This window comes from Clupea harengus, chromosome 26, assembly GCF_900700415.2.
Source record: "Clupea harengus chromosome 26, Ch_v2.0.2, whole genome shotgun sequence".
NCBI classification, from domain to species: domain Eukaryota; kingdom Metazoa; phylum Chordata; class Actinopteri; order Clupeiformes; family Clupeidae; genus Clupea; species Clupea harengus.
Genome location: NC_045177.1, coordinates 11,303,515 through 11,375,457, shown reverse-complemented (window position 1 = coordinate 11,375,457; position 71,943 = coordinate 11,303,515). Strand labels below are relative to the sequence as shown.

At 40.3% G+C, this 71,943-nt stretch overlaps 1 protein-coding gene across 1 annotated transcript; it reads right to left on the bottom strand.

Annotated features, from left to right (window-relative positions):
* Positions 1 to 11,950: 11,950 nt before the first annotated feature.
* LOC116219696 (NACHT, LRR and PYD domains-containing protein 12-like) lies at positions 11,951 to 58,251 on the bottom strand (the record flags this gene model as incomplete). The annotated part of the gene is made up of 8 exons (XM_042703926.1): positions 57,974 to 58,251; positions 51,004 to 52,831; positions 49,993 to 50,163; positions 43,658 to 43,828; positions 35,031 to 35,201; positions 20,375 to 20,548; positions 19,725 to 19,740; positions 11,951 to 12,469 (listed from the first exon to the last, which is right to left on the bottom strand). Coding segments are annotated over exons 1-8 (3,111 nt in total), but the record flags the coding sequence as incomplete, so codon positions are not given.
* Positions 58,252 to 71,943: the final 13,692 nt, after the last annotated feature.

The window sequence follows — 71,943 nt, the reverse complement described above, 5'->3', positions numbered from 1 at the left end:
ATGGGGGGCGGTTTGTAGACTGAGGTGATGGTAACTCCTCTGAGCTCAGTGGTTTGGACTTCAATGTTGTTTTCATCGCTCCTTGATGTTGATTCGGCGATTGTGCCATTTTTTGCTAGCATGATGCTTTTTCATGTTGTCTTTCTATGAGGGCGGTCATACCCACTCGGGGGCGAGGATTTTTAGGTCCGCGGTGGGTTTCCTGTAGGCAGAGAATATCGCACTGGTATTCCTTGAAGAGTTTTGCAACAAGTTCTTCTTTAGTTGCAGACAGTCCTCAACATTCAGAGATATGATAGTCAGTGCTGGCCTTGGAGGCAGGCATTGGCCCCTTTTCCTGCTACGGACTGGAGGGCTGCTGTCAATTGTTGAGCTTCTGGACGTCATTGTCTTTTTAACTCGGCTTCAGTGTGTGTACATGGGTGAGTGTGTCTTTCAGCAAGTTTGTGTTTGAGTGAGTGAATTCATGCTTTCTGTACTCACCCTGCATTGGTCTGTTTTGATGTGCTGCTCATGTTTCCAGTATCATCCATGTCCTGGTCATTCTTCATGGTCACACAGCTGTGTAGTGCAGACTCTGGTCTGAGTGTCTTACTGTGACCTCCAGCCTCCTCTACGTCTAAAACAGCAGAAAAAAGTGAATACAGAATTATTTCAAAAACTGAAATGACACAACCCTGTATAATCCACAAATATATTTTGTTAATTTATGAGAGGGCTTGTTTAAAACATATAGATCAAAAGACTGAAAAAGTCTAAATATTACTTCATACTCGGAGCAACAGATAAGTATCCCCATACTTGTATTGGCTTATCTCTTGATAATAGACACATAAAGTTACACTGGCATTAAACAAGCTTCACATGACAGACTATGAGTCTTTTGTTGACCTTATTCTGCACAGCCCACCTTGGGCATGGCAACACAGAGGCAGACTGCTTTGTGACTTGGGCAGATCTGTTGGTGAATTCATATTCAAGTTTCCATATCTGAATTAAGGTGACTTCACCAACAGACTTAAATAGTTCACAAAGCACAAATACCTAAACAGTGGATGCACTTGTTAAACTACTGTTACTAAGGGGGAGCTGTGGCGCCCACGTTCAGGCGACCCGGGTTCGAATTCGACTTGTGGTCATATCCCAATCCCACTCCCAATCTTTCCTTCCATGTCTATCTTTACCGTCCTATCTGAATAAAGGCAAAATAGCCCAAAAATAAATCTAAAAAATAAATAAATAAATACTGTAACTAAATAGACTAAATGTAGAAAAAAATAAACGTTTTTACTAGTACCTTATAATTTGGATAACTGATTTTTGTATTTGCATTGCTACTGCAATGATGGACAGATTACAAACAATACAATAAAATATGATTAAATTAAACCACTTTGTGTAGGCTATAGTTGAGTATCGTTATCTATGTATAAGAGTAACCCAGGATTCAAACTTGGGTCTCCCGTGTAGCAGGCAGGATGCCTACCGCTTTGCTACATGGAGATGTTAGACTAAGATGCAGAGACAAGGAGAGCTTTAGTTTAGATTTGTTCAAACTAAAGTCTTTACTTGAGTCAGGCAGAAGTATCCAAAACTTCAGGTCAAAGAACTCAATATACATCCAGACAAGGAAAACACAGTCTGGGCAGTTAAATAGTTTCCAAAAAAAAGTTATCCAGAACAGGTAACAAGGTTCTCAGGAAAAGACTCAACTCATGCACCGTGACCACAGGGTGTCAAATCCAGACTGAGCACATACACAGAAAATCAGGAGGCTTATAAAGGAAAACAAGGCTCAGGTGAACATAATGACACAATAAGGACAAGACACAAACATGTGACTGGCAAACTGGAACACTGAGGGCCCCACATGGACAATAGGGGTATTACAGTCCAATAATCCTGATATGTTGTCTGCAAACACCCAGAGCTGTTCATATTATTAAAAATGCTGAATTGTAAAGTTTTTGACAAGTTGTAAATAGAGGACTAAATAGTAATATCTATAGGGAAATAGCCCACGCATTAAACCCTTTGCATTATGGAAGGGAAAAAGGTAAAATCACAGGGAATACCGGTCATTTTTTAATCTATTACTATTTGCATAGGGTATGGTCTGCCTAGACAAATTTTCAGTTTTATAAGATAATTCAGACATGGAGCAATGTATAACAATATCTTAGGCATCAACATTTCTTCAGTAGGCTATACTGACAAGATGTTGTTTCATAGTCTGCTTCTTGTGACATTGAACATTAATGCAAAACGACCAGGAGGTGTCACTGTTGCATTGGTTTACAACGCAATTACTTTAAATGTTTCAGTGTTCAGTGTTCAGTCTCGCTTTGCATGTAATGCCCAGCTCAGGGAAAGATTATTAACTTCTATTTAATAAAATAACGTACAGTTTGTTTTTAGCTTTACTTGCTTGTTTTTTCTGAAATCCATTTCTTGAAGTTCAGACGCTCCCTTTAGAGAAATGGCTTGTTTGTAGTTTGTAAAACAACTGATCTTGTGAATATGTAACTCTTTCCTCTCCACTTATCTCTCTCCACATTACAGACAAATTCTATAGAATCAAGGAAGATCAAACTGATTTGGTATTTATTCCTCTCTTCATTTTCTTCTATGCAGTTGTGTTTATTTTGCATGTGTGTGCACATTTATTTGTATGTGTGTTTTTATTGAAAGATGTTAGGATGTTAGTGAAAATATATATATGTGCAAGTTTCAGTCTTTTATCAATCTACTAGACCCTGAGTGTGTTATTGTGACCTGCAGCCTCCTCTCTCTCCTGAGAGACACTCATCCTAGCAGCAGTGGGAGAGTCACTTTAGGACAAAGGAAAAGGACAAATGTGCAGCTTTAATGCTTAAGAAATGTCCTGAATTCCATTGCCCATAACATTGGGCACTCCCTTGCAAGTTTCACTTGAAGCTATTCTGAATGTGTCATAGAAAAAATATTCTTCCTGTTATGAAAGATTAGCTCATTCTCTCTCTCTCCCTACCAATTCAAGTAAAATCACTTTAGGTTCCCGACGTTTCATCCAATAAAAATACCATGGACTGGGACAATTTATGAACATGTATATGTTCATCTTTCAATAAAAACACATATATAAAATAAATGTGAACACACATGCAAAATAAACACAACTGCATTGGAGAAAATAAAGAAGGGAATAAATACCGAATCAGTTATACCTTCTTTGATTCTGTAGAGTTTGTCTGTACAATGGAGAGAAAATAGTGGTTACATTTTCGCAACCAGATCAGTTATTTTGCCTTGAAACTACGCAGTTCTCTACTTGCCTTAGCCCCTGATCTTTTCAACAGCTAGAAACTCTCCTGATTCAACATATCAAAATGTGTTTTCCTAAAGCTCTAGAATCTGCCCCCCCCCCCCCCAAATGAAAGAGTGGTAAAGGTGTAGCCCCATCAGACCATAATTTTCTTTGTTTTCAGTTCAAGTAAACACGAAAAACCAAGGATGGAAATACACATACTGAATATATACATGGGCAATTATACACACATTTAATCAAAGTACTTACAGTCTGTTTTAAATTTCACCCGTCTGTTTTAATGTAGTGGACTCCTTTTCCTTGCAGCTCAAACTGGCTGGACTAGTTCAACGTTTGTTTAACGTTTGTTGATACTAGCGAGGGCAAAACAGTGATCTTGTCATGAATGTTTAACTCTTTCTTTCCCACTCATCTCTCTAGTCTACAGTAACAAAAAATGTCAAATACTAAATAAGTATTTCCCCTCCTCTTTCTATTTCTTCCATATGCATTTGTGTTTAATATACGTACATGTATGTGTACATTTATTTGGCTGTGTGATTTTATTGAAGGACGTTTGTGAAATGTGTTTGATATCTACCTCTGCCTTTCCTAGAATAGCCATCTTACACAAATACAGCCTTGTTAAAGGTGTGTCCACGATCTACTCCAATATACTTTCTGTCAAGGATGAAAACCGTTTAGACTCAACATGAATGTCTCCCAATTTTAAAATTGCAAGCTGTTGCATTGGTTTGCAAACATGGAACGAGCTATCGCTTCTCTCAGCTTCAGGAAAGTCAGGGGGGAGGGGGGGGGCTGTTAGTGTTGGCCTTGGAACACCAAAAATAGACACATATATACACATATATACACACACACACACACACACACACACAGAGGTTAATGTTCAGTGTGTTGAGTGGGGCAAGAGGAGAGAGTGAAAAAAGAAAGAGTAGAGTCTGAGGGAGAGGGAGAGGGAGAGAGAGAGAGAGAGAGAGAGTGAGTGGGTAGAGTTTGGCAGCCAATACACGTATATGTACTCAATGGATATGGTGATGAGGGATAATGTTTCCACAGCCATCAGCATTTGCGAGCAAAGGTCATAAGAGAGAGAAAATGTGGTTAGTAGACATCAATTTCATAAACAGATGAGGAGGTAACTTTAGGTAAACAATTAACAGTAAGTAATATGACCACTTTATTAGCATCAGTATTGGCATTAGCAATAGGATATAGAAGGAGAGAGGAGAAAGGAGAGGGAGAGGGAGAGGGAGAGGCTACCCGACAAGGTGTATGAAAATGTTGTCTATGTTTATGGTGAGTTATGTTTAGTTATAGTTGGCTGACATGGTACATGTGGCAGGATACACAACAGTGCCCAACTGGTGTCACTGCCCTGACTATTTCAAGCAGAAAAAAACAAGGTTAATCACTGAGCGTGGGTATGTAGCCTTCATAGATAGCCCATAGACCAATGATTATCCTACGGTGCCTAATGTGTTTTTCTCAAGCTCTGTAGTCTGATTTGCCCCCAATGAAAGAGAGGTGAAGATGTAGCCCCATCAAACCATTATTTTCTTCATTTTCAGTTTATGTAAACGCAAAAAGCAAGGCACATAATAAACATACTGAATGTATACATGGGAAATTATGATCTTGTCATGAATGTTTAACTCTTTTGTTACGATCTGTTCTCCTCTATCCATGTTGATACTTCAGTATGTTTCCGTCATTCATGTAAAAACATCACTCAAACAGGGTTTTTCCTGGGTCAAAATGGGTCTTCGGTGCTCAAAAAAAAATTGCCCGCACAGTCTGTGTTACCATGTCACCTTACTAGCTTACATGTTACCATTTCAGAAATAATGGAGGATATGCTTCAGGAAATCATTTTGCTTACACTTTAGATTAAAATAGATAGGCTAATAGATTGACAGTAGTCCAAGCCCCATGGTGCTATCATGTATGGTTCAAAGATTATCAAGGTTTACCTCTACATATGCAAACTACTGAAATGTATATCAATAAAATCTAGAACTAACCAGTGGTCAGAAATGTAACACACAAATTATGAAATTGAAGTTTATCTATTATTACTATTCATTTTTATTATACAAACCTACATACCATTCTTTTTGTTTTTATTATTAAAACTGTCCACAAATATGTTTAATAGTGTGTTTAACTTCTATTGGCCCACCAATGGAGGCTGCGTTGGAAATCAAACTTTTGTCAGCATTTTGAGTGGACATTTAATTTGCATTTGTACAGGTGTATTCGTGCACGTCGGGCTGGCCCTCGCAGCGGAACGACAGTTTACAACCGCACCGGTTTATTTATTATTAATTATTAATATTCTTATATTCGAGATGCAACACAAATCTATCCGCTCTCCTCCGAACGAGCTGAGCTTTCATTGATAAACCAATGCGGTTGTCTGCCTCTCCCGAGGCCCCGCGGTCTACTGGTACTCGTTCAAACGGGTAGACAAATCAAATAATAGCCTACACCTGTGTATGTCCTCAACATAGCAGATATTTTAATACATTGAAAGCCATGAATACTGAAAATAGAATGTTATGCTCAAAATCAGCGCCGACTGATGAAGTCAGGATGCATACGCAAGTTGACTGATTGGCAGCTGGCCGCTCTGTCCATTCGCGCACCTCACAGTTGCGTATTGTTCAGACAAGACACGCTTATCAACTCGATTACTATTGATCAAAACATAACGAGGTTTCGGCTGTAGCCTATACTTGAAACATACTATTGAGACCATATTCGCTTACATGCATTGCACGCGTGATGAATTGCCAATCATTGAACAGAGGCTGCTCCTAGCTTGCCAGTTTATAGAAGACGTTGGTTTGAATTTGAGCAAGCAGCTAGCTAGCAGTTGCTGACATTATCTAGCTAGCTAGCAGTTGCCTACAATATCTTAAAAAAAATACTTTGTAGGCTTAGTGTTTTATTTAAGCAGTGTGTTTGTGTACCTATATATCCTATGTGTGATGGTTAGAATATTAATGCCATATACAATAACTCACTTATGAGAGCTATCCAAAGACTGGTGGCTGCCTTAATGTACTGTATTTAGCAGTCAACCTCCCTTACTCTGTACGTTTAGATGCTTTACAGGTAGCTGTAAGCCATTAGATGCATGAGAAATAATTCATATCTATAAATAACAGCTCACCTTTATCTTTTTAACCAGATTTGTAAACAGGTCGCGATCAATATTTTGCAGTAGCTACAATAGGCTACCTTGGTTAAATATCGAATTACGGTAGATGCATGCTAGCATTGCGCTAAATAATTAAGACAGCTAACATTAATTAGTGGTGTTAACATAAAGTCAGTTATTGTATATGGCATTAATATTATTCTAAAACACCTTCACTAGTTGTTTTAACCAGATTTGTAAGCAGGTTGAAAACAACATTTTTGAAGTAAAGTCCCTTGGTTTAAAACAGCTAAAAGCTAGCTACATTAAGTTGCTTGCTCAAATCTCAAATCCAAACCAACGTCTTCTCTAAACTGGCAAGCTTGGAGCAGCCTCTGTTCAATGATTGGCTCAGGGGGTGGGAGGTGGGATGCGCCATAGACATATATATGTCTATGGGATGCGCCCTTGAAGTCGACGGTGAGGGCTCAAAACACTATTAAGCTGAATTGCGCCATGAATGACAGCTTTTTTTTTATTTATTTTTTTTATCGCGGACTTTTTTTTTTGCCTTAGGCGCTCGCGATTTGTTGTAGGCGCTCGGGAAAACGGCTTAGGCGCGCGCCCAAATTTTCTCTATGCAGGAAAAACCCTGTCAAAGTATAAACGTACATTAACAGTTGTTTATTATCTTACTACACTTAATCTCACAGTACTGTCTGAACATCAGTGTCTGTGGCATGGCTCAGTAACCGAATGAGGTACACAGGAAACGAACAGGGGTTCTTATAGATTTTTCAGGTGTCAAATTAATATTCCCATTAGTTAATTTCCCCTTAACTTACATAACACATACAATCAGTATAATTGACAGAAATAGGAATACAAATAACAACAGATGAGGACACATAACTCAACATCTTTCTTTCCCACTCATCACTCTAGTCTACAGTAACAAGAAATGTCAAATACTAAATAGGTATTTCCCCCCCTCTTTCTTTTTCTTCCATATGCATTTGTGTTTAATATACGCACATGTATGTGTACATTTATTTGACTGTGTGATTTTATTGAAGGACGTTTGTGAAAGTATATACATGTGCATGTTTCAGTCTTTTATCAATCTACTACACCCTGTCTCTCTCACAATAGTAATCCATTCACAGATACAGCCATGATCTCTTTGTTTACCTGTTGGTAGCTTTGGTCTCTCCCAAGTAAAGTTAGTTCTTTTCTCTCAGACTTCATGTTGAGATTGGACTTGGACACATCAGTGGTTGCTGCTAATAATGCTGGCCTGTTTTTTAAACCCAAACACTGGGTTGAGGCTGTTGGGTCATTTAGTTGAGTTATTTTACCAGAATCACATACCACTCCTTCAGCTATTTGTTTACCTGTTGTTAGCTGCTGTCTTTCCTAAAGTGAAGCTGATTATTTTCTCTCAGACTTCAGGGTGAGATTTGACTGGGACACATCAGTGGTTGCTGTGATCTGCAGTCTGTTCACATCAGTGGTTGCGGACACCCTTACTTAAGACGGAGCAGGGTACGTATATATTATTTCCATTTTCTACAGATACGCCTCATTAACTCTTAACCTGCTTGTGGCTGCTGTCAGAAGCCACTATCAGTAGGCACTACATCCCAGCTGAATGTGATTGTTGTCATTCCATGTTGCATGTTTTTGAAACAGCACAGAATAAGAAGATACTGCCTCAATCACAAGTGTATAGTAGGTGTTGTGTAGATGGTAACATTAACAGATACAATAATATCACCAGTCAACTGGCCAACCCACTCAATGATGAAAATAAGCAGCTGTAAAATTGTCAGATTAAATGAGCTCCTGTCTACACAAGTGTGTCAATATACAGATGCATTTAGACTAACGGGCTGGCAATCCCTTACATCCGCTTTCTGGAGCTGGATGTGGCGCTGTGGGGTAGGGGGATACCCTGTTTTGGGATCCTTGTAGGTCAAGGTTCTCTTGACTTGCCTTCGGTGTTGCAGGCTCCTGGTCCAGTCTCTGCAGAGTCTGGCCTACTGACCAGTCTGCTAGCTTCCCCGTGTCTTGCCCAGGCCGTCAGGCACGGCTTACTTTCCTGTAGGTAATGTAGGGACTATGTGGCCCATCGTCGGGGTAAAAGTGTGGGGTATTTTGTAGCTGGCGGAACTGATTTTCCCCTTTAACTTCTTTGATGCTCAGTAGGTGCCCTTTAACTCACTTCTTTGATGCTCAGTAGGTTCCCCTTTAACTGGCTTATTTCATAGGGACTTGAGTGTGATGTTGAGGTGACTGTGCTCTGCACTCCCTGTAGGAGTGACCTGCGCAATCTGTGGCGTCCCACAGCGCTGCTGCTGTTGTGCTTCTTGTTTCTCTTCTCTCTCCTCTGTTGCAGCACCTTCTCTGCTTGCCACGCTGCTGTACAGCAACTGGGTTTGGCAGCAAACTCTCACCCTTCGCTACTGTCCTGTTCGTGCTTCTGCTTGTGTGTGTTTTGGGTGCATGTGTGCCTTTAGGCTAGTGTGCCACTAACTACCTACTTTGGTGGTGGATTTGACATGTAATGTTTCATTTGTCGTAAATTTTTCTTTCCTGGTTTTCCGTTGGTGTGTTTTGTTTGTCATTTGCTGTCACCATATTGTTAGTAGTTTTGAGTTTGTTCCCTAGTGTAATTATTATTTATTTTCTTTTGTTGAGTCACCACTGACCCTCTCTGTCTTTTGCTAGAGTGTGCTTCCAGGCTGAACTAAGCCCCCTGTGCTCATGGAAGTTGATGGCAGTTGTGTGGTGGTGTTTCACTACTTTGAGTTGTGTTCTTTTTCTGTGCCCATGGTCAGGTAGTAAACTCATCCAGTTCCAGATTGTTTTTCCCTCCTGTGTCTCCTGTGTTATTTACACAGAAATGAAACCTTCGTTATTATATTACTGCAGTGCACTCATCTGGTGTACAGTACACTGAATGGAAATATGACCTTAGTGACTGGTCAATGCATGTCATGGCCAACTCATTTATATGTTTCAAGTTGGCAAGTGAATCAATGAACAAATTCATACATTCTGTATTCATTCATTCATTCATACATACAGCATGTTTTTATTGCCCAGTGTGCAGATCATCATCTGATTTACTCAACCCTTCAGTGTGTCCAAAACAACACTCTTCACTGCTGTGAAGTTCTGTCTTATTTTTCTTCATTTTCACTGTTGTGATGAGGTGGAGGGGAGATGGGTTCTGTTGTAGGTGGAGGGGAGATGGGTTCTGTTGTAGGTGAGGTGGAGGGGAGATGGGTTCTGTTGTGTTGTAGGTGGAGGGGAGATGGGTTCTGTTGTAGGTGGAGGGGAGATGGGTTCTGTTGTGTTGTAGGTGGAGGGGAGATGGGTTCTGTTGTAGGTGGAGGGGAGATGGGTTCTGTTGTGTTGTAGGTGGAGGGGAGATGGGTTCTGTTGTAGGTGGAGGGGAGATGGGTTCTGTTGTAGGTGGAGGGGAGATGGGTTCTGTTGTAGGTGGAGTGGAGATGGGTTCTGTTCTGTTGTAGGTGAGGTGGAGGGGAGATGGGTTCTGTTGTAGGTGGAGGGGAGATGGGTTCTGTTGTAGGTGGAGTGGAGATGGGTTCTGTTCTGTTGTAGGTGAGGTGGAGGGGAGATGGGTTCTGTTGTAGGTGGAGGGGAGATGGGTTCTGTTGTAGGTGGAGGGGAGATGGGTTCTGTTGTAGGTGAGGTGGAGGGGAGATGGGTTCTGGTGTAGGTGGAGGGGAGATGGGTTCTGTTGTGATGAGGTGGAGGGGAGATGGGTTCTGTTGTAGGTGGAGGGGAGATGGGTTCTGTTGTAGGTGGAGTGGAGATGGGTTCTGTTCTGTTGTAGGTGGAGGGGAGATGGGTTGTGTTGTAGGTGGAGGGGAGAAGGGTTCTGTTGTAGGTGGAGGGGAGATGGGTTCTGTGACATGTGACGTTAGGACTGGTAGATGAGGGCGGCAGAGCCATCTATACTCCAGAGAACGAAGCATTTCAGAAAATTAAATGTCATTCAGGAGACTGATCAAAAGAGTTTCTTTTGCTTACATTCTTTGGGAAGATAAAAAAAAACTTGTTTTTTCTTTGTAAAGTTTGGAGAGAGAATTGGTGAACAATTATGATAATGACTGCGATTAAGATTGTAAAATGAACACTGTTTTCTTTGTTGTTTGTGTAAAACTTTATTTATAAATGTACCCAAACAGTCATACTGCTGGATAGTCTGTCAGCTGCAGCATCTCTATGATCATCATGTTGTTCTTTTTCTCTATTTGAAAATGAATTTCATGCCCTCATGTAGTTTGTGTCGGAAGACATTTGTGTTGTTTATTTAGATTCATTTGAATTGCTCCTCACATTACACTTTATATAATAGAGAGAGTAGAGAGAATGTTGATTTCACAAAGAGCTAATCAAAATGACTGCCAACACATTCTTTGCTGCATACAAGGACAAAAAACATACAATCAGTATCTTTCATAATAAAACAGAAATGATAACAGCTTGTATGAGAGAGGTATTTTCTCCAAGGTCATGTCTGAAGAGAAAACATGTCTGACATCACTCTGAAGGGATGAAGATGATCTGTGAGAAGCCACAGAGCACAGGAGCAGCTTTCAATCTAAACGTGAAATTAACACATTTCATTCCAACACCTGTCTGAAGAGTCACTCTGGAGACAAACTCACATCTGCCCTCACTCATCTACCTGCATGCTACAGTGATTCATTGTGTAGAAATGTAACCTTACTTATTATACTACTGTAATACATGTGATGGCTAAGTCAGTTATGTGTTTCAAATTGACACATGGAAAAATTAATTCATTTTTGTTTTGGCTTAAATTACACAATAACTATGCCTAATACGACCCCAGACCACCTTTAAAGCTTAAGGAGACAAGAATACATCATATTGTTGCTGAACAATTCTTATGTTAGGTGAGCACAAGGCTGAAAGTGAAGCAATATTAAACACATCGCACAAGGTTTATATAGACAGAAGTTTAGCGTTCAGCAGGGATAACCACGTGGTGGATTTCTGACGTCCGAGGCAAGGATGGAAGTTTTGCACAAGGTCGGAAGAAGCACAGTTCGATCCTTCTTATCACCTCTGGTCTAAACATGCTCTTGTACATATGCAGACTAAGTGGCACCTAATATTCTAAGTTACACACACGCAGAAACACAGAAAAGCCATGTTCCTGCTTACATAAGTACATGATCTATATAAGGTAATTAATAATACAAGGCACTTGATTCGTACATTTTTAAGTCATTAACAGTGTTTGGAAATTATCTCCATCATTTTATAACCCACATCTTCAATTCAGAAAATGCACAAAATATACAACATATATACATAGTATCATCAAAGCAGTGGTGTATAAACAGAATACACATATCACTATTCCCATAGCATCACACATGTGTATGAATAGGAGCGGGTGACTCCTGTGTTCCTGCAGCATGGGGAGGTCGTGTGATCTGGCACAGGGACACTGAGGAGTTATAATGAACCCTAAACGCAGGATAGAGGGGCTCAGTGAATGTGGAGTGGAACGTGTGCAGGTGGGTGAGTGTGTCAGAGAAGACACTGTAGAAGGACAGAGTGCCGGCCGGCCAGTCCAGGTACACTCCTACTGTGCTGGAGGAGGGGGCAGGTAGTATGTCAGTGCGTTTATTATTGTGCCAGACATAGTAACTGTAAGGAAAGCATTCCAGACTCCAGGACTTGTCATTATGTCCCAGTGCACTGTCATCACTCTTTACTTTCCTCTTGATGCTTTTATACGCCACAGATATACGAGCCCCATTCCCACTCCTCTCAACCTCCCAGTAGCAGCGTCCAGACAGACCCTCTCTACACAACACCTGAGGCCACTTTTCAAATCTCTCTGTATGGTGAGGATACGACTCCTCCTCATCCACACGTGTCACCTTTCTGTTCCCCTTAGAGAGAGAGAGAAATCTGTATGCTGTGTTTGAGTCCAGTGTGAGCTCACAGGCATCTGCAGACAAGAGGAGAGAAGAGAGGAGAGGAGAGGAGAGAACAACATCATCAGAATATGGGGTGACACTATGAGTGACACTACTACACATTCCAAACACAATACACCAATACACACACACACACACATACAGACGCACACATGCATAAACACACTACATTACAAACATGCACACAAACAGACACAGCTACATATTACAAACACAGCACAAACACACACACACCACTACATATTCCAAACAAAGCACACAAACACACACACACACACACATTATTTTACATTCCAACAGTGTTGTGTTCAAATTCATTATTTGTCATGAAGTTGCGTTCAGTTCATCGTTCTCATAAAAATGAACGTGTTCAATGAACGCGTTCATATTATCTGAGGTCAAGCGCCACTGAGGTCTAGCTAAAACATTACGGAATGTTTTCCTTCTACTGAGGAAAGACGCTGTCTAAATCGAATGCTTGTACCATGTCGTTGCTCAGTACCTGTTAAAAAGGCCATAGTAATTATTTGTTAAATTGCCCAGACAGACCATGTTTAGGGTAAATGACCATATTTGGTAATTGCGTTGGTCATGTGACTCCACTTCTCACGGTGCAATGTTTTGATATCGCTACACGGCATATTTAGATGGAGTAGCAGTTAACTTCGGGCATATTTTCACATAATTGAACGTTGCACTTTGTTGAAGTTGTGTGCGTCCATGTATACGTGAGTTTGACTGTGTAGCCTACCTTGTCATTATGTGTTTGTTATAGTTTAGCTTTCTCATAATTGTTACGAGCACTGTCACTTAATTGATCTAGCATGATGCACTGTTCGTGAACTCGCTTAGCATAAACTGCTAATGTACAAATACGAGTGTTACAGGGTTTACCTATGCTAACTTTTGAGCAGTCTTTCATTTAGTGTACATGCCCTTGTTGATCTGAGATTAAGCCAGTAGCATATCATTGCTGAAGAGCAAGTTATTATTATTAGTTCCCTGTATAATTCATTATTTAAATGGTACTACATACTAATTAAAAAAAAATGAAAATGAACTGAACTATGAACTAGTTCAGAATTTAAATAGTGAACTATGAACGTGAACGATTCATGTTTACTTGTATGAACTGAACTTTGAACTAGTTCATGAGAGGTGTGAACGTGCACAACACTGCATTCCAAACACACACAAACACAATACTACAAACAAACACACAATCACACACACACACACACACACACATTCCAAACACAATACACCAATACACACAATCACACACACACACAGACGCACACATGCACAAACACACTACATTACAAACATGCACACAAACAGACACAGCTACATATTACAAACACAGCACAAACACACACACACACCACTACATATTCCAAACAAAGCACAAACACATTATTTTACATTCCAAACACACACAAACAAACACACACACACACACACACCTACACACACAATGACATATTCCTTACACAATACACTAAATCACAGACACACACAGAAATACATATTCCTAACCCAGCACAACAATACTGTTACTGTTAGTCATTTAGCAGACGCTTTTATCCAAAGCGACTTACAAGGATGTATACACATTTTTTCACATTTACACTGATGGCACACTGCACATCAGGAGCAATTAGGGTTTAGTGTCTTGCTCAAGGACGCTTCGACAGGGAATCGAACTAGCAACCTTCTGATTACTAAACAACTTCTCTACCTCCTGTACCACTGTCGCCCCCAGACACACTACATTCCAAACACAGTACACCAATACACGCACGCACACACACACACACACACACACACACACACACACACACACACACACACACACACACACACACACACACACACACACACACACACACACACACACACACACACACACACACACACACACACACACTGCTAGACATTCCAAACACAGCACAACATTACACAAACACACTACCTCACATTCCAAACACACCACACCAGTGGCGTTTCTACATTAGGGACAGGTGGGGCACTGCCCCACCAGATCCAGATGATGCTGTTGTGCAGAAACCTCAATACATTCGTACTTCGCGGCAAAATATATATATATATTTTTTTTTTAATGCAAAGTAGCTTGAATATGTGTTTGAATAAACTGGACTCACAAGCATTATAGTCTTGTTTTGGAGTAATTTGATTTGTGTGTTTTTCTGTCTGTGTGCTTGCTCTGTGAAATGCTGCTCTCCGCTGTCCCTCCCTTTCCGGTGGTTGTCCAAACACAGCACAACATTACACACACACACACTACCTCACATTCCAAGGGTGTTAAAACATCAGCAAGGGTAGGGGTTGGAGACTTAGTTTAAGGCCACGTCCACACGGAACCTGGATTGCCTGAATCCGGAAGCATTTTTGGATCCGGTACTTTTATTTATTGCGTCCACACGGAGCCGTGTCAAGAAAAATCTGCGCCCACACGTAAATGCTGGAGCGAATCCGCTGTAAAGACGTCATGGAGCATGCGCATAAAGTGACAGAAGACAGAAGTCGAGTCTCTCGATTGCTGAACGACTTCTCTACCACCTGAAATCACTGTTACCACAGCACTCAAACAGGACTAGTTAGAATCGCGCACTTCACCATAACACTCGTTTCAGTTAAGTTACCATTTTAAAACTTCCGTCTATAACAAAATACTTTTCACGTCAGATTTTCTTATATAGGCTATTGCTGACACTTTTAAAAAATGGTTTTGAACAATGGTCCGATGCAAATAGATAAAAGTGTGGCTTGTTAATGTCATCCCTTTCCTCAGCTGCTTCTTAACAACATCGATTTAGTTTATGTTGTTGCTGTTATGAAGTGACACAGCAGTGTTAATAAGGGTTCAGGCTGAGGTTGCAAGACATGGGGGGGGGGGCGTTCACGTGGGGCAATTACGTCATCGGGTTAGAAAATGTGCGGATCGGGCGTTCACACGAACACGGATCCGCTGGCGGGTTGGATTTAAAAAGTTGCTGATTAAGGGAACCAATCCGCCGGGTTCGTGTGGACGGAAGGCAGATCCGACAACATTTCTTTCCGGATTCAGGCAATCCAGGTTCCGTGTGGACGGGCCCTTAGACATGAACTCTTGCACTGGATGTCTTGTCAAACACAAAACATATGTATTCACTATATGGGAAAAGTATAAACTTCGTAACAAGCAATCTTTCTCTCCCTGTTCTGATGGGAAGGCATGCTTGAAAGTGGTGGTTTCTCATGACATTTGTTATCAGCCTTGCATTTCCCCCAGTCCATGTATATATAGAGGTGTCAGCAGATGATTTGTGAGAATTGACCAAGGGAGAGTTGTAGAAATGAGAGGAATGATCTGAAAAATGTCTTAACCAATTATCATCATTAGAGTTTAAATCATACTTTATTCAGAGAAGAGAGGTATTAACTGTGTAACTGTTAGTGTGACAAATACTGTATAAAAGTTCATTGTTTTCTGTGATCGGGGCCTCCAGTTAACATCTCATCTGATCATTACACGTCAACTAGTTTAACAATGTTGCCCTGACAAACTCGTTAACAACTCAATTTAGATTTGATGCAAAAACGATGGACTAAACCAGCAGATTAGGTTTTTAAAGTGGCTGTTCATCATTAATCAGTGGCTATGACATCAGTATTTATCTTTTCAACTGAGTATTAAAAACACTCTCAGCACATAGTACTCAGTACACAAATTAACAACAGATCATTTTAAAATTACGCTTGCCTGTACTAACACTATTTGTAACAAGTAAAAAAGACAAAATATAGGTAAATATATCATTATAATTATATAATTATATATTTAATTATAACATCATTTGCATTGATGATACTACTACATATAGAGTAAAGAAGACAAAATATTGGTTAAATGTGCAGTGTGGAGTATTTTGGGGATCTATTAGTAGAAATGTATATAGCGTTCATAGTTCGGATCGTAGGATCGTAAAGGGAAGGGTATTCAGCTGGTTGCAATTTAGGAACCTCGCCACTAGATGGCCATCAAAACTACACAATGTACCTTTAACTAAACTAAGTTTTCTGAACTGTATGAACCACCCCCTGTGTTTTAGCCTTACTGGGGGGGCCTGGGTAGACACTGTCTGTTTGAGATGCATATGGTTATGCATTACGCCATTATACACTCATTCATTTCCAAATTTGTAGGGCGACTATAGAATATAGTCAACTCTTTTCAATAATGTGTAGTAAATGAAACGACTAGTTAGTGAGAACAGTTCCATATGTTGCAAACAGAATGGGCATTTTCATTTTGTGGTATATGATGATATGAATTGATTTGAAGAAACATAGTAGCTGATGCAATGAGGTGAAGTCATGACGAACTACTTCGGGTAGAAGAAATATCTATTTACATCAAATGATCTATGCTTTCCCAAATAACGCAGGGTTCTTGCACCATTTCAAAAGTCAAATTTAATGCTTTTTAAGACTTTTTTAAGACCTCAACAAATATAATTTAAGACCCAAAAATGTCACAATTTCTTTGGAATACTCAATTCAGGGGTGCAAACTCATCAGGGATGAAAAAGGTGACAACGACGCGAACCCCCTAGGTGCGTCCGGGGCATGCTCCCCGGGGAATATATTTTATATATAAGAACATTTTGCACATTTTAAAGTTCAATGCATCAATCTGGTGCACTTTGACAACAAAATTATGAGGCTAGATCTATGAAGAACTTTGTGCTGTTGTAAACAATTTTGTGCTCTGGTAACAGTTTAATCATAAACATTCCTGTGTTGAATGTTGCACGGGCACGGGCACAGGCCAACCCAACCTGCCTCTAGTTGAGCCACAGTAATGGCATCCTCCTCCTAAAATTCTGTCATTCCGAAAACAAACTGAAGTAGGAGAGTGTTAAATTTGTTCAGTTGCAGTGAAGCGCCCAGCAGTAGAAAACGGGTCAGTGTTTCAGATTACAGATTACATAGGGACGTGTGGTCAGGGGAGGCAGAGCCTCATAAAAAGTAAAAAACTAAATAAATATTAATATGTATCTACTGATCTGTGCTTTAAATAAAATGTTTGTATGATTCCGATCATTTTTATAATCAAAATCGCTGAATTTGACCATGAGCATGTTCCAGTTCAAACAGAGGCGACTAGCGAGGTGAGGCAGCAACGAGCTGCGCCTCATCTCAGATTGTGCAATCCCTCACACACTGGGTTGAGCACATGCCTTTTGCTTTCTCATTGTTTGTCATCACTGAAATATTTGTAGACACTGTTATTATATGTCGTTTGTATCCATAGAATAGGTAATGTAATGTATTTCACGTATGTGAAGAAGCTATTTAGTCTTGCTGATCTGTCATAAAACCACAGTGAAAAAGCACATAGGGGAGGCAAACGTAACCTCTGCCTCAATGAAGGGGGCATGCGAGAGCCTGGAAAATGGTCTTCCAATCCAGTGAAGTGATAAATACATAATGTGAGACCAATGCAAGAGCTAAAAGGTTTGCTTTAAACGACAGGACAGAAGATAACTTTAGCAGCTAAACTCCGGACCAAACTCGCCTGACGGCCATGTCTTTTATGTAAATGTACATTTTTCAGCGTTTTCACGCTTAGATTTGTCAAAAGTTACCGAGAAAAAGACACTGTACTATCCGATAACACCGTTATTGTAACCAGCAAAAATGGTTGATATGATTTGCGAGGCGTCTGTCCGCCAACTGTCTGACTTTAGCACGTTAGCCTACGTTAGATAGCATAACGTTATTGCAGTGTACCAACGTTACACGTTACCGTAAATGCCATCTTAAAAAGGCCGCTCGAAACCAACGCTTTCACCCGAAAGACATGTCTTGTAATACACCTGTCAATTACGGCATTGAGGCAGCTACCTTCCATTTCGAACAGACCAGAAGACTCGAAATAAAAAGCGTGTCATGGTGACATGGGTTGGCCAAACAAACAAGCTTGAAAGAAATATTCATGACAGCTTGCGTTCACAGATTACTTGGAGATACCCAAGTGTGTGTGTGTGTGTGTCGAACCTCACATCGACCACCGCGTAATGGCGACACGCAGCCTAACGTCAGCGTCTGTAGCCGACGTACGGTAAACAGCTATTAAATTGCGGAGACTCATTTCACACAATACTAAATTAATCAACTATTAGATGTTTTACGATGCGCCACTGTGCTTTCTCATCGTCATTAAGCGCACCGGCAAAAAAAATAATACCTACAGCAACTTTACGTGAAATTTAAGACAATTTAAGACCTTAATTACCCGAATTTTAATTTAAGACATTTTAAGACTTTTTAAGGACCCGCGGGAACCCTGAACGCATTCGGATGCATACTGTCCTCCGAGGAGCTTTTACTGGTTTTGACCTTGGTCTAATTTTAAAGCCAAGGGTGGTTGAGCCTTAAGGTCATTGGTCCAAAACTATGGAATACTGAAAACGTAGTTTCATCTGCTGGCTTTTTTCCTGGATTCCCGAGCCTGACGATGTCATACTCAGAATTCTAGTCAGAATATGAGTCTGATACTGCTCCATTGGGCTGTGATTACGGGGCGTGTTTCAACCAAACCAGGGAAAAAATGCCTCTTCGCTCAATTGGATAGACCTACAACCAATCAGCTAATCAGCTCTCCAGCGGCAGCCATGTTTGTTGAAAACGAAATTCAACCCAAGCGCTCTTTGGTGACATGGTTGATTACGTTACTGTTGATCATCGGTCCATCATAGTATAAAGCCCGCACCGACAATTTGATTGGTACGAACAGCTCTGGTTTGGGCATAGTTTCTCCCTAACGGAGCAATGCCAGACCGAACTTCCCGACCTCAAATGTTGTGGGCGGGGCTAAGTTCGGCTGGCCCCCAGGCTATGGATTCCCTGGACTGACAACAGAACCTTCTAGCAATTTAACATCTACCAACCTAACTTAAATAAAAAAAAAACACTAAAGAATGTTCTATCTGAGTTGTGCAATACACCCTGTGGTTGTCCAATACCTTTATCAAGTTTGGGCAGAAGCTGACACAAATGTCACAAGATAATTTGACAGTAGAGATGGCATTAAGGGCAAATGCAGCGAAGTAAAAGCAAAAAGTAAAAGTACAGTTCTGAAAAGTGTCCAAATGTGCAAGGTTCCATTTACTAGCTGAGCTGTCTAATACAGTTACTGAATTAACCATTAAGACTTACATCTCAGCAAACGTGGTCGTGCTCTGCTGACAGAAGCATGGTCGGTTCTGGAACAGAAACACACAAGTCACACATATAATATTCTAAAACAGATAACATCTGCAATTGTTTTCATTTGAATAGTTTATAGTTACTAGATGCAGGATCCATTTTTGAGTTATTGAACTAAATGATAATTTAAGGACAGATGAGTATGTATAACTGTAAGAGGAATGTTGTATCTGATCAATCAGTAATTAAAATGGGCGGCTATAGGAGCACTGGTGAATATTTTGTTGCATTTTATTCTGTTGTATTTTGCACCGGTGCTCTTAGTTTAATTATGTATTTCTTGCCTAATTTGGACTAGTTTTCACCTCTACCAACTGCCTATTAATTGACTAATCACTTTGCTATCATATAATTGCTTTGGACTTCTGGATTCCTTTGGAGTTCACTTCCCTGCCTGCCACCTTCCCTGCCTGACCTCTAATCCTCGCTTCATTCCTCTGGACCACTTTACAAAAGGGACAATTTAAATTCATATATGCAATATTGGACGCTGCATCAAAGAAGTGACCTACATCTAAGTTGATAAATTAGCTATTTAAAGACAGCACTACACTAGGTATGAAGAAACTGATTTGATCTCACACGAATAATGCAGAAAAGTACAACATTGGGATTTCTTTCTACGCTTACCTAAGCTTCTCCAGTTTACAGACAGGATCCTCCAGTCTAACAGATAACAACTTCAGTCCTGATTCTCCGGGATGATTGTAGCTCAGATCCAGCTCTTTTAGGTGAGAGGGGTTTGAATACAGAGCTGAAGCCAGACAAATATAACCTTTCTCTGAGATGAGACAATCAGAGAGCCTAAGAGAGAGAGAAAGAGAGAAATTGTTGTAAAATTGGATATAATCTAAAAACTATGCAGGGATGGGTGTAAAATGTAAAAGACAGAGATGAAAATATCCTGTGAAATAGTACACACTACTTCAGTCTCACACTAATTATTAAGTTAAACTGAAAAAGCTCCCTATCAGCACAATATCTCTTCAGTAGCAATTGGGATGGGGCTAGTGGGGATTTGAGATGATATGACATTATTTAAAACAATGAAGCTAATTTATCAAGTGAAATACATAAACAATTGTATTCATAGCTTTTTAAATAAATACGCTCAAACGCACTTCTATTAAAAATTTAAATGAGAATGAGTCATGGAACATTTGACATTCATATTTGTATATTGTGTTTAAAGTGAATTGTGGCCAATTATTGAATACGTCAGTCACAAAACTGTAATAAAAAAAAGTAAATTAAAAAGTAATTATTCAACTGACATAAATATGGTGGAACCGGATATTGCTGCTTTCCTGTTGTGTCACATATTAACTGAAGTGACTGACATTATGACAAGGAAATATGAAACTCTGGTCCTCATTTAAGTGAAGGGACCGGTATAATTAATCAGAACATGCCATAGTCAATAATTCAATGATCTTATACCTAGTTAGGATTCCTCCGTCAGGAGGAAACCTATTGTTATTGTAGGTATTATTATTATTCTTCTGCAATGGGAGTCAATGGCAGCCCCTAGAACCGTATAGTAACTTTTTCTGAAATTTGGCACACTCATTAAGGACAGTCCCTTCTTCACTCACACCAAGTTTCATGTCTCCCACTAGACCACACTAGCGCCACTAACGGGTCAAAGTTGGACTTTTGTTAACACTGTAAGTTTTAAACCGTTTGACCGATTTTCAAAAATGAGGTACCATTGGATTTCTTGGATAAAGACGAATTCAACGTTCAATGGCGACAATTTTCGGTTATATAGATTTTCTGTTATTCCCGGTTTTATCAAAAAACCTTTGAATGCCTACACCTCCTACAATTTTGGTCAAATCTTCTTCAAAATCACCAGAGATGATCTTCAGACCAAGCATTGATCCTCACAACCGTTTGTCCGGTACAACCACTCAAATTAAGCAGATAAGCCGACAAACAGGAAGTGAAGAAATATGTAAGCAAATATTTGAGATATACACCTGGGCGACAGTGGTGCAGGGGTAGAGAAGGCGTTTAGTAATCAGAAGGTTGTCAATTCCCTGTTGAAGTGTCCTTTAGCAAGACACTTCTTTCTTTTCTTCTTTCCCTTCTTCACTCTTATTTCCTCTATTCTTTCCTTCTTCCACTCTTCTTTCCTTCTTTTACTCTTCTTTCCAAAATTGTAAAGAATATACATTTTCCCCTGGTTTCACAATCTTAGGAGGAATCCGCTTGCAGCTATATTTATAATTGTTACTTTTATTTGGATTTAACTAGCATGTAATCAGTTCCTGGGTGAATATACTTGATTTTCCCCAGGTCGAGACAATGAACCCTGCACCCATGGCCCATTTGAATAGATGGTAACACCCCTTAGATATCAGTGTATTTAACAGACTGTTCCTCAAGGAATAATCAGATATGCTGAGGTGAAGTCCTGTGAGGGAGGATGGATCTGAAAGTCTCTGTCTCACAGTGGTTGGCAGCCATTCTTCAAGAATAAACCTGGATCCTGACTGATCAAACCTAAGACTGAATCTTCAATATATGGTATAAATTATATACCATCATCAATTACTAACATTGCGACCGCAGCGCAATCAGCGTCTTTGCCAAACCGCATATCGCGCACGGTATTTTGCATCCTATTTATCAAACAAGAACGTCGTCGCGTCATCTGCGCCTAACACTGCCCATTAGTGTTATTTAGCGCTCCGCTAAAATATGGAAGAAAGAGCCTGCGAGTTCCACCATGGATGATGAGCTAAAATTAGAATTAGAGCTTTTGGTTTCACGAGGTTACACCAAACTAGCCCGGGTAAATATAGAAACTATTTCTCTGTTTAGCCCTTCTGTCCACATTAAAAGTTGTGATCACTTTGAATTCAAGAATGTCCTTTATTGGGATTTTGGGAAATTAAACTTTTCAGCAAACATTGAGTTTCTGGGTTGCTATGGTTACCTCTCAGGGTGCTTGTACAGCTTCATATTAACGAGTTTATGTTCACAAGTTCATATTCAGTACATATTAAAGTAGCATAACGGAACAATTGCTAATCGCTAACGATATGCTAGCGGCTAAAACTAACGAAATCTCTTGAAATGTGCTGACTTTGACATTATGACAAACTAGTTAGTCAACAACTGTCCTAACACAGTCAAACATCAAGCAAGTGCAACACAAGACAAAGCAAGAACGGCAAATAAGCTACTTACTAGTTCGGCAGACAGTAGAAACCGGGCGGCTTCAGGCAAACCTACATTTAGCAGTAATATGCCTATAGACCCTGGTATGGCAATGGCATGGAGGCGATTCTCCATATTAAAAGTAATTGTAGCTGTTATTTTAAGGTAAAACTGATTATCCTAACCCTAATCCTGATGTACAATTACTGCATAATGCCATTTTAACATGAGTTAATCACACACAGGCAACTGCAAACTGTTAAGATGGTTCCCTAAGCTAGAGATAGCTAGGATAGTTAATAGCCAGGTTAACTGCTCCATATCATCCCGTTAAATAGTCTGGTAGGAATACACGACATTCCTTACTTTAAAACGGCGTATTCCTGAACACTGAAAACCATGCTTTTCAAAAACGCTGCCCTAGGCCGATACATTTGAAAACTGGAGTTGTAGCGTGGACAGGGGCAACTGAAATGTATGCCTATATTAAATGATATCAAATATAAACATTTGAAAAAAAATAACATTTCTGATGTTTGTATTTTTCAAATTTCTCGCAGGCACATAGTTTTCATTTAGCAGCTGATATGTCATGCTGAAACACCTCTTGTTTCGTTACGAATACATAAGTAGGCGCACTTTACGCATCTGTTAAAGAAAGTATTAGTATATTTTATCATGAATGTTTCAACTAAAAAGCTTGTTCCAAAATGCTGTCTGTAAAGTGTGTGTAGGTTGGAATTTGGAAGCCACTTAGCAAGACCAAGAATGTTAACCCAGATACCTCACGTATATGTTTACATAAGATAAGAAGGAATTGGAGGTTGTGAAATGTGTTGTTGCTGGGCAGAAGTAAAATTCAGCTAAACTGCACTTGTCCTAAGTGTATCCCAGAATCCTGGGTTTTACTGTGTAAAACATTGTGTTCAATAAAAGGCTGGTGTGTCGGCAAAGACGATAGGGAGAGCTTGGTTAAGCTGCTGCCCTCAGCCAGACGCGGCGTAACAGTCTGGTTAACAATACGCTTGTTGTGGTGTCTTTTATCTACTAACTAAAAGTTTAGGGTCTTTTCCCTGACAGCATCTCCTCCCATCTCTTTGCGACGAACACCCACTTTCCCTTATGCCCTCCCAGCAGCGGTAATCTAAAGTGCGGCGCCTTTGTAAATACGGTTTTATGTTTATACCCGCCATTTTACGCCTGAAATGGGCGCAATCCTGTTAGTAAATGAGGCCCTCTGACTTTAATCAAGTATGTATGTGTGTTAATCATATGCCCTTGTTAGTTGAAACATGACTTTTCTGTTTTTGCAAATTTTACTTGGGCGCTACCGGCATAATCAGCTGTGCTGCTCATCCCACAAATGCATGATCCTTACAAGTTGGACATTGAAAAGGTAAATAAACAGGCTTTCCAACGATATAAAATACAGTTCCAATTAGCATTGTAACAACAGAGAAATAATCAACCAAACTTATTTTGACAACTTTATATAAACCTTGTGTGATGTGTTTAATTGTGCTTCTCTCTTGTATGCTGCAGTCTGAGAGTGGGCCCATGCCTCTCTTGTCTGCCAAGACACTTCAGAGTGAGTCCGACGAGCTTGTTGTTGTTGATTTAATATACTTATATGCAACTCCGGAGTTCTGAGGTAACTTGAGTGAATTTTCACCTTATTCCACATTATTTTGTAATATCTTAATCTGTAACCCATGTTCCTGTTTGTGTTCTCTGCCCTCTGTCTCAAACATGGACACCATGTTCATTAGCATTCGAATGGGTTTTCATGAGGATTTAGGTTCTCCTGTATGCATTTGAACTCCTTTCCCAAGATATTGTGTCCCTGTATTCTCACCGTGACTTGCTGGAGAGAGTGTTTGGCCCTAGTGTGACCACTATGGTTTGGTCCAGGTTCCCCCACGATAGTGGTGGAATCCCAGAGGAGCTAATTGGACCAATTCAGCCCAAGTGGCTGCCCTATGTTAAGGGCAGAGGTGTAAAAAGTACTGAAATGTTGTACTCAAGTAAAAGTACAATTACTTTGATGAAATTTTACTTAAGTACAAGTCAAATTACCCATCTAAAAATCTACTCAAGTAAAAGTAAAAAGTAGTTCATTTAAAATGTACTTTAAGTAAAAGTTACTTAGTTACTTTCAACAACTTGATGGGGGCCGCTCCTATATAGTGCAAAAAAAGACAAGGAGTCATAAATCCAATACAAAAACTAGTTATTTTTAATTAAAGGAGAATCTTTAGGAATATAGATGCAATGAAATTAAACATGTTAAACATTAAACATTTCAACACAACATTTGAGAACTTTTGGGAGGACATGAACCACATGACAGCTAAAATAAAAAGTTAAAATGCCGCTGCCGCTGCCCCACTGTAAACTTTGGTTACTTTACTTATGTCCACCTTTAGAACATTAGTCTACAAACTTCTTGTTGAGTTTGAGCAGCAGCTGATTTTTAAGGTGAGTAGAGTTCATCCGGGCTCGCTTTGCATTGAACAGCAATCCAGCACAGCTGAGGAGTCGCTCGCAGGCGGCCGAGGCAGGTAGGCCAGTATTGAGTTTCCGGGACAGTTTTTTGATATTCTGAAAGGCGTTCAGCAGATCCATATTGACTGAGACACAGGCTAGGTACCCTTCTAACTCCCCTTCTGACCTTTTGGACTTCATTGAGGAAAATAAATCATCTTCATCTGATGAATGTTGTCCGACTTGCTCCAGCCTCCAACATCTGGTCAAGGTGTTGTCTGACATAGACTAGACCTGTAGAATGACAAACAACATTTTTGACAATTAAGTATTGAGCTGCCATCAAGAGTGCATCATAAAACAGAAATAGCAATAAATAGCAGCTTGAGATGACAGACCTACAGTATATTTACAGAATTATAGCATTATTTTCTATTTCTACATGCATCACAATTCATAATCCTCAATTCTTGCTAACCGAGACCCCTGAGCATGAAAGACCTGCACGTTGCAAAGCCACCACTTATCTGACTAAACATCGTGATAAATTCCAGATAACGACATACACATTGACTTGTCCAACTGTCTGACAACGATGGTGTGCGCATTCACGTTGCTCTGTTTCAAGGCATGGGAGCCAGCCAAATGATTAGCCTAATATCAGTTTATGTGGTGTATTTCATTGCTGATGACTGATCTGTAGTCTTTAACACAATATGAGAGACTGAACATAATAATGCTATGACCTGAAACGAATGGAAGACAGGAATGGAATTATTATTAGTCTATTGGATGATGGCTGTCGACGTTAGTATACTCAGGGCGGTTGCAAGTGCTAGCCAAAATGAGGCTACTAGTGCCATGAAACGCATATTTTGCTTAATGGAGCAAAGCTAACTAAACGACAAAAATGCTGTCTGAACTACAAATGGAAAGGGACAAATACTGTACTTACCAACACATGCTTGCGCAGATTTGAAGATTAATTTTTATAAGCAGAAAGTTCTGACTGGCGGGTTAGGCACAGTTTACACAGTATTATATAGCTGTTGCCTCTTTTACGTTGGAAGGCAAACTGCTTGCTGAGATGTGGCCACAGGTTTTCTTCATCTTCTTTAATTTCAACTGGCGGAAAGTTCGGTGCTTCAGCTTGTTGGTTGACCGCAGCTTGTTGGCAGTCCGCACTATCATCTTCCTCCATCTCTATCGCTCGTGACTCGGCACCGGTGCCTTGCATCGACTCCATCATCCACTCTATGCAGCATCCACCACTGCAGCGAGAATTGTCGTGCGCGATTCCCACCTTGAACTATGTTTTTTTTTGTTGTCAGTAATGGATGTAATTTCCAATGTAGCGAAGTACAATACTTCAGTCAAAATCTACTTAAGTAAAAGTAAAATTACCGATTTCAAAAACTACTTAAAAATTACAAAGAACACAAAAAAACTACTCAATTACAGTAACTTGAGTAAATGTAATTCGTTACTTTACACCTCTGGTTAAGGGTGCCTCAGGCAAGCATGAGGAGAGACTTTTTGAGAGAGAGATTAGAGGGCGCAAAAAGGAAAGAACTTTGGAACAACCGCAAGGTGTACCGCTTACCGGGTCTGAGGAAGTGTGTACGTGTCTAGATCTGTGGACACGGTTTACTTTGTTTCGTTCCACTGTTTTGTGCTTTGTCTATTTGCCTTGTCTTTCTGCCTAGTTTATGTTTGCTTGTTATTGTGTCTTGTTTTACATAAGTACCTAGCATTGTGCCTAGTGCCTGTACATAGATTGGGGCCTAGCTTCGGCCAAGCAGGTGGCCAGGAACGAGGTTACGGTTTGTGCATTTTGATTTGTTTGTTTCATTGTGTGGGCACATGTGTAAATATATATATATATATATATATATATATATATTGTTATACAAAAGCCACCATATCCTGTGCTGGGTTTTCTTCACATCTTCACCAAGTCCAGTCGCCACATCCCAAAATAACGTGGGGTGACTGCCCGGTTCCTCACATGGTTCTTATAACTAATCAGGAAATGCATGACTAAGATATACAACACCAACCTCACTGCCTGCAGTGTGGACTAGAAAGCTGTTAGAGGCTGAACCCTCAGTGCTTTTATTCAATAGAATATTTGCACTTTATTAGTAGTTACAGTAGGTTATTTGGTTACAGCAAAAGAACAGTTGTTTATCTATATTAGGCCTGTATCATTAACTTTTTTTTTTTTTTTTAAGATTTATTTTTGGGCTTTTTATGCCTTTATTTGGATAGGACAGTTGAAGATATGACCGGAAGCGAGGCGGAGAAGAGTACGGGAGAGGATTGGGAAATGACATCAGGCCAGACTTGAACCTGTGTCCCCTCAGGCAATGTAGCCCGTACGTGGGGGGCTTTATCGGCTTGCGCCACCGTGCCCCCCCTGTATCATTAACTTTATGGTGTACAAACACTTTTTAAAAAATCTGCTAGTTTAGGTTGTGTTTCCGTATGGGGTTGTGATGTGAATGTGTGTCACGGAACGATCAGACTCCGAGATGGGAATACTTGAAACAGAGTTTATTGCAGACAGAGACAGCCAGGGACACACAGGACAGACAACAGGTTGCAGACACGGAGATGCTGAGGGCGTTTATCCTCGAGAGCACAGACCCAACCCACGGATGGTGCACAGGCTCGTAGCTCTGCCGGGAACTGAGAACATTTTTGAACATTCACATGTGTTTCGTTTCCCGCAAAGCTGTAGTACGCACCTTGTACTAATAGCAAACAACATGTTACTGGGTTTTCATTTTGGCGTTTGAAAGGCATAAGCAAGCAGGGACTTACAAGACATTTAGAAGAAGAGATAAAGGATTATTTATTTTCCTTTCAAGTAGGGATGCACCGATACCGATACCAGTATCGGGTATCGGCCGATACTGCGTTAAAATACTCGTACTCATTTTTGAATTGCCGATACCAAGCACCGATACCACTCAACAGTATTTCACTGCATCAAACTGGTCGGGCTATGCGGACACAAAATGTGATTTGTTGTCCTACCTGTCCTACCACTCTCTGCCGGACTAGTAAGTAGCTTATTTGCCGTCTTGTGTTGCACTTGCTTGATGTTTGACTATGTTAGGAAAGTTTGTCATAGTGTCAAAGTATTTCAGTGTACAGGTTTCGCTAAATTTAGCCGCTAGCATCTCGTTAGCGATTAGCAATTCCGTTGTGCTGCCTTAACGGCGATTTGGGCTCATTTTAAGATAAATGATGACGACAGGAGTGTAAGTGGCACTCCGTCTTAGTTTCATATGCCACTAATGGAGCAGGCTTCTAGCAACCAGTGTGGACGCGACAAAAAATTCCAAACTTCCAAAAATCTTCCTTTTAAACTTTACAAAACTTTACAAAAACGTAACATACAAACAAAACATGAATTCTTTAGGTCTTATTAACAGTAAATCGGTACATTGGTGTTGTCGTTCAGAAAAACTGTGTTGCTCCTTCACCTGACCATCTCAAACTAAACAAGCACAAGTTGGTCACATGACCACCGTTCTCTCCTGATTCTAAACATTCCACTCATTTAACCAATCAATGTACTTTACAGCTATGAATTAAATAATATTTATCCATACATGAAATTATGAATTTACAGATTTAAATAAACAATATTCTAAATAATAATATAATATAAAACTCTTCTTCAAACTGGCTCTTACATTTCCGGCCCCTAATTGTTATGCAGGTGGGCAGAACAATTACTAAACTCCTTTATTTAAACAAGAGCCAAACAATGTAATCTTACAATATGCTCATGCCTTATACTGTACATAGAATAACTCAAACCTTACTATACATACTCAAAACTATACAGTTCAAGAATCCATTTCAAAAGTCCTAGAGCCATTTTCATCCTGACTCTAGTATCAAGCAAAGCTTGCTGACTGGTCTATCCAGCTTATTGGTCTTCGTCTGCACAATAGCTCTCCTTACCACACCTTTGCCGTCTGGTAAAGTCTTACTGATCCGTCCCATTACCCAGGAATTCTGCGGAGCAGCATCATCTGCAATCAAGACGACATCTCCTTCTTGAAGATTCCTTCTTGATCTTGACCATTTCTCTCGATTCTGAAGTGATGGTCTGAGCCACTTGGCCCAAAACAGATCTGCAATATATTGTACCTGCCGCCATCGTCTTCGAGCATATTGGTCATCCTTGGAGAAAATTCCAGGAGGGATGCTTGGTTGTGCCTTCAAAAGCAACAGGTGATTGGGTGTCAAGACGTCCAGATCGTTGGGATTGTCTGACACCAGTGTGAGAGGCCTGTTGTTAATGATGGACTCCACCTCACAAATGACTGTTAACAGTCCTTCGTCATCCAGAGACTGCTGTTGGACGATTGATCTCAAGATCTTTCGGACTGTACGAATCTCTTTCCCATACACCGCCGTGATGAGAAGCTGCAGGTGCATTGAAGATCTATTTGACACCTTTCTCCATCATTGCATCTGCAATCCTTTTCTGGGTTAGATCTTCAAGTGCCTCGCGTATCTCTCTCTCTGCAGCAACGAAATTAGTCCCATTGTCTGAGCGCATGATCTTGACCTGACCTCGTATGCATGTAAAGCGGCGGAGCGCATTTACCCAGGAGTCGGTGTCCAGACTGTGGGCAATCTCAATGTGGACAGCTCTTGTGGTGAGGCAAGTAAAGAGTACTTTGTTTAACACAAGCTATTTGATTAAACATCTGAAGACGCACCATAGTGCTAAGTACACAGAGTTCACTGATGCTAGTGGGGCAAGACCGAAGCAACCAATCTTAACTGACGTCTTGCAAAAGAAAAAAACGTGCACGCACACAGAGAGAGAGAGAGAGGTAGAGAGAAAGACTTATAGTGCCACATAGGTTAAATGATTGTTTGTGTACTTGAGCAGGCGACTCTTTTGATCCTTTTGTAACTGAAATGTGCTCTTGTGCTAATCCAGTAATAGTTCTGTTCACTTTTTGTTAAGCAGACTGTGTTGTTAACGATGCAGCAAATTGAATTACCTTTATCTGGTTATATTTGCATTTTGTCTAATGTGATGATACTGTCTGTTTGAAGGCTTTTTTTTTTGTTAAAACCAGAAAGCTCTGTTTATTTTTGGCTTGGGATAGCCTTCTGTTAATTTTGTACTATAGGCTTGACATAATCTGTAGAGGATAAAATAAAATCTGCCTCCAAATGAATTGCACTTTCATGGAGACCAAATCTAAGAAGTATCGGTATCGGTACTCGATATCGGCAAGTACACAAATAAAAATACTCGTACTCGTATCGGTTTGTAAAAAAGTGGTATCGGTGCATCCCAGCTTTCAAGATATTTTTCTAACCTAATTCATGAACAATTTTGACAGTTACTTATGGTTTTAGTGTAGTTAGTTAGTGTAGTTCTATCAATATTTCGTTGTTGATTTGAGACCTCAAGGTTTTGTGTTCTTGTAATTTCACGCCTGTACAATAATATATATATATGAGTGTAAAAGAAGAATAGAAAATGAACTGTTCCTTTTTCTGATCAATTGATTTTCAGCTTAGGTAATGACAATATTAGCCACGAGGAGAGCAGCGGTGAGGATGCTCCTGAAAATCTGGCAGCCAACACAAGACCAACGAGAGGGAGAGGTGTGAGACCAAGAGGGAAAGGGCCAAGAGGCTGACAAGCCAGGAGAGTTGGACCTTTTTATATATTGACGAATTCCAGATCTGGGCCTACTCTTTAGCATTCGCTCATCAACGGACACATTTTGAAGGGGCTGATGCAGGGCTTTGCAGCGCTCCTTGAAATGGTCAAGGAAGGTTTTGACTTTTCTCATCTTATCATTTCCATCCTCAGCACTGGGGTCCACTACATGTAACATGGCCATCAGGGCTTTGACAGGGCTGTGACATGGTAGACCTTGCCCAAAGCCCATGGTCCCCTCATACAGTTTTACAGCCACGCCTCCGATGACCTCACGGCAAGCCATCCCACCTCTGACACCATTTGTAGCATACAAAGAGCATAGTCACCTCACCCTCTCTCTCTCTCCCTCCCTCTCTCTCTCTCTCTCCCCTCTCCGTCCCTCTCCCTCCCTCCCTCCCTCCCTCCGGATCAACCCGGTTCTAGAGGATGCCAAACATGCACTCTGACAGTCAGAGTGAATGTTTGGCACCCTGTAGCCAGGCCAGGTGAGGTGACTATGCTCTCCGTTCCCTACAAATGGTGTCAAAGGTGGGATGGCTTGCCGTGAGGTCATCGGAGGCGTGGCCGTAAAACTGTATGAGGGACCCCCAGTTAGGTTGACCCCTGTGTGAGGGGCCCCATAGATGGGTGAAGCACTTGTGTGTCTGTGTGTGTGGGAAACTCTGGATGGGAGAAGTACGGTTGGTGGATGCGCGAGGAATGCCTATGTGCATGAAGCGCAAGGGTGCATAATTTGCATAAATATATATTTTTAATAAAAAAACATCTTTGAAAAATGAAAACAACTGTGTGCTGTGTTGTACTCCTTACTGTTAGCTTTAAAATGAGATATCACACATTAATATATGTTACAAAGTGCTCTTACATCACTGCTTTAATTGAAAGCACCCTAAATCGGTCATTTAAGGGGCTGGCAACAAAGGGTTAAGAATCCTCATTCGGGGGAGCACAGGTGAGAACACTTTAGCTGCCTAAGAACACATTTTCAGGCGGTTATGAATAAGGCGGGGATCTTTTTCTTATTTTGGTCTTCCGAAGTCTGTAAGAAAACATTTCAGAAAAACTTCAGAAAATGTTCGAGAATGAGGCCCATTGTGTTTTGTCATTAGTTATTGGCCCCAAATATTAGGCCTGTATCATTAGTTTCTTACTTGCTAAATGGGCTAAATTGATCTGTTTCAGTCCCACAAGTGTGTTCTGCTTATACCACTGCCTTTCATACACAAAAAACTCATACCGCCATTTGCAGCTATATTTTAAATCCGATTTAATCGCCCAGCCCGTCTATATAGGGCAGGACTTCTTCTCACACTATCTCTCCATTTGAGGAGCAGCACCTCTCTCTGGTCTAGCCCACAGAAGCACCACAACTATCTTAACGGCGTCAATTACCGGCACGCGTCAATTATCGGCATGTCATGTTTACATTCACTCTTGTGATCAAATTCCGGCAATTATGGAAAGAAACATAAGCTCCCACAAAAATATGGCATTTAAGCTTTGCTTGTGAAAAAAATTAACTCTGTAGACCTAATTTAAACTTGTGAAATAGTGTTGTACTTTTGCGTGTACCTTATAGTGTGGAACACTTGGCGGCGCAACGAATATTTAATTTGGTCTTAAAGTTTTACTGTCAGATTTGTTCTCTCCAAGATGAAGTTTAACTGTAATTTCAAACTGTCATTTCAAATGCTAACACAGCTAGCATGATGTAATGTAAGTACGGATGCTCACAGAGACCAAATCCGATTACTCTGGTCGTTTAGACCTATGTCAATATGAAAGGCACTCGTTGAGAAATTGGGCGGGAGAACAACGCGATTTGACGAGGAAGGTCGCGTTCCGAAGTTGCGTTTACAGTTTAACTAAAACAAAGTTGAATTAGATACAAATGTTGTATTTCCACGAAGGATAGTACAATTACAATACCGTTATAATAAACGTAATATACACAATGAGAAAAACACTACATAATCATCATGCCATGTTTGTTGTGTGCGTGTTTAAGTGAATAGACTGCAAAAATACCCAAATCAAACAAAAATAACACTAGTTAGATTAACATTTGCTTGTCAAAACATATTGTGACAAAGTCATTTGTACAGAAATTAGACCGGTATATGTAAAAGCAGGAGGAAAGCATATTATTATCTCGAAAACCAACGTGGTAAGTGGAACGAAGTGGGAGTGTCCGATAATTGACGCAGGCGAAAACGTACTCATGTAACGTGTCACCGTAAACATTAATAGAAATATGTTTTTATGTTGTTACTGAACATATCATGTGTCCTGTTAAACTATTTTACATCATAATACATTTGAGTTATGTGAATAAGGAATAAGTGGGATAATTTATTTTGGAGCCACATCATTTTTGCTTTTGAAGGCTCCTGGATGCAACTTTCTTCCATAGCTTTCCACCTGTAACTTATGAAATCTTTCTGTTGTGTATTGCCTAGAGCTGTGAAAAATAACGCGTTAACGCGTTATGATTAAATTACAGGATTAATTAGTAAAAAAATGTTAACGCATTTAACGCATGCGCAAAATGAGCTTCCAATATACCCACAATTCCGCCCAATCTGCATTAGTCGCCGCTGTAATGGGAAGTTCGTGTTTCAAAAAACCAAAGATGGAACATTCAATAAAACCAGAGTGATATGAACACTCTGCGGGAAGACGTTATCGTTTCACCGTAGCAATACCAGCCTTAAGTACCACCTCAACGCGATGCATGCGTTGGTCGGCGAGGGGAGTTAAAGTGGAATGCGCCAAACCACCCTCACTGAACAACGTAGGCCCCTCATTAAGTCTGTCTGTGACAAGTTGACTAGCACAGTTGCCAAATGGATTGCAAAAAGCTGTAGACCGATTAATATTGTTGAGGACGAGGGGTTCACCGAAGTTGTGCGAGTGGCAACGGGGGACTCGAGCATCAAAGCATCGCAAAGACGCACAATAATGACAAAAATCCACGAGCTGTGTGAAGCTGAAAAGAAAAAAAAGGAAAATGACTTGCCTGCTACGAAACATCAGGCGCTGACAGGGGATCACTGGACTTCTGTGAGTAACGATAACTGGTGTAACTGCACATCTAATCACAGACGAATGGAAGTTAAAGTCGTTTACACTAACGTGCATGAAAACAGAAGAGCGCCACTTTGCAGAGGCATGTGCACAACAGTTCCAAACTGTTGCAAGCAACTGGGCAATTAAAGACAAAACGACCACTATAGGGATAGACAGTGCACGTAATATGATAGCCGCGGCTAGACTACTGTAATAGGGCATTTAGAGGCATTAGATTGTGTCATGGTGTGGTTAATGGTTGTTTGACAAAAAAGAGAAAAATGTTCTAACATCCTATAAAAACAATGGCTAAGAAGCCCAAACTCATTTCTGTTTGATTTAAAAAGAAAAGAAAAATGTTTTATTCAACCATACAATGGCTAAGAAGCCCAAATTCTGTTTAGGATGAAGATTATATTAATGTTCCATATGGAATAGCAAAGATGACTGCTAAAGAACTGCTGAGTTGCAGCACCATTGTTTTTTTTATGAATAAAAAAAGAAAACATGTTAAATGTATATATCCGTCTTTTGTCATAAAACGTTTTGTTCTCAAAAAAATATACAGAGAAAATTGGTAATATGTGATTAATCATGATTAATCCACAGAAACCTGTAATTAATCTGATTAAAATTTTTAATCATTTCACAGCCCTAGTATTGCCATCTAGTAGAAAAAAAGTAATTGCTGTATGAGTTAATCAGCTAACAACAAATTGAAACAGTTGTCTTGCTTAATGTACCTACTGAACGGGTCGCCTTAATCATTATCAGAAAAATTACCCCCCTGAGAATTTTTTCAAGAGCCACCACTGATAAAAAACATACATAAAGCTGTATAAGACCAACCTTAATGTCTGCAGTTTGCAGTGGGGACTAGACAGTCCATTAGAGAGAAGCAGAACTCCAGAATCTCCCAGGTAATTGTTACTCAGGTCCAGCTCTGTCAGGGAGTTTGGTGACTGTAGAACAGTAGCCACAATCCCACAGGACTTATCTGTGAGTGTGCATTCAGCAAGTCTGCAAAACAACATAATAAAAGACAAAATATTACTCTGAAATGATAAACAAGCAATACCTTTCTGAAGGTATCCTGAGAAATCAATATTAATGATAAGGGTGGAGGCAACTGAATGTCATTGTCCAATAAGGCTAAAGTTGTGCTTCAAATGGTCCAGCCACTTTTGGGGTGATTTCAGCCAGGTTGAAAATCGCCTCAGACATCTCTCAAAGACATGTAAAATCAGTTTTTTTCACATAACAGGGCTTTCAATGCAATCTCTATGGGTTCTGGGAGGGCTAGCCCCAACGTGCTTTCGCCATACGTAACTACGTATAAGTACGTCATCCAGCTCCGATCAAGTTACATTCTGTCAAGATGGCTAGCGTTCAGTGCAACAACAAGATTCTCTCTTTTAAAGAAACTCCTTTCAGTCGGCGTACGAATGAAGATAAATTGGCAACAACAATTAGGACATTCTAGACCAAAATGTATCCATTCAACAGGTTTCTACAAAGGGGGGGGGGGGGGGGGTCCTACACCCGAGGATTTTCCAAGAATTGGTACGAAAGAAAACCGTGGCTAGCAGGCTGTGAAGTCTGTATTTCTATATACCACTGTCACTTTTCATAGGTTCCAGTGTGAATGTTTACTCCATGCATGCTACTTGCACTAACACTGAGTTAGTTCTATGTGATAGCTTATTTTGCTCTTGTAAGCCAATACTTTCAAGATCAGTCATTAAATATTGTTGGTTATGACTTATATGTTGCCCCCTTCTTTATGTTGTTACTAGACATATCATGTGTCCTGTTAAACTATTTTACATCATACAACATTTGAGTTATGTGAATAATGAATAAGTGGGATCATTTATTGTGGAGCCACATCATTTTTGCTTTTGAAGGCTCCTGGATGCAACTTTCTTCCATAGCTTTCCACCTGTAACTTATGAAATCTTTCTGTTGTGTATTGCCATCTAGTAGAAAAAAGGTTATTGCTGTATGAGTTAATCAGCTAACGACAAATTGAAACTGTTGTCTTGCTTTTTTTAATTTATTTTTTTTATCTTTATTGAGGCCAACAGGTTTCAAACAGAGTATGATACTTTTCCTTTTACATACATTCTCTTATGATTTACAGGTGCCTGATATATAGGAAAAACAAAACAACAACAAGGAAAGAAAACCAAATAGAAAATATAACTACAAGGATTTTCCATCTGTGTCACTACTTCATATCAATATCAGTTTTCTTTCCAGGCCCATTTTTCCTTTTTTTGTATTTTAACAATAAGAACAGTTCAAACATAGGGGGGAGTTTCACTATGCCTCTCTGAGAGAGGATAAAGAAAGAAAAAGGACATGCTGTACTTAGACAAGTGAAATACATGAAATACATGAAATACAGCCAAACAAAAAATGCTTCAAACAAAATCTGATCTTAAGCCTATATGTTCCACATACCCAGTCCATTTAGACCAGGGGTTCTCAAACTTTTGCAAACTGGGCCCCCCCAAAGCTGGTTAGGGGTAGTTGGGGCCCCCCCATCCAACTGCACCCACCGCCCGCCGCCACCGCCCTCAACTACACCACCATATATAGATAGATAGATAGATAGATAGCATATTGTTATTGATAGGCCTAACATGTTAGGCTATTGTTATTGTTAGGCCCATACAGACGATTATTATAACTATTTATTAATATTAATATTATTATTGTTATTATTATTATTATCAGTAATAGTAGGCCTATTAGTAGGCTATTCATTATTATCACCATCATTATGTTATTATTATAATCAATGATTATCGACCAATTATTATTATTGTATTAATATTATTATCATAATAATAATAAGTGTTATTATTGCTATCATTAGGATACTGTTATTATTATGGTCCCCTTGTGATCTTTACAAAAAAAAATCCTACAGGTCTGTCAATGTGAGACATGAGCCTGCTTTGCCCTGCAAAGGTCCTCAAATCTTGGGGCAATGTTTGACAAACATATCCTCAGGTCATCCTCGATCTGTGCGCGGTTGCGGTATTTAGCGCAGTCAGTCTTGAAAAGCCTGCCTCGCACAAATATGTCGACGCGAAAAGGAGGAGCATTTTTGTCGCAAAGCTGATCATTGCTACCCAGAATGACGAAAGAGGGGAGATGCTTAAGTCTACTGTCACTCTTCACCTGCTCTTTCATGTCTATTGACAGCTAATCTGCTGAGCAGAGAAATGGATCCCGAACTCAGGCGAATGAACGGTAGTCCTCTTTGAAATAGGACCCAAACTGATTTCTGATATTCGGCGTGATACAGTGTCATTTGACATAACTTCTATCATTATTCTACACGTCTTGCGCGGCCGGCAAAATCAGTGTTTCGGCATTTGTATGGGGTTTGCCAAGCTTAGCAATTCTATGAGCAACTACATAAGATGCCTCCAGACACTGCTTGGAGATGTAGGTTCGTTGTTGCTGGAGGCCATCACGTTTATGTTTAAAGAAGTCCACAGGCTTCTCTTTCTGACTTTTACGAATCAGAAACTTGTCCATGTTGTGTTTATTTGCTGATACAGTGTGTGTGAAGTTAATAAAGTTCTAATTTCAACGTCGTGTTCTTGTATGTGTGGTTGTGAACGACTTGCACACGAATAATGGATAAGGCTGTGCTAGGTAATGATTCCTAAAAAAACGAACTGTACACAATGTAGACAGGGACAGCACAAAATAGTATTCAAGTGCTGGTGTTTTATTTGTTGCAACACGGTGGATGATCAAAAAATGTAAAGGTAGGTGTTAAGGAGAAAAGGGCTAGCTGCAGTTGGAAGAAGGTAGCTAGCTAGGCTAGCTCTCGGGGCTATGAGCTTTTTTAAAAGACTGGAGCAAATTACTCCTTAGAATAGGCTTCGAATAGACCTACTCCAAGTGCAGTAAGGTATTACTAAGGAAGGAGTGAGTCTTTAAAAAGACTGTTTATAAAGCAATGAATATCTGAATGATAGAGGAAACAAGAGAAATTTTACAAACTCTGCAGAGTGTCGTCTCAGGGTGAGCGCTACCATGCCTGCGGTTTTTTTTATACTCGGAAGCTTAGGTGCAAATCGCGTTTAAATGCTAAGACATCGTTTTGATTGGTGGATCGGGAGCAAAACAGTATTTGATTTGTTTGGGTCAGTCCAGCCCCTTGCATTTCGCCACTGAGGGAGCTTTCTCCGTCTGTGACATCGCGCCCCCCCTGGAGAGTGTTCGCGCCCCCCACTTTGAGAACCAATGATTTAGACCATATCCTAGAAAATGTGTCAGTCTGGTCTTTGAGGGAGTAAGATAACTTTTCCATTTTATATATATCATGAACCACATCTAACCATTCTCCTATTGTAGGAGAGTCTTGTTTTAACCACCTTCTTGAGATTGCTTTTTTGCTTGCCACCAGTAGTATAAGTAACAACTTTTTATCTCTGTAATCCCATGAGTCGAATGAGATGTTTCCTATGTATAAAGTGTCAAACCTACATGGGATGATTACTTTGAAGGTTGCTTCCAAGTGAGAGTGTATTTCTTGCCAGTATGAAGTTAGTACTGGGCAATCCCAGAAGACATGAAAGTGATTGGCCTCATTTGCTCCACATGCCCTCCAGCAGGCTGTGCTAGGTAATTGGGTCCGTTGTTGTACTGGTGTTATGAAAAATCTGGTAAAATGTTTCCATTTCTCCTTAATATATAGAGTGTTGTCTGAACTGGCTTGGCGCAACCCTTGATATAATCTAGACACAACCTTCTTGCATATTGATGAATTGTTTGCTCATTTGAACACTTCCAAAATACCTGTCTTTTGCCCTTCTGTTGCTCTAGCTATATTTTCCTGAAAGTAGTGTCTAACCTGGAGATACCTATAGAAATCTTGGCGTTGTAGTCCATGCTCTTGTTGTAACAATTCAAAGCTCTTAAGTGTTCCTTTATTTACAAAGGTGTAGTAAGTAGTAAGCCCCCCTCTGATCCAAGTCTTAAATCTGGAGTCCAGACTATTAGGAGAGAAATCTGTGTCAAAAGCACACCATCTTAATATTTTTAGAGTATGTTCCAAATCACAGAGTTGTATTGTCTTCTGCCATGTTTTCAAAGTGGTATTAATCCAGGGGTTGTTTTTATCTATCATGTTGTTCATTAGTCTATTGTCTGCCATTACAGCTGCTAGAGGAATCTGATTGGTCATATTGCTCTCTATATCTTTCCATCTCGCAGAATATGATGGGTTGCACCAGCACACCAGAGGTCTTAATTGGGCTGCATAGTGATAGTCACGCAGACAAGGAAGGCCTAGTCCTCCACAATCTTTGTGTAACTGGAAAGTTCTATACCTAATCCTAGGTTTTTTACTTTGCCACATAAATCTGGATATCATTTTATCCCATTCCATAAACTGTTTCATGGGTATTTCCACTGGGAGACTTTGGAAAAGGTCTAACAATCTCGACAGCACATTCATTCTTATAGATTCAACTCTGGAATTAAGGCTTAAGAATGGGATGAGGCTCCATCTCTGTATGTCAGATTTAATGTTATTGTTTAGCGGCCCATAATTCAAGGTGGACAGTTTTGAAATATCTTTTGGGAGATTAACACCAAGGTATCGTATATGGTCTGCCTCCCATGTCAGTTGGTACTTCTCTACCAAGGAACTAGGTGGATCATAATTAAAAGTAAGCACTTGTGTCTTTTGAACATTCAGTTTATATCCTGAGAGAGCACCGTATTTTTCTAAAACAGTCATTAGCTTAGGGAATGTCAGAGTAGGCTGTTAGGTAGACTAATACATCATCGGCAAATAATGCTAGTTTATGTTCCTCAGAATGTATATTTATCCCTTTAATTTCACAATTCTGTCGTATCCATTAAGTGGTTCAAAAAATAATGCAAAAAGCAGGGGTGAGGCAGGACACCCCTGTCTTGTTCCATGTTCCAGGGTGAATGCTTTTGAAAGGGCACCATTAACTTTAATCATGGCAGAAGGACTGTCATATAGGGCTTGGAAAGTGTCAATGATCGACTTATGAAAGCCAAACTTTGCTAATACTTTATAAAGGAAAGACCACCTGACAGAGTCGAAGGCCTTTTCTGCATCCAGACTTATAAGCATTGCCTCTGTGCCATTTTGTATGATGTGATTAATAATGTGAAGGGTTCTTCTCAAATTGTCTTGTGTTTGCCTTTGCCTTATAAAACCAGTCTGGTCTGTGTGTATTAAATTAGGTAGAATCTTGTCTATTCTATGTGCCAGTATTGATGTAAATAATTTATAGTCTACGTTTAGTACGCTAATAGGGCGAAAACTACCACATTCAAGCTTGTCTTTCCCTTCCTTGGGGATTAGTGAAATTATTGCTTCTTTCCAGGAGGGTGGAATTTTATTTTCCTTTAGGACCCAGTTATATGTCTCTAGTAATCTTGGGACTAACTGCTCTCGCAGGGATTTGTACCATTCGGCATTTAAGCCATCTGGGCCAGCCGATTTATTCGCTTTCAACCTAGAGATGGCTGCGTTTAATTCCTCAGTATTTCTGATGCTAATCGTTCATTTTGTTCTTCAGAAATAGAGGGTTAGTTAAGTGAGGCCAAAAATGCATCAATGTGAGGAGTATTATGAATATGTTGCTGAGAATAGAGTGTTTTGTAGAACATTTCAAAGCTTTGCTGGATTTTTCCCAGTCTGTGTTCAATTTCCCCAGATTCTGGGTTTCGTATCTTAGAAATTGTATTTTCTGCTTGCTGCTTTTTTAGTTTGTATGCCAGAAGCTTCATTGCCTTACCTCTAACCTCATAATAACGTTGTTTTAGAAATATACATTTCTTTTGTATTTCCTGTGTGCTCATTTCCTCTATCTCATTCCTTATCTCTTTTATTTCTTGTTTCTCCCTTTCATCTAAAGTAACACTGTGAACCCTTTGTAAATGCTTTAATTTGGTCTCAAGGTCTTGTAGCTTTTGTCTTCTAAGTTTTTTCAGCGAAGACGTAATGGCAATGATTTTCCCCCTCATAACTGCTTTGAGTGTATCCCAGAGGATACCTGGTGTCACCTCCCCATTATCATTTAGGTCAAAGAATGTGTTAATTTCTGCTGTTAAATGCTCCTTGGTGTCTGGATAGTTCAATATATTTGAATTCAGTCTCCATAGTGTAGATCGTTGTTCTCTGTTCAAGGACAGAGAAATAAATACAGGGCTATGGTCTGAAAGAGTGATTGGGCCTATGTCACACCTCTCAATTTTGTGTAGGTCTCTTCTGAAAGTGAAAAAGTAATCTATTCTAGTGTATACTGCATGTGGTGAGGAGTAATAAGTATAATCTCGGCTGTTGGGATATAAATCTCTCCATATATCTACAATGCCCAATTCTTTCATTAAGGCAATCATTCTCCTACTTATACGTTTTGTCTCAGACTTACCAGTTGAAACATCTAGTTTTGGATTTAGATGTATGTTAAAGTCCCCATCGCAGATAACAACCCCTTGTGCTTTTGTTGCCATCAAATCAAATATTTTCCTATAAAACATCCATCCACTGCCTGGAGGTGCATACACATTTAGGAAACTTACAATTGTCCCTTCTAGTTTACCTATTATCATCACATACCTGCCTTCTGTATCGGTGAGTTCTGACATATGTTCATAATTCACTCCTCTTGCTAGCAATATAGCTACCCCTCTTTTATGTCCTGATTTTTCAGATGATGAAAATACATATTTAATACCCATTCTGTTTAGTTTGGCATGTTCAGTGGCATTTAGATGAGTTTCCTGGAGATACGCTATTTGGACCTTGTCTTTTTTGAGTTTTGACAAAATTTTCCCTCTGTTGACTGGGTTATTTAACCCATTAACACTATATGTGGCTAATCTTATGCTTTGCATTAAGGCTTACTTCAATAGTCATGTCCTGCATTTGAGTGAAAAACTTCCCCTTTACAGCAAAGAACAGCTGTAAACAAACAAAATGTGAACATTTAACAAAGTAGAGAAATAAAAACATAAAAACGTCTTTCTCGATAAGTGGGAGGGCCCTCAGAGGTGTCTGCGTAGCAAAGTTCCATGTCCATTGTCCCGATTCTTAGAAATATAGCTTAGTCGCTAGGTCGTAAAAAAGTCACATTGCTCTATTATGGGCTAAACAGTCACATAATCAAACTCACCATTCCAGGGCGGGAGATTGAATCAGTTGGATAATCTGTTTGCATCAGGCTACTATCCACGATCCACGTTCTGGGGTGAATCATCTCTTCGGAAGGCTTGCAGTCGCTCTTTGTAGTGAGGGGTTCCAGAAGTAGTGCTTTCCACTTGTCGGGCTCGTCCGCTTCTCTGCCAGCTTAGTTTTTGAAGGCGCTCCATCATTGTCTCAGGTTGCTTGACAGGCACGACGTTGAATCCCTTCTTAGTCAAGTCTTTCGTTGCCTCTTCCACGGTGTCGTAGATCTTGTCTCCTTCCCGGTATTTCACTTTTAGTCGGGCAGGGAACAAAGTTTGAAACTTGATGTTTCGCTCCTTGAGAGCTTTTCTTACTTCTGCATATTCTTTTCGCCTTTGCAGAATGCGCGGCGGGTAATCATTGTCAACATTAATTTGTGTTTCTTCCAACATCAAGCCCTTCTTTTGCCATGCTTTGCTAAGTACCATCTCTTTGGTTCGGAAGCTGGCAAATTTGACAACGATAGATCTTGGCTGTGCATGTGGCGGTGGTTAAGGTCCTAGTGAGCTATGGGCTCTCTCGATTTGTAGAGTTGTTGTATCAGCAATGTCGAGGTTATCCCCCAGCAGTTGTTCTACAAACTCAATCACTGATTCACTATCCTTTTCGGCCCCCTCTGGAATCCCATATAGGCGGATATTTACTCTGAGCGGCTTTCCTGCTCGGTTAACTTGGTCTCCATTTGTGCATGAAGTTTTAGCATTTCTGACAAAACACCCTCGACATTTTGTAATCTTTCTTCTGCCTTTTCGATTCGGTCTTCGGCCTCCTCCAGTCTATTGTTGGTTTTTGTTATCTCTCCTTTGATTTCCTCCAGTTGAGATTTATTGTCCTGTCGAAAGTCTCTTAATTCTTTGAGAATCAGAGCTAGATTAGCCGTGGGTTCTCTGTCAGGGCTAGCCGCGTTAGCATTTCCATTTTGAGTCCCTGTTTGCCCTGTTTTTTTATTTTCTTTTCCGTCTTTTTTACCCCTAGCTGACATCCTTGCCCCTCTTACTCAATATTTTCAATTCGTAAACGTAATTCGATGTTTAGGGAGCATGGAGAATTTCAAATACTCGGGAGCTGTTCCTCTATGGTGCCATCACGTCTGTGTATCGGCCGGAAGAGTTGTCTTGCTTAATGTACCTACTGAATGGGTCGCCTTAATCATTATCAGAAAAATTGCCCCCCCTGAGAATATTTTCAGGAGCCACCACTGATAAAAACATACATACAGCTGTATAAGACCAACCTTAATGTCTGCAGTTTGCAGTAGGGACTAGACAGTCCATTAGAGAGAAGCTGAACTCCAGAATCTTCCAGGTCATTGTTACTCAGGTCCAGCTCTGTCAGGGAGTTTGGTGACTGTAGAACAGTAGCCACAATCCCACAGGACTTATCTGTGAGTGTGCATTCAGCAAGTCTGCAAAACAACATAATAAAAGACAAAATATTACTCTGAAATGATAAATAAGCTATGCCTTTCTGAAGGTAGCCTGAGAAATCAATATTAATGATAAGGGTGGAGGCAACTGAATGCCATTGTCCAATCAGGCTAAAGTTGGGCTTCAAATGGTCCAGCCACTTTTGGGGTGATTTCAGCCAGGTTGAAAATCGCCTCACACATCTCTCAAATACTCATGTAAAATCAGTTTTTTTCACATAACAGGGCTTTCAATGCAATCTCTATGGGTTCTGGGAGGGCTAGCCCCAACGTGCTTTCGCCATACGTAACTACGTATAAGTACGTCATACAACTTCGATCAAGTCACATTCTGTCAAGATGGCTAGCGTTCAGTGCAACAACAAGATTATCTCTTTAAAAGAAAATCCTTTTAGTCGGCGTACGAATGAAGATAAATTGGCAACAACAATTAGGACATTCTAGACCAAAATGTATCCATTCAACAGGCTTCTACACCCGAGGATTTTCCAAGAATTGGTACGAAAGAAAATCGTGGCTAGCAGGCTGTGAAGTCTGTATTTCTATATACCACTGTCACTTTTCATAGGTTCCAGTGTGAATGTTTACTCCATGCATGCTGCACACTGAGTTAGTTCTATGTGATAACTTATTTTGCTTTTGTAAGCCAATACTTTCAAGATCAGTCAATAAATATTGTTGGTTATGACTTATATGTTGCCCCCTTCTTTATGTTGTTACTAGACATATCATGTGTCCTGTTAAACTATTTTACATCATACAACATTTGAGTTATGTGAATAATGAATAAGTGGGTTAATTTATTGTGGAGCCACATCATTTTTGCTTTTGAAGGCTCCTGGATGCAACTTTCTTCCATAGCTTTCCACCTGTAACTTATAAAATCTTTCTGTTGTGTATTGCCATCTAGTAGAAAAAAAGTTATTGCTGTATGAGTTAATCTAACTAAAGCAACTAAAAATAATTGAAGAGGTGTTGAGTTTTCCCTTAGATTTCTCACACTGCTACATTTTACATGACAGTAATGGCAGACTAATACACAAACAGCTACCCCTGTATTTCCACAGTCCTCACAGTTCCCTCATTTTAATGTCCACAGCAGCCTGCAAAAATGTGGCGAGATACAACTCACATTCCTCTACAGGTCTCAGTTCATTCATGTGCACACTACTTTAGTTTTTCTCCACCAAATCCCTTAGGTCTTGAAAATGTAAACATGACATTAATGACATATACCGTTACATGACGAGCTTCAACCCCTATCATGCCACTATGCAGTTCATTCATGTGCACACTATACCTACACAATAAAGGTGTACAGAGACCTCATTATTTGTACCTGTATCTGTTCAACCAACAAAGTTATATGTCTCTTTATCATTATTCAGATTGAAGACTGTGACAGGGCATGGTCTATACCGGAAGTTACATAAAAAGCAAATGTTGTAACTTCTTTGCTAATATTCATTAGCAATGCAGTAGTTGTGCCTTCCAAAACATCAAATTGATTTGAAATTGACATATAATTATTCATTAAATATATTCACATCTCTCTCTTTATTTTTCATTTTGAACTAAATTAAGTTTAATGAACTGTTGTAAGATTTTTTTCTATCCCAAGGAAGCATTCCCTTTCTCCTTTTCTCTAAATGAGTAACTTATGATAACAGACTATGTAGAGTCTAAAGCAGACCTGGGCAAAGTGCGGCCCAAGGGCAATTTGCGGCCCGCGGAGGTCAATTGTAAATTAGGAATCAAATGTAGCATAAATACCTGTACTTATTATACGGCTCTTCAGAATGTTCCAAAAAGTTCCGTTGATTTGAATGTGCCATCCCAACGTTAGCAGGTCTGTAATTTCTTTATATTCACTGCTGCGAAAAATGTATGACTGCTGTCATTGGCAACGGGTTTTGTGCTTCTAATTCACATCTTTCATATCATTCCGCAACGCAAGTAGTCCGGTCATTTAACGTAACTGAAAGTCATTGAAACTTGAAGTTAAAAGGTGGGTTGCTTCGCATTTGCGTGAAGAACTAAACGGCAACAAAATCATTAAAAAGAGGTATTTTGGAGAAATGTCTTCCATTGTTTTGGCAAGTAACCGTATAATAAACGGGATATTTTTTTATTTCCGTCCGTAGGCCTACGTTCGTGCGTGTGGGCGTGCCTGCGACCATTTGCGCTGATAAAAATTGATATTACTATTCATTTGTATACTTATACTATTGCATTGCAAGCTTGCTCTTGTGTGTGTGTGTGTGTGTGTGTGTGTGTGTGTGCCATGTGTATTGATCGTCTGGGAACACCTTTAATACTGAAAAAACATGCTCATTTTCAAAATCGTTTTGGTGAATGTTGATTAAATAATGTTGCCGTTTTTACTATGCCTGCACCACATTTTTTTGATAGCCTAAATGTAACATCTACTCTTACCAGTAGCAGTTAATCAAAACCATACAATTTAATGTTTTTTTTTTTAAAAAGATACAACTTATATTGAGCAGAATTGAGTTCAGCCTATTGGTCCGGCCCTCCACAACAGTCCCCTTATCTCATGTGGCCCATTGGGGAAATGAATTGCCCACCCCTGGTCTAAAGGGAACCTTGATATCTGTAGTGAGGACTACATAATCCTGCAGAGAGAAGTAACAGTAACAGGTCACATAATTGTTAACTCTTCCAGCCCCAAGGTGCCCCGTGGGACACTTGGTGGTATTTTGATTAATATATAAAAAAAATATCTGCGAGTTTTTGACCTAGAAACATAAAACTAACACCCACAGCAACCTTGAACCCTTTTCTTTTAAAATATGTAAAGTTTGAAACTAAAATATAAATAATCACTTTGTAAGGACAATATTACGAATCCCTTGCACATTTCAGCCTCTGAGTGAGGTTTCGACCCTCCCATTAGCAAATGACAACTATTCATATGATAAGGAGATGGTAATTCAGTGATCACTATTGGGTCATGATGTGTCAAGAAAACCTGTAGGAACAAAGACATTCCAGGCCCATTACGTCATGGCCATTGACTCTGACCGAGGTGTCCCAGAATGTTCACACCTTTCTCATCAATATGCATACTGGTCTAAGTGAAGAAAAGTGTCACATTCTATATTACTTAGAATTAGTATTGAAACCACACACACTTTCTGAATTCTAAACTCACCTATGTGGAGCAAACACCTATGTTTACAGGGCTCAGAGTAAAAAGGAAAACTTCCAAAATATTAACAATGTGTTTTTGTACAAAGTCTGAGCACCTCTAAAACTAGATTTCATTTTAGTGTCTTTAGATTTCATTTTAATAAAAAACGTTTTTTACTACATTCCTTTTACTCTCATTTTATTATTGCTGAGATGTTCTAGAATATAATCATGAATGCCACTTTTGCCTCATGGTTTTTAGTTAGGTGAAATATACAAAAATATCAGGCATGGCAGACTACCTAACATAGTCAAAAAAGGTAACACTACAGTTACAAATGTACATTTATTCTTAAAGAGTACGTACTGAATTGCTTCAACTTCACGGTGAGAATCCTCAAGTCTAGAAGATAACAGCTTCTGTGCTGATTCTCCTGGATGATTGTTGCTCACATCCAGTTCTTTCACACAGGAGGGGTTTAACATCAGTGTGAGAGCCAGACAAACATAACCATCATTTGAGATCTGACAATTACAGAGACTGAGAGAGACAGACAGAGAGAGAGAGAGAGAGAGAGAGAGATTAGGCATCTCAAAAATCATTCACAGTAAACCTATATGATTCAGTCTGTAATTTCAACTGCAGTGTATTTAAGATAGACTGTCTTCAGGATTCCCAGGATTCACTCAGGATTCACTCTAGAAGAGATTTTATTAATATGTAGTGTAATGTACAGGGATGCAAACACATGGATGGTCAAAAAAGAGAGAGGTAATTGAAGCCCTCGCTCCGCTGCAAATATCCATATACTTACATTGCCACCAACCCCCCGACATCCCGGCCCACCCCTATAGGCACAACAATTCTTCTTCCTCTTCTCCCTGGCCACCTCCTGCAACGTATCCAGGGCCTTCCGTCTGGCTGCATTCATTTTCTTTACATGTTTGAGACGTGTCTGCCTCTCTTTGGCCAGAGCAGTAGTCTTGGCCTTCTCGGCACTTTCACATGTAGCACTGCAGCCATACTCCGCCTGCCTCTTCTGCTTTGCCTCTGTCCTCTTCCCTCTGTCGGTCTTGTCCCTTCTCCCTGCAGCCCTAATGTTCTGGCAGAGAGTTTTATCAACTGCCCCATGTTGATGTCATCTCTTTTAAACATGCCAATGCCAGTCTTGCCCCTAGACCTGAGCACATATTTCACAGTCTGCACTGCATCAAAGGTGGAGATCTTCATGTTAGATCTTTTAGTGTCAGTTAGATCTTTTGGTGTCAATCACATCTCCCATGAGACTAAAGGAGGACTCTACCAGTGGCCCATGAAAGATGGAGAGGGCACCTCTGATAACCTGGCTGAGAGCTGGATATTTCCCCAAACTCATTACATGGCCCAACACTTCACAATGCAGTACCCCCAGGATTTCGCGGGCCTTTTTTGTGATAGTTGCGGCCTAAAATTCCTGATTTCGCAGGAGCTTTTCCAAAAAGTTGCGGTATTTTTTAGGTGTTTGTTGCGATGCATTTGCGGGAGCAAGTGGGAGTCGCGATCGAGTTGCGAATTTGTTGAAAAATAAGTGAATTAAGTTAGTTAATTAATAAACAAACATTCATTAAGAAACAAAACCATTGAAAAATGGTCCTCTAAATAACCTCACCAACATGCCAAACAAAAGATTAACGGGACTACAAAAACGTAGCAAAATAGGCTGTTCTGCCCTCTGCTTATTCAGGTCAGCAAATGTATATTGCTTGTATTGTTGTTTCGTTATGGAAACGAACACAGTATAGTATTGGACTTTTACTTTGATCATTCAAATGTTCGTCTCGTGGGAATGGCAACAGCTGTTATGTAGAAACATAGTTATGCTATGTTATGCTACACATAGTGAGAACAGTACATAGGCTTTACTTATCCACAATGAAGTGCACCTGTTGGTATTACAAAAGGACCACCAGTAAGACTGAATAAAATGTTATGAATATCTCAGCCTTCTCATATAATGGAAAAAAAACAGCCTGTGTCACTGATCTGTCTCGTCGTCCGACGTTCTGCCTGCCTTTCTGCCGTTCTCATTCTATGCTTATCAATCGGTTTTGCTATCCTTGTTGATTTATTTTATCTGTATAGGTGTTTATGTTGTTCAATTTCATATGTTATTTAAAGTCGTCCAATTTCAAGAAACCCATTCTTCAACACTATCTGCTACCTTATCTTCAAACAGAAAGTAACGTTAAATCTCTATTGCAACAGCTTTCGAGGGTTTTGGAAATAATCGCTGCTGATATGCTTATTTCTGATTTACTTGTTTGGTGGAGGCAATCCAGAATTACTGTTGATAAAATTATAATCAGACCCCCCCCCCCTCCTTAAAAAACTCTTCGGATCTGCATGATTCACACAAGTCACCCAAACTGACGTGAAAAAAAGCGTGAGGCGCCGAAAAGCACGCTGTTTGCATCCCTGAATGTAGGCTACTGGCCTCTTTTTAGAAGGATCAGTTATTGAAGTGGCACAGGTTTGACCCGTCTACAGAAAATAGAGGTTCACACCTCAGTACAGTGATGTAGGTGTTAACTGGTACTTTTACAATAAAATGAGATGTGAACAGTTATTCCACTGTTGTCATGGTTATTATAATTTCATCTGTAGTATTTGAGTTTATTTCCTATATCTTTAAAATCTATTGATTGCATAATGTCTTTTAAACATAATTTCACCTCTATATAAAAAACATAATTTCACAAATATCTATCATTCTCCATTTACGGGGAGGGGAAAAAACAACAGAAGCTCTAAGAGGGATGAGAGATACGGAATTAACAGGTAGAAATTGAGTTAGATTCTTATGTAAAGGAGAAAAGAAAGGTGATACTGTTAAAGTCTGTCAAATTAGCGATGTCAAGTTACTACTATGCTTGTACAACAATATAAATCATAATTAAGTGATACATAACTAATCAGAAAATTCATGACAATAAACATGCATAACACCAACCTTAATTTTTGCAGTTTGCAGTGGGGACTAGACAGTCCGTTAGAGAGAAACTGAACTCCAGAATCTCCCAGGACATTTTTACTCAGGTCCAGCTCTGTCAGGGAGTTTGGTGACTGTAGAATAGTAGCCACAATTCCACAGGACTTATATCTAAGTGTACATTCAGCAAGTCTGCAAAAAATTGTGACAAAAGACAAAATATTACTCAAATCAATATAATGAAAGGGTGGAGGCAACTAAAATTCCAGTTGAAGTGGTGCTTGAGGAGTTTTCCCTGAGATGAATCAATTTGAATAAATATACTGGCTGACGCACATACGTCAATCAGCTGACTTTTATTGATCGAATAATAATGAGCAACTTCAGGGATTTGCTTCCATCGCATTATTTTTACTTTCCTCATTAGCGTATTTGGATTTGGATACATAGCTGAGACACACAGACACTCACACACAGACATACAAACATACATATAAATGCAAGTAGCCCTATGTATCCTCCACTGATATTTACCACTTTTTTACAGAAGGCCTCACTGAGAGACAATGGCTCACTTGGACATAACTAGATTAGTAGATCAATTCCAAGTAATCCACATATCAGTCCTGACCAGTAACCACTCTATGTGTGAAACCTTTGACTGTGCTGTTATCAAAGGGCAGACGTAAATACTAAAAGTCAAACTTGACGTGATGTAATAATGTAAAGTGTCATTTAATGCAAAGTTGGACTATTGAATATTGTACATCTTTATTAACTCTGAGCCTTAAATTCTGATTCTTCCAACTCCTTCACTCTCCTATGTCATGACTCTTACACATTTATGTACCCGCTGGTAAATGTAGATGTTTCATCAACACTATTAATCAGTCATGCACAGTCCTGCAGTGTAATGGACATAATCCACATAATCCACAAATTCCCTTTACTTTTCACTTTTCACTCAAGAATATCATGAAAAAAGAAGTTGTTTACTAATAAGACGTTCATCCATCTCCATCAGAAACTCACCGTGCCTTTCTGTAGCATCTCACAGCAGGCACCAGTCTCCTGCGTCCCTCATCTGATGTGTTGTATTTCTTCAGGTCAAACTCATCCAGCACCTCCGCAGACATTAGAAGTATGTGGGCCAGTGCTGAACAGTGAGCAGGGGACAATTTCTCTTTGAAGTTCTTTGGTGACTCCAGATATTTTTTAATTTCTTTGTGCATAGAATGATCATTCATTTCTAATAAGCAATGGAAAAGATTGATGCATCGTTCTGGAGAGAGATCTTTCCTGTTGAGCTCCTTAATATATTGACATGTTTCATCAACGCTCTTTGAGGTGCTGTGTTTGTGGTTCAGTAGACCTTTCAAAAGTCTCTGATTGCTCTGCAGAGAGATGCCCATAAGGAATCGAAGGAAAAGATCCAGGTGTCCATTCCTGCTCTTCAAAGCCTCATGCACTGCACTCTTAAGTAGCACATGTAGATGATCTTGAGATTTAAATCCAAGTGCTGATTGAAGATATGCAACAATTGATTGATTATGTTCTTCACTGATGAGGGATTTCAGTACCTTGAAGTTCTTGGTCACATAAGAGTGAAACACAAACACAGCTGCCAGAAACTCCTGGATGCTTAGATGCACAAAGCAGTAGACCTTCCTCTGGTGAAACACAGATTCTTCTTTGAAGATTTCAGTGCATATGCCAGAGTGCACTGCTTTACTGATATCAATGCCACACTCTTTCAGGTCTTCCTCATAAAACATCAGATTGCCATTCTCCAGATTCTTGAAAGCCAGTTCTCCAAGCTTCAGTAAAATCTCTTTCTGAGGTTTCAGAAGTTTCTTTTGATCTGTCTCAGTTCCACTTTGATATTTCTGATCCTTCCTTCTGGTCTGGATGAGCAAGAAGTGTATGAACATCTCAGTCAGAGTTTTGGGAATGTCTTGAGTGTTGTCCAGCATCTGCTGAAGTACAGTAGCTGCAATCCAACAGAAGACTGGAATGTGGCACATGATGTGGAGACTCCTGGATGCCTTAATGTGTGAGATGATTCGGCTGGCCCGACTCTCATCACTGATTCTCTTCCTGAAGTACTCTTCCTTCTGAGGGTCATTGAACCCTCGTACTTCTGTCATCTGATCAATTAAGTGAGCAGGAATTTGGCTGACTGCTGCTGGTCGTGAGGTTATCCAGATGTGTGCAGAGTGAAGCAGACTTCCCTGAATGAGGCTTGTCATCAGAACATCCACTGATGATGTTTGTTTTAAATCAGATATCATGTTCTGTTGGAAATTCAGAGGTAACCGTCTCTCATCCAAACCATCAAAGATGAACACAACCTGACAGTCTTTGTATTCTTCACCATCCTTCAGCTCCTTAAGCTCAGGATGGAAGTCAAGCAGGAGCTTGTGAAGACTATACTGATCAACCCTGACTAAATTCAGCTCACGGAAAGGAAGGGGAAAGATAAAGTCTACATTCTGATTGGCTACCCCATTTATCCAATCAAGAATGAACTTCTGCACTGAGACTGTTTTTCCAATGCCAGCAACACCTTTGGTCATCACAGTTCTGATGTGCTTCTCCTGTCCAGGTAAGGGCTTGAAGATGTCATTGCAGTTGATTGGTGTGTCTTCTGTGGTTTGTGCTCTGGATGCTGACTCTACCTGCAACACCTCATGTTCCTTATTCAACCCTTCACTCTCTCCCTCTGTGATGTAGAGCTCTGTGTAGATCTTATTGAGGGGTGTCTCAGCTCCTGGTTTGATGATGCCTTCAGAAATGTTCTCAAACCTCTTCTTCAGACTGGCTTTATGCTTCTCTATAACTCTCCTCAGGACATCATCAGCTGTTTATCATGAACAAAAATAAACAAAAAAACCTATTAGTATCATGTGTATGATAAATCACAATATTAGTTTTCATTTGTGCTTGCTTCATCAAAATTATCATTGACATTCCAGACACAAATATCCCTTTGATTTTTACTACTGTTGATCCTTACACATTCGTAATTTTACGATCTGCTGTAGAGCTACACTATAAGACCCTGTCTGATAATCTAGAGCAGGGATGGGGAATCTTTCTCCTACCAAGAGCCATATGAGTATTTACAACGTTATTTGTGGTCCTACATGACTAAAACTACCCTAATTTAAAACATAAGTTTCAGTAAAATGTTGTTCATAATAAGTGATTCATAATATTTCGTCAGCTAAATTATAATATTGCATTTACAAATTCTCCCACTGAATGACAAACAGAATAAAGTCACAATAAATCAGTGCTGTGAAAAAGTATTTGCCTCCTTCCCAATTTCTTTTTTGCATATTTGTTACACTTAAATGTTTCAGATCACATAACTCATTTTAATATTAGACAAAGATTACCCATTTAAAATACAGTTTTTAAATGATGATGTCATTTATTGAAGGAAAAAAGCTATCCAACCCCACCTGGCCCTATGTGAAATAGTAATTGCCCCCTTAGTTACTAAATCAACCAATTAACCAAATTGAATTGATACTTTGGTTCAATTTCACTAAACACACCCAGACATGATTACTGCCAGCCCTGTTGAATCTAAACATCACTGAAATATAACCTGTCTGGCAATGTGAAGTAGGCTAAAAGGTTTCAAAAAGCAGTACATGATGCCGTGATCTAAAGAAATTCCAGAACAGATGAGACAACACAATCATTGACATCTATCAGCCTTGAAATGGTTGAAAAGCCATTTCTAAGGCTTTGGGACTCCTGTGAACTATGGTGAGAGCCATTATCTACAAATGAATACAATTTTGATCAGTAGTGAACCTTCCCAGGAGTGTCCAGCCAACCAAAATTGCTCCAAGAGTGCATCAGCGACTCATTCAGGAGGTCACAAAAGAGCCCAGACTAACATCTAAAGAACTGCAGGCCTCACTTGCCCCAGTTAAGGTCAGTGTTCCCGATTCCACAATAAGAAAGAGACTGGTCAGAAATTGCATCCATGGGAGAGTTGCAAGGCAAAAAACACTGCTGACCAGAAGAACACAAAGGCTCGTCTCACATTTGCCATAAAACAGCTTGATCACCCCCAAGACCTTTGGGATGAGATTCTATGGACACAGCATTCCACAAATAAGAACATCATACCAACAGTCAAACACGGTGGTGGTAGTGTGATAGTCTGGGGCTGCTTTGCTGCTTCAGGACCTGAACATTCATTTTAAAGGCCCGGTCATTTTTGACAAATGTATCGATGCTACATAAAATATTTTAAAAAGTCTTTATTAATTTTACTATAATTTAATTCATCCATTCAAGAAGGTAGGGTGAAGGATGTCATGAAGATTTTTATTATAGACTGAAGTTTCAAAATGGTAATTTTTGACCGGAACACGGCATTTAGGGATAACAAATATTCAATTCCATCTAATAACCATCAAATTGTTATATAAAGGCCAATAGTGTTTACAATGTTATGTCTTATATCAGGGCTTTTTCCAAAATCTTATATGGCTCGGGGACAGATGTGAAAAATACAATTGTTTGTTATCCGCCCAAAATGCTTCCATTTCATTTTAGTGGCATTTCATGAGTAATAAGTAACCTAAATACTTCAATCTCCATTCTTATCAGGGGTGTAGTGGCTGTAGGATGCAAGGGAATGGCGTTCCCTCTATATTAGCTTACCATGAGCACTCATGCAATTTGTGTGCACATACTGAAGTGTGTTTGAGACCTTTTAGATTCAATAATTTCTCCCAGTCTAAAAACCAATCTCACTTCAGCACAAATCTTAGTATAGGCCGATCTACATCTCTTTTAACTAGGGTTGGGTACCGAGAACCGGTTCCAATATGGCACCGGTTCCAATACAACCGGTACCTACCCGGACCGAAATGCAACGCAACTTAATTAATTAACATTAATATGTTGTTCATAACATTAATATGTTGTTCATATTTATATTTATAGTATACCTTAAACAGTTAATATATTGTTCAATTTGAAGAAAAATATTTGCCTTGGAAATAAAAAAGCCTTTCTTTAATGTCGTTAATCGTCGTTTTTTAAAGTATCGGTTCAGGCACCATTTAGGCACCGGTATCGTTTTAAAAGTATCGGTTAAGCACCGGTATCGGAAAAAACGAAACGATACCCATCCCTACTTTTAACCAAACATTATTCAAACACTCATGTTCAAATGGAATGTAATTTCTTTGTATAAAGTACATTAATGTGTTCTTCATTATCAGTGCAAGTCTTTGGGTAACCTATAGCAACGACTTTTCCTCTGTCAGTGTGACTGATATATCTTCACACACTTTGCTCATACTGGAGATGGGGAGTGCTACACTCCCACCACACCACTGATTTTACATGAATTCCACCTTCTTCAATTCTGTTGTGGTAAAGGGATGATGTTTAGGTCATATCCAAGTCAAATTCACTAATCAAAGTTCAACTCAAAACGTTGTTAGCGTCCTCTTTTGACTGTTTGAGAAGTTAAAATGGCTGAGAGACAAGAAGTACAGATCTTTCCAGCCCCGATGGACTGATGAATATGCGTATGAGGAGAGAGCTGCACACGGGGCATGTGTGCATAATCTTCTTATGATTTACACTCATAATGGAGGCCACAACAATAATAACAACAATGACGATAATAATAAACAGATATTTCAAGCCCTAATGAACTGATTAGTTTAATATATATATATATATGTGTGTGTGTGGGTGTGGGTGTGTGTGTCAGGCATGAAAACGGGTCAGGGGTGAAAAAGGTGAGAAGGATATTACCCCTCTAGGGGGGTCCGGGGGCATGCTCCCCCGTAAGAAAATTTTTAATATTCCATATTTTAAAGCATCAATCTGATGCATTTTGAGAGGCTTTTTTTGCCAACCTGGGGAGAGCTGGAGAAACTTAACTTCAGCCATGAGTCCAAAATTATTATGGCCTCCTTACTAAGTATTATGCACTGATGTCACTGGGTCTAACATACAGTATAAGAGGCACAATGTGGTAAGGGCACCACAAATGGCTTAATGCATAGCCCCCACAAGAGATGGTGGACATGCTGTAACTTAACTTGTCTACTCTTCCATCATGATTGACAGCCAATACAATGTTATGTAATTCAGATTTTAATTAGGGCTGTCAATAGATACAAAACAATTAACTAATTAATCTCACATTTTGAAATTCATTAATCTAAATTAATCGCGATTAAAAGTTTGTTTGACTTCTAAAGACTAAATCTTATAAATGAACGAGTAATCACTTTCAGACAGCGTGTATTTTAGACACTGTTGTTTAATTGTATTTTAACACAAAACTACACGCAGAACTGTGTTTTCAAAGAGGCTCAGGCCTATAACTCATACCTATAAAGTGCCAGCCAGGTACAGACTGTGTGCCGCGCAGGGTAGATGTTAAAATGGAAGGAGCCTAGCAGCTGCCAACATAATACGGGCACTATTAGTGCCTAAAGTGGTCAGTTTGCCACTTATCTCCCATCTGTTTGAGACGTCGATGAATTCCTCTGCACAGTCCTCCGTTGTATGTCGCGAATGTTTTTTTTTTTTTACTTCCAATGCAAAAGATCTCAATTTCCATACATTGTCAATACAATGAACTGTGACACCCAGGTAATTGTCATTTCTGACTGACGTCCAGTTGTCACCAGTAAGGGCGACGCTGGCAGCTGAATTTTTCGTGCTCTCTCGCCGTCATACAACGGTAAATCGTAAGAATTGTCCCCTGAAGCAATTCGAATCACCTCAGACAGCCCACCGTCCTCAACTATGTTGATGGGCCGACAGTCACCGGCAACCTAAACTGCGTAAGCGTTGGTAACCTTTTCACGGACTGGTCTAGTTATTTTCCTAGTGAAGTCGTGGAGTGTGGGTTGGCGACCATCTAACCTGGGACTGCTTTCTGTCGGGTGCTTTGCATTAAGGTGATAACTTAAAGACGAGCTGCTTCTGTGATAGCTAAATTCAGCTTGACAAATGCTACATACAACTTTAGTTTTGTCGGTTGTTCCGTCATTTTCACTCTTAAACAGAAACTTTCCGACCAACAATCCCTCTGCTCTCTCCATCTTCAACTACCGTCTCGGTCTCTCCTATTCCTGACTGCAGGCACGCGGCGGTTTCATGTCATGTGTCAATGCACATCGGAAGTAAACAAAGTTGTGTTAACTGCCTTAAAATATTTTATCGCATTAATCTCGGCCACAATAATCTCATAGATTAACGCGTTAACTTTGACAGCCCTAATTTTAATACATTTTATTGGCAAAGATAACAATTTACATTACAGTTCGTAATACTCTCAGAACCAGATTATTTTTTCTTCTTTGCCTGAACCACCAGTGTTTTCATGGCCCGCTTTCGCTGTTTTGCCACGTCTCAGCCTCGCGCTTTTCTCTTCTTCAGCAGGCTTTTCAGCTTCTGATGGTGGTCTGCACTGGTGATGCAAGGCAACTTCGCGTTAATATTTCCATGCACTAGCGCTCCCTTCTGGCACGCGCACCTGTTCGCAATTCACTGAATCTCGCGCTCCCTTCTGGCACGCGCACCTGTTCGCAGTTCACTGAATATGAATACCTACACCCCCCCCCCAAAAAAAACATTTCTCATCGAATCTACACGATTCACGTAGGTCACCTATTTTGGTTTCAAAACGGCGAATTTCGCCGAAAGGTGAGGGATTTTCATGCCTGGTGTGTGTGTGAGTGTGTGTGTGTGTGTGTGTGTGTGTGTGTGTGAAAAGGTTCCCGACCCCCTGTCTTATCAGCTACTGAGACGGGGCATGTGTGGATAATCGTCTTGAGGTTTACACTCATAATGGAGGCCACAACAATAATAATAATTATATATAGATATATCACTATTTGTGTATGCCTCTGACAGCTGAAAAGGTCCCTGACTCCTGTCTTATGTCCTATCTACTCCTTTATCAGATCTCATAAAAGTATAAACATCAGGAAACCCTCACCTGGTTTGCTCCATCTGTCTGGTGTGTGTTCAGTGTGCAGGTGTCTGCTGCTTTCTACCATGTCTGTGTGTTCATCCAGAAGAGGCTGTAGAGGAGGTTGAACTCTGCATGTCTTTCCACACTGGGGACAGGTTTGGTGTCCTGGCAGTCCAGGCTGCTCCCAGTAGCTGCTGATGCACTGCCTGCAGAAACTGTGTCCACAGGTGGTGATGACTGGGTCCCTCGGTACCCTCTCACATACTCCACACCTGGACTGATCCTGGGTCAGATCAGACCTCAATTCACTGCAGAGACATGAAGCAGACTTAATATGTGATTGATGAAGAAATTTAGATTTTCACCCATGGTGGAGGAAATTCATTATCACCCTCACGAGGATGCCAACATAAGAGCCGACTGGAATACATTTCACTACTTTGATAAATACATAGACAGTGAATTGTTTCATAATATGTCAGTTTACACCAATTAGTGTGACCTCCAGGCACCAGGACAGTCACGGAACCCCGCCCCTGAAGAACAGAAGACTTTCTTTGGAATGTCTATCTCCATGGCTTGCCTTAGGTACATACAAATTAGGATGAGCTGGGACAACAAGACAAGAGTAGTGATCAGCTGACTCAATGTGAATATAGTTACACTTCAAGTTGCCAAACTCTATCAAAATCATCACCGATGTGGATGTGACAGCAGAGGAAAAGAGGAATCTCCTGTAGGGAATCCGACCACTTCTAGAAAGAGTGGTTGCGATCATCAAGGAAGACCAGTAACCCTGTGTACTGATGATCAAATGATGACCAAATTCCCCCCATCTTTTTTGATAGTTCTTTACAGAAAAATAGTGTTAGCCAAAAGGTATTTGGTCTTGCCACGACAAATAGCATTGATGTGTGTGTGTGTGTGTGTGTGTGTGTGTGTGTGTGTGTGTGTGTGTGTGTGTGTGAGAGAGAGAGAGAGAGAGAGAGAGAGAGAGAGAGAGAGAGAGAGAGAGAGAGAGAGAGAGAGAGAGAGAGAGAGAGAGAGAGAGAGAGAGAGAGAGAGAGAGAGAGAGAGAGAGAGAGTAGTAGGAGCCATTTTTCACTTCTTTAACATCAGAGTTGCTGGTTCCAGCGCAAGTTAATTACATCCCAAAAGTCTAGGGAATCACACACACTGTATATATATATATACTGTATATACAGTGGGGAAAATAAGTATTTGAACCCCTGCCGATTTCGCAAGTTTGGCCACTTGCAAAGAAATGTGTGATCTATAATTGTAATAGTATGTGTATTTTAACAGTGAGAAACAGAATATCAACAAAAAAATCCAGAAAACTGCATTTTATAACATTTATGACTTAATTTGCATTTGATGCAGAAAATAAGTATTTGAACCCCTAGCAAAAATTGACTTAGTACTTGGTGGAATAACCCTTGTTGGCAATTACAGACGTCAGACTTTTCTTGTAGTTGGTCACCAGGTTTACACATATCTCAAGAGGGATTTTGGTCCACTCCGCTTGCAGATCCTCTCCAAATCCTTAAGGTTGTGTTTTCAATGGGAGGGAATGAGGGAATGAGGTTCAAGCCCAATTTTCCACGTTACATAGCCCCATCCATAGTCCCTCGATGCAGTGGAGTCATCCTGTACCCTTGGCAGAGAAACAGCCCTAAAGCATAAAGTTTCCACCTCCATGCTTGACGGTGGGTATGGTGTTCTTGGGGTCATATTCAGCATTCTTCCCCCTCCAAACGCGGCAAGTCGAGTTGATGCCAACGAGCTTGATTTTGGTCTCATCTGACCACATCCTGTCTCCCAATCCTCCTTAGAATCATTCAAGTGTTCATTGTTCAATCAGTTTGGGTTTAAAATAAAACATGGTACTGATCTCTGTATCTATGCTCTGAAGGAGATTGTCTCTAGGTACACAAGTCTTAATACATCTGTATGTTTATGCTTCATTGATGCTTCCAAAGCTTTCGATAGAATTTGTCATGAAACAATGTTTATGAAGCTGCTAGCGAGAGGGGTCCCTAAACCTCTTGTGAGGATTTTGGTGTTCTGGTATGCCAGTCAAACTTTTCATGTTAAATGGGACAATGTTGTATCAGCTCCTTTCTATGTTGGTAACGGAGTTCGACAAGGAGGAATTTTATCTCCCTTTTTGTTTAATGTTTATATGGACGACTTATCAAGCCAGCTGAATAAGACAAATACAGGCTGTCTTGTAGGTGAATCTATTGTCAATCATCTGATGTACGCAGATGATTTGGTGTTACTCAGCCCATATAGTGCTGGGCTGCAACAGATGCTGAGGGTGTGCTCTCAATATGGCATAGATCATGATATAAAATATAATGCAAAGAAAAGCCACATAATGATAGTCAGAAGTAATCAGGACAGGAAATTAACCTTCCCTACCTTTTATTTATCTGGCAGTCCCCTTGGTGTTTGTGAGGAAATAAAATATCTGGGCCATGTCATTTCTGATGATTGGACAGATGACAAAGATGTATATCGACAGCGCTGTAAAATATATTCTCAGGCCAATATGTTATTAAGGAAGTTTTCTATGTGCTCAGACTCAGTTAAATGTTCTCTGTTTAGAACCTACATAACACCATTGTACACTGCTCAGTTGTGGTCTAAATACAGGAAAAGGAGTATACAGAGACTGAAAGTAGCTTACAATGATGCTTTTAGATTGCTGCTTCATGTGCCTAGGTGGCATAGTGCTAGTCAGTTGTTTGTGTCTAAGCACGTACCAACCTTTGAGGCGCTCTTGAGACAATTGATGTATGGTTTCATGTGTCGACTGGACAAATCTGAGAACTGTATAGTAGAGGCTCTGGTCAACCCTCTAAAGAGCTGCTATCGATTTACTTCGACATTAAGAAGACATTGGCACAAAAGTCTTCATACTTTTTAATGAACTGTATTATGAATCTTCTTGTTTTTCTCTCTTTTTTATAGTTGTATGTCTGTTATTTTATATGGAACTTGGCGTCTGAAATAAAGATTTATATATATTGGCAAACTTCAGACGGCCCTGTACATGTGCTTCCTTGAGCAGGGGGACCTTGCGAGTGCTGCAGTACTTCAAACCATTACGGCGTAGTGTGTTGCCAATGGTTTTCTTGGTGACTGTGGTCCCAGCTGCCTTGAGATCATTCACAAGCTCCCCCTGTGTAGTTCTGGGGTTATTCTGCACCTTTCGGATGATCACCGATACCGCACGAGGGGATATCTTGCATGGAGCCCCAGACCTAGAGCGATTGACAGTTGTTTGGTGTTGCTTGCATTTACGAATAATCGCACCAATAGTTGTCTGCTTCTCACCAAGCTGCTTGTCGATGGTTTTGTAACCCATTCCAGCCTTGTGCAGGTCTACAATCTTATCTCTGACGTCCTTGGTCAACTCTTTGGTCTTGCCCATGGTGGTGAGGTTGAAGGTGTGAAGTATGATTCTTTGGACAGGTTTCTTTTATACACGTCACCAGTTGAGATCAGGTGTACCTTGTTGGGCACATAACTGGTCATTGGGAGCCAGAATTCTTGCTGTTTGCTTGGGGGTTCAAATACTTATTTTCTGCATCAAATACAATATAAAGTCATAAATGTTATAAAATGCAGTTTTCTGGATTTGTTTGTTGATATTTTACTTCTCACTGTTAAAATACACCTACCATTACAATTATAGATCACACATTTCTTTGCAAGTGGCCAAACTTGCGAAATCGGCAGGGGTTCAAATACTTATTTTCCCCACTGCATATATATATATATAATCTATATAACTTCTCTGTATATATACAGTGCTGCTTGAGTGTGAACCCCTTGAGCAGTTTAGAGTTTTCTGTTGTTTTACCATGATTTTTCGGCATTGTTGATCTGTGTGGGTATGTACAATGGTATGATGTGAACTAGCTCTGTTAGACCAGACAGCAACGACGGCGTGTATTCTTCAGCAGCACACATACTTTATTAACTATATCCAGCCTGGTACATCAGTCATTACTCAATGGTCAAGCGCACCCTAGTGGCCTGACATTCCACTACATCCCCCCCTTTTAGTCATTAACCATATTACTGTTAACACTTCATTTAACTCTCAATAACCTGTCCACAGAACAAACCAAACATTTAGATTAGTGCATTTCCATCAAACATGAACAACATGTGTATAACATTCTTTAGTGTTTTTCTTTTCCTAAACTTGAAGGAAAGCGTAGACTACCAAAACCTTCCGACTGTGCTACAGGGGTTTATTCTGCCCTTTTTCACAGCAGGCCTACTAAGCTACAATGTTGTGTGTGTGTTACCAGTCCAGTCTTTCAGGTGGGCGGGAGACTCTCCCGTATCTGGTCACAGTCACATTAGACCTGCGGCTGGCCAGGTTCTGGAAGAACAGTCAGCTGAGCCCGGATTCTTCTCAGCGTTCCCAGCTCCGTCTCCACATTGTATGATCTTGGAGATGATGCCGGTTCTTGGACTGTTCCAGTGGTCTTGCCATCCTGATCCATACCCTCTGGCCTGGTTCAAGTATCGGCAACTCTTTTGCTCTGTGTCTTGCTCCATACGCTTCCTTTTGATTCTCTTTCAGCTTTGTGTCTTTTCTTCTGAAAACGAGATCTGGCCACTTTGGCTTGAGAGTTTGTGGCGGGACTGGAACTGTAGATTTCAATTTCCGTCCCATCAGAAGTTCTGCAGGTGAGACACCGTGAGCTAATGGGGTTGTTCTGTAGGCTAATAGAGCTTTCTGATGATCTTGATTCTTACTCAGTATCTGCTTCACGGTTCGGACCACTCTCTCCGCCTCCCCGTTGCTCTGCGGGTATCTGGGGCTACTAGTGACATGTTCAAAATCATATTCTTGGGCAAATGCTAAGAACTCAGGTGAGGCGAACTGCGGCCCATTGTCCGTCATTAATACCTCAGGGATGCCAAATCTGGCAAAGATGACTTTCAGTCTCTCCACTGTGGTTGCAGTTGTGAGGGTCGGCAGATTGGCTACTTCAATGTACCTGGAGAAATAGTCAATCACTACCAGGTAGTGTCCTCTCCCCCACTGAAAGATGTCTGCAGCTAACCTCTGCCATGGTCTAGCTGGTAACGGTGTTGTTTAGTGGCTCTGTGTGGTAAGCGGAGTATTGGCAGCATACCTCACATCTTTCCACCAGCTTTCTGATGTCTCTTGATAACCCTGGCCACCACATGGATTGTGCTCTGGCAAAGCATTTTGTTATGCCCTGATGGCCATGGTGTATTCTCTCGAGCATCTCTCTGTGCATCGGCGCTGGGATGACGATTCGTTCTCCCTTCAGGAGGATCCCATCAGCCACATGTATGTCTGCTCTGTATGGCCAATACGGTAGCAGAAGCTCAGGAACTGCTTTCCTCTGCACGGGCCACCCTCTGTCTGTGTATGCTCTGAGTTGTGTCATTGTACCATCTCTGTTCTGTATGTTTTTGATCTGTTCCAATTTTGTTTTTGTTGCAGGTATATGTTCCATGACGTGGTCAATGTAGACTTGGCACTCTCTTTCCAGGTTGTCACATTCTGTGCTGTTTTCAGGTCCAAGGGGTGCTCGTGACAATGCGTCAGCTAGCACAAGCTGTTTTCCTGGCACATGAATGATCTTGTATGTGAATCTCATCATTCTCAATCTGAATCTGAGAATACGTGGAGGCAAATCATCCAGCAGACGGGTGCCTAGCAATGAGATGAGAGGCTTGTGGTCTGTACGTACGATAAAGTCTAATCCCAGGAGGTAGGCACTCAGTCGCTCACACGCCCAGGTCAGAGCAAGGGCCTCCTTCTCAATTTGTGCATATCGAGCTTCTGTGAGAGTTAGACTTCTGGATATGTACACCACTGGTCTGAATTCTCCATCTGACTGTCTCTGCATTAACACTCCTTCCAGGCCATAAGACGATGCATCTGCTGAGACAAGTGTTTCTCGCTTTGAACTGTACTGAGCTAAGACAGTTGGTGAACTCAGCTCTTCTTCTTTTGTTGAATGTCCCACGTCCATGTACAGTCATTCTTAAGCAAGTCTCTTAGGGGTTTTGTGAGAGTGGGCAGATGAGGTGAAAACTTGCCGACATAATTCACCATACCCATGAAGCGCCTCACGCCTTCAATGTTTTGTGGTGCGGGCATGTTCAGAATTGCTTTAATTTTGTCTGGATCAGCCCCAATCCCCTGAGCACTGATTTTATGTCCCAGGAATTTCACTTGTTTCACCCCAAACTCACATTTTTCATTCAGGGTCATCCCTGCACTCTCAAACTTCCTGAGGACCTCACACAGCCTGTTGTCATGCTCAGTTTCATCCCTGCCGAACATTAATATGTCATCAGCATGGCACAGTGTTCCTGGTGTGCCTGCAACGATCTGGGAGATTCTCAGCTGGAAATGTTCCGGAGCTGAAGAGATTCCGAATGGTAGTCTCCTGAAACAATACCTCCCAAAAGGAGTGATGAATGTTGTTAAGCGCTCAAGGGTATTTGCCAAAATCCTGAAGTGGCATCCAGTTTTGAGAAAACTACGGCTCCATCTACCTTTGCTAGAGTTTCATCCACAATTTCATTGCGCCTCGTTAGATCTACACAGATCCTGATGTTTCTGTTAGGCTTCGGGACAACCACTATCCCCGCTCACCACTCGGTCGGCTCTTGGTTCTCGGATGACGCCCATAGTTTCCATTCTATGGAGCTCTGACTTCACTTTATCCATGAGGGGTAATGCTACACGTCTAGGAGCTGATAGGGCATATGGCATTGCACCGTCTGCTAACTCAATCTTATAGCTACCTTGTAGCTTCCCTAAGCCTAAGAAAACCTTTGGGAACATGGTCTTAAATTTGTTTCCCATGGCTTGGACTGTTGCCACCTGCTGGAGCAGCGGTAGACTCTGAATAGCAGGGAGACCTAGCAGTGGCATCACTAGATCCTGGACTACAAATATTTCCTGCTCTGTTTTCTGTTTGCCCTTTTTAAGACAAACATTAAATGTGCCCTGTACCGTCAATGGTTGGTTATTGGGGCCATATATCAATCGCTGTGCTTTTTGCAGTTCACCATCTCTGGCACTTGAGTACACGAATTCTGGTATGGCGGTGACTGCCGCTCCTGTATCTAACTTGAAATTCTGCCGTTTCCTGACTTTCTTCAATAGCCTCCACTCGCTGTCCTGATCGACACACCACCGCGAAATGGCCTTTCCTATTGCATCTTCTACAGTCTGCCTCTCTAGCTGGACATTGTTTCCATGAGTGCTGAGGGCTTTTCCCGCATCTTTTACAATTTTCTGTGTGATTTTTCTGTGTTTGCGCCAACATCTGAAATTTCCCTGGTTTTCGTGTAGACATTGTATCCACATTTGCTTCCTTAATTTCAGTCTTTTGTCTAATCAGAGGCTGTTGTTTCTTTACTTCTTCATTTTGTCTGACTTGTGTTTTTGTTTTAGCCAATGTGAGATTAGGATCTAATTGCAATTTCTCTGACAGTTTGGCATCTCTGATTCCAACTACGATCCTATCTCTTATCATTTCTTCCAGCAGAACGCCATATTGACAATGCTCCGCGAGCTTGTGAACATCAGTGATAAAACTTTCCGCTGTTTCACCTGGCTGTTGATATCTGCTATTAAATGTGGCTCTCTCATAAATGACATTGTGTTTGCCAATGAAATTCTCACTCAGGGCTTTGCACACATCGTCATATTTCTTTCTCTGAGCGTCACTCAATGTCAGCGTATACAAAACTTTGTCACTCTTCTCCCCCATAATGTATAGTAGCGAGTTGACCTGGTACTCCTCAGTCTTTTCTGCTAGTCCAGAAGCTATCCTAAATCGCTCGAAGCGCCGTAGCCATTGCGTCCAACTGTTTGGCTCATCAAAATTTAAGCTTGCCGGGGGCGGTATCGAAAATATCTGGTCCATTCTGACCTATGAATCTGACGATATCCCTCTCCTTTTCTTATGAGGACAAGTCAACTAGCTAGCAGCTAGTTCTCTTGCTTAGCAACTTGCTAAACCACCACTGCAGGAAAATTCTAACGTCTTCTTGACAGTTCCAATTGCACTTTTGTTTTACTCACATTATCATCACCATCTTCTGACACCATGTACAATGGTATGATGTGAACTAGCTCTGTTAGACCAGACAGCAACGATGGCGTGTATTCTTCAGCAGCACACATACTTTATTAACTATATCCAGCCTGGTACATCAGTCATTACTCAATGGTCAAGCGCACCCTAGTGGCCTGACATTCCACTACAGGGTACACCTTGGCACTACAGTAGTTTGGTTGGTTTCCTCTCTCTTTTAATCTGTGTTGCCCAACCCTTTTCCTAAGGATGTCTCATTTGATGAATTGACTAATTAAGCACCCAAATGTGTTTCACCGAATCTGTTACCTACTTGACTTTACCAATGCAGCTGGGGGTTCACTTACTTTTGCACATACACTAATTCCATGTTTCATGTAGTTTTTTGGCTACCCACACAATTCCCTCAGTACATACAATTGATAAACATAAACCTGACATTTCATATATGGAAAACTGGTGATGATAAAATAGAAAAATCATGGTAAAACAACAGAAAACTCTAAACTGCTCAAGGGGTTTACATACTTTCAAGCAGCACTGTATATTCTTACATGATGGAGAAGTTTGAATCTCTTCCAAAACCTAAAGGCTGATAACTCACTTTAGACATGATGGGGCCCGCTACCCAAAGTGGGTGGATTAAATTATACACAAGAAACCAATGAACATAGTAATTTCTCTGTGGAATGAATGAATGTGTTCACACTTAATGTTATATAACAATATCAGCACCAATGCAGAATGAATCTCTCTCTCTCTCTCTCTCTCTCTCTCTCTCTCTCTCTCTCTCTCTCTCTCTCTCTCACACACACACACACACACACACACACACACACACACACACACACACACACACACACACACACACACACACACACACACCCTCTCTATAACAGATACACCTCTACATGTTTTCCATTATGGAATTGAGGTTATACCTTTGCTTTGTTACGTATGGGAAGCTTTTTTTATCTTATCTTACCAATCGTCTGTCATAACAGTGTGTGTGTATGTGTGTGTGTGTTTGTGTGTTTGTCTGTAGAATTGCATGTGACAACACTGACATTTCTGAATAACTTATATGAAATCTACTCACTTTAGAATTGATGGAACTGGTTCACTGCTGAAGTTAGGAGGTAGAGGAAGGGACCGGTCACTCTTCATAGACACACAGCTGGGCGCTGGAGATGAAGGTCTGTGTGTGTGTCGTCTACAAACACAAGGAGACACAAGAAACCAATCAATATAGACAAATTTTTCTGTGGAATGAATGAATGTGTTCAAGCTTAATGTTATATATAACAATATCTGCAATATAAGAATGAATCTCTCTCTATCACACTCACACTAACACACACACACACACACACACACACACACTCTCTCTCTCTATAACAGACAAACCTCTACATGTTTTTCATTACAGTGTTTAGGTTATACCTTTGCTTCGTTACGGTTGGTAAGCTTCAGCCTTTAACTTTTGTATCCTGTATCACACTTAATGTTATATAACAGTATCTGCACCAATGCAGAATGAAAGACTGAAACACACACACACACACACACACACACTATAACAGACAAACCTCTACATGTTTTCCATTACAGTGTTTAGGTTATACCTTTGCTTCGTTACGGATGGAAAGCTTCAGCCTTTAACTTTTGTATCCTGTATCACACTTAATGTTATATAACAATATCTGCGATATCAGAATGAATCTCTCTCACTCTCACTCTCACTCTCACTCTCACTCTCACCCACACTCACACTCACACTCACACACACCCTCTCTATAACAGACAAACTCTTTTTTGATAGTTCTTTACAGAAAAATAGTATTAGCCAAAAGGTATTTGGTCTTGCCACGACAAATAGCATTGAAGTGTGTGTGTGTGTGTGTGTGTGTGTGTTTGTGTGTTTGTGTGTGTGTCTGTGTGTGAGAGAGAGAGAAATTACCATGCAGTCTTCTCAAACCTAAAGTAGTAGGATATATACTGTATATATACATATATCTGTATAATCTTTTTTTTTATTTTATCTTACCAATCGTCTTTCATAACAGTGTGTGTGTATGTGTTTTTGTCTGTAGAATTGCATGTGACAACACTGACATTTCTGAATAACTTATATAAAATCTACTCACTTTAGACCTGATGGAACTGGTTCACTGCTGAAGTTAGGAGGTAGAGGAAGGGACCGGTCACTCTTCATAGACACACAGCTGGGCGCTGGAGATGAAGGTCTGTGTGTGTGTCGTCTACAAACACAAGGAGACACAAGAAACCAATCAATACAGACTAATTTATCTGTGGAATGAGGTTATACAGTGCCCTCCACAATTATTGGCACCCCTAGTGAATATGAGCAAAACAGGCTATAAAAAAGTCTTTGCTGTTTATCCTCTTGGTCTTTCACTCAAAATATTCAAAAAAGTCTTACCTGTTCATTGAAGTAAAATTATTGAAAGAAAAACTGTTGAGATTAAATAAATATTTTTCCGCAAAACATGTGTGCCACAATTATTGGCACCTCTAGAAAAATCTTATAATTAAAGTCTAACTGAAGTATATTTGCAGTCATGTTTTACTTTTTTAAGTTCACCTGTTTGATAAGGAACTCTTAAGAGGTCAACCATGACTTCCTGTTCCACTGGCGTACAAATATGAGGTGATACAGGCCAAATTCCATTAGTCATTCATCACTATGGGAAAGACCCAAGAACACAGTGACAATGTGCGACGAAAAGTTGTTAAGCTGCACAAATCAAGAAATGGACACAAGAAAATCTCTAAACAGTTGAAAATACCCATTTCTACTATCATGGAAATAATTAAGTTAAAGCGACAGGAGATGTTAAGAATCAGCCTGGAAGAGGACGTGTCTGTACGTTGACCCCACGCACCGTGAGGAGGATGGTTCGACTGGCAAAAGAATCTCCAAGGATCACAGCTGGAGAATTGTAGAGGTTAGTTGAGTCTTGGGATCAGAAAGTCTCCAAAACTACCATAAGATACCACCTACATCACCACAAGTTGTTTTGGAGGGTTGCCAGAAAAAAGCCTCTATTTTCAATCAACAACAAACTAAAGCGCCTACAGTTTTCCAAATGTAAGTCAGACTTTCAATGGGACCGAATGATATGGTCAGATGTGACCAAAATGAAGCTTTTTGGCAACAAACATCAAAGGTGGGTTTGGCGTAGACAGAAAGATAGCCATACAGAAAAGCACCTCATACCCAATGTGAAGTATGGTGGCGGATCTTTGATGTTGTGGGGCTGTTTTTCTTCCAAAGGCCCTGGACATATTGTTAGGATACATGGTATCATGGACTCCATCAAATACAAGCAGATATTAAATGAAAACCTAACAGCCCTCTCTAGTAAGCTTAAAATGGGCCGTGGTTGGACCTTCCAGCAGGACAATGATCCGAAGCACACCTCAAAATCAACACTAAAATGTTTTGCCGACTGCAGAATAAAGGTTTTGCCATGGCCATCACAGTCCCCCGACCTAAACCCTATAGAAAATCTGTGGGATGAGCTGAAGCCGAGTCTACAAACATTGACCTCAGAATCTGAAAGATCTGGAGTGATACTGCATGTAGGAATAGTCTCAGATCCCGTTCCATGTGTTCACCAACCTCATCACGCATTATAGGAGAAGACTCAGAGCTGTTATCTTGGCAAAGGGAGGCTGCACAAAACATTACATTAAGGGGTGCCAATAATTGTGGCACACATGTTTTGGAGAAATATATTTATTTAATGTCAACTATTTATTTTTCTTTCAATAATTTTACTTCAATGAAAAGGTAAGATTTTTGTAAATATTTTGAGTGAAAGACCAAGAGGATAAACAGAAAAGACATATTTCTTCATAGCCTGTTTTGCTCATATTCATTAGGGGTGCCAATAATTGTGGAGGGCACTGTATAACAATATCTGCACCAATGCAGTATGTGACTCTGTGACTCACTCACTCACTCACACACACACAAAATGAATCTCTCTCTCTCTACCTCTCTCTCTCTTACACACACACACACACACACACAGAGACACACAAAGCTTTTTATCTTATCTTACCAATCCTAATAGTGTGTGTGTGTGTCTGTCTGTCTGTCAATGTTCATGTGTGTGTGTGTGTGTGTGTGTGTTTGTGAGTGAGAAAGAGAGAGAGAGAGAGAGAGAGAGAGAGAGAGAGAGAGAGATTATTTCTGTATTGGTGCAGATATTTTTATATAACATTAAGTGTGAACCCATCCAATCATTCCACAGAGAAATTAGTCTATGTTGATTGATGTGTGGTGATGATGATTGGTGTGTGTACGTATGTGTGTGTGTGTTTATGGTATGGGTGGGAATAACAGGTTACAAGTCACAATCCAATTCTTTCACTCTAACGGTTAGAGTGAAAGTATTGGATTGTGACTTGTAACCTGATATTCCCACCCATACCATAAACACACACACACACCAATCATACAAGAAATGTGAACCTTCTCTTCTTCTTCACTCATGCTATGATACACATAACTCTAACGTATCATAACATAAGTGAAGAAGAAGAGAAGTTTCACATTTCTTTTGCAAAAACGAATAAATGTCAGCAGGCATCGCTCTCCTGTCATCTCTGCTATAGGCATCTCAGACCCACAGCCAGCTACCAAGCCAAATATGCTTACTATCAGCTCTCTAAATCAAGCATTCTGATGGGTGTGTGTGTGTGTGTGTGCGTGTGTACATGAGTGTGTCTTTGAGCAGGTTTGTGTTGGAGTGAGTGAATTCATGCTTTCTGTACTCACCCTGCATTGGTCTGTGTTGATGTGCTGTTCATGTTTCCAGGATCATCCATGTCCTGGTCATTCTTCATGGTCACATAGCTGTGTAGTGTAGACTCTGGTCTGAGTGTCTTACAGTGACCTGCAGCCTCCTCTACGTCTTGATTCATTTCAGTTGTCTCACTAAGCCAGAACAGCAGAAAACAAATAATGAAACATCAGTTTAAATATAGCAATGACATTATAACCCTGTATAATCCATAGAAATATTTTGTTAATGTACTTGAAATATTATTTTATACTCTATGCTACTCTCCTCTTTTTAAAATGGAATTCGAATAAGTAGGTCTAACTGTTTACAAATAACTGACTTCAGCAAAGGCCTACACAGAGAAATGCCGGGGTGATTCCTGGTCCTATTTTCATCAATAACCCCTATAAGCCTAAATGAATGTTTTGGTAAATAATAAGGTTTTCCTTCCACTTGGATACACTTGCAAGTTACATTTATCTTCAACCATTGTTCAGCATGGACAAACTATTGTTTCATGGCCTACTTGTTGGATTTTTTTATGATGTTTAACGTAAATGCAAAATGGCCAGCAGGTGTCGCTGTTGCATTGTTTTTCAACCATAGAATTCATCTCATTCTTACAGTTTTTTACGACTGGATAAACACTAAAATCAAAAGTATTACACAATTATCAAAACCTTCACTCAAGGAGCAAAACAACGGCTCAGACTTGCACCACTATAAGCACATGTGAACATCACACTTTTTGCGAAACAATACACACAAGTGATTTGCAAAACACTAAACACACTTTTATGCTTTAGACACAGACGTATATCAAGATGTCACTTCCTTGCAATTCCAAAGCACTGCAAGTCAAATTACCACACTTTGTGGCAATTAGTTAAACACAGCCATCAGGTGCGCAAACACATGATTGCTTAATTGTAGACACACCAAACAGGTTTAAGCACTATAGAAATGCAGCAGATGAGTTAATCTGTCTTCAACCAAAATGGAAGGAGTCAGAAGAAGAAGAGTGAGGGTGAAAGGGGGAATCCACAGAGGAGGA